We start from the raw sequence: 70,584 nt of genomic DNA, 5'->3' as shown, positions 1-70,584 counted from the left end.
AATGGTAGCTTGTGGAAAAAAAGTTTTTTTACTTGGTGTCAAATCTGCAAATATCAAAACAATTAAGAGTTGGAAGACCAAATTTCTCTTTCAGTTGATCATGTGATGCAAATTGATTTTTAATACAGAGTCTTCAAAAAAAGCATTGACCCCTCATTATTTTTGCCCTGCTTTCGCTAAATCAAATTGAAGTGTGTGATAATGGGATTTTATTTTACTACTAAGAACCATTTTGTGGATCTGTTGAGACTAAGGTTTAGCTCTTTGGCCTAAATGAACGTGAAACATACCAAACATCAAGAGCAAGATGGATAGAGATATGTGCAGGTTAGAGAGCCTGTTTCAGTCAGCAAGAGATCAGTGTTGAGTTTGAAAATTTGTGTTCCAACAGAACAATGACCCAAAGTACACAGGAAAAAGTACTAAGGAATGCCTTAAAAAAATAGGTTAATATTCTGGGATGGTTGAGCAAAAACCCAGCTTATGGCTACAGCAGTGTTTGGTGGGTCCACCCACACTTTTGCATCTCTGTTAGCTTCAAATTTTTCAACTAGCTGTGGGCAACCATTAGCTGATATTGAATCTGAAGTGATCCTCTTCTCCATCCTGATGGCGTAGTAATTTTCATCTGCAACACCACTGAAGTATATAGAGAAGGAAAATTAACTGAACCAACTGAAAGGTAAAACAGTAGAAAATGAATAATTGTTGAATTGTGGAGGAGAGCGCTTTCCTAGTACATCTAGTGCATTCATACTAACCACCCACCCAAATAGGTAAACCTAAAACTGTGTTCATGTCTAGAAGCTCACAGCAAAAAAAAAAAAAAAAAAAAGTGAGAAAGTCTTAACTGAGAATAAATATTATTCTTGTTGTCTGTCTCTTTTTCTGGTAGGAGACGCATCGGCTATATAAACAGAAACTTGAGGAGGTAACCAGATTGCAAAACAACTGTTCCGGTGCCATTGCACGTCAGAGAAAGAAGCTGAAAGAACTTGCTGCGTCGCTGAAAGAGTAAGTATACACTGAGCTGAGCCAGCTTCTTTACAGTACCTTATGATTTGACTTATGATTACATGACTTATGATTTGCAAAAAAAGAAAAACGGAAGGTGCCTTTGCCTAGATTTATAGAAACAAACCGCTTTGCTTTCTAGCCATGATATCTGTGAGATCATACTATGCTTTTCTATGTTTAGATGCAAAGAAAGACATGGAACAGAAAAATTAAGTCCAGAGGAAATGAGTGCCTTAGATGAAGTCCAGGATGCGATCAAGGACAGGCCGAATGTCTTCCTCGAGATGGAAGCTTTCTTGCCAAAGAAGAACGGGTTCGATTATTTTCATGATTTATCATACGTCTTTTGATTTGCAAAATGTCATTCCGCATATAGATTATTAATGAATCTTCGTTTTCTAACATTCAAATTCACAAACTGCTGGTGTTTGTAGTGTGGAGGCTCATGTTTGTTGCTACAGATAATTTCATTTAAATTTGCATGCAGTTATGTAATTGTTAACTAAATACACATTTTTAGAATGCCAGAATAGAATGATGGTAAAAGGATTCCTGGAATAACTTGCACTGCTTTGCGTCCTTTTTTTTTTCTTCAGGTTATACCTCACACTTGTCCTAGGGAACGTCAATGTGACACTCCTAAATAAACAATCCAAGTAAGTCACTTTGTCTTGAAGAACACAAGAATACTATTACCACTACATTATAAGGTCAGCATCAACTAAACGTTAATTATTCTGTTCCTTCTCCCCCAAAGATTTGCCTACAAAGATGAATATGAGAAGTTTAAATTAGTGGTCACAGTCATCATCTTCCTGATCTCCTTCTGTTGTGTTTTGTTAAGCTACAGGTAAAGCTTCCTGTTGTAAATGGCCTAGGCTGCTGTTCATGTGTGCTCAAAGAAAAATGTTTTAAAATTGTACTGTCAAAAATATTTGGCAGGCTCCTTTCATGGTGTAGTGTTGATAAATTTCAGAATAAGATATGAAACCTATCAGTCTTACATCATCAGTCTGATGTATATGTAATATCTCAAGTCAAGTATTGCTGAATAAATTGAATTAGACATTTTTTCTCCAGGTTTGCGGAAATTTGAATGTTTGAGTGTGTGAAATTTCCTTTCTAAATGTGTTTTTTTGGGATTGTTGCCAGTGGTTTTCTAATGTATGTTTTTGTCCTTTTTTTTTAGAGTCTTAGATGCCCTGTTTAACTTCCTGCTAGTGTGGTACTACTGTACACTAACTATCCGTGAGAGCATCCTCATCAGCAACGGCTCAAGGTTCAAAATTATATTACCATCTCTGTTGGTGTTTTCTGATAATGGGTAATGTGGTCAGATAGAGACGAGTTAGAGGATGCACGTCCTGGAGAAAATGTGTGCACTAGGTGGCGCAGATGGACGTATTCCCTCCAATATATTTTGGTATTTGCCTTTCATTTCTAGAGGAAATCATTTTTTATGAAGTACGTTTATTTTTTTGTAATTTTTTTTTCAGTAAAGGATGTATGACATTCAACCTGTCACCTCTAAATGAGTCTAAAGATACAGTGGAAGGGCAGACTTACAGTGCCATGATTTTTTTATGGTTCGATAAACGGAGATAACATGATCCTCTTCCACCTTTTATGTGACGCGGTCAAACGTTTTCTTTGGTAACAGTGTCATACATGTGAAGCACTACTGGTATTAAGCAAATAAGGGCTTGGTGAATTTGTGTTCAGTAAACTTACTCCATATCTGTTCAGTAGTCATGAAGCTTAAAGGGCATATATCAATAAAGAGTTGCAAGCAGCTCATATTGAGAGGAAAATGTTGAATTAAATATGTTTTAAAAGTATAAAAATTATCAAAAGCTTGATACGTTTGCACATTGCCTAAAATATCTGAACACTTGAGTAAAACTGGTAATAGAATTAGTGTACAAGGTTAAACTTTGCCAGATTTATCATCATGGTGTATTTTAGCATCTTGATGGAGGAACCGTGCAGAGCGCTTGTTACAAGGAGAGCCCGTTTCCATTCAGAAATGTCAGAAAGTTGCGGGAAGTTCAAATTAAAAGTCAAGAACTTCACAGGAAGTTCAAATTAAAAGTCAAGAACTTCACAGCAGCTCTACATATCCCTCAATTGCTGTCTTCCATGTTGTTTCAGGATCAAGGGCTGGTGGGTCTTTCATCACTATGTGTCAACTTTCCTATCTGGTGTCATGCTCACTTGGTGAGTCATATTTATATATCTATAGGCCACTTAATGGTAATATAGTTACATTATTATTATGCTAACTGCTTAGTGATAATATATCATTATTATAACACATAATCGATACTAATTGTTTCTTTGGACAGTGAAAAGTGTGTGAGTTACAATCCTGAAGCTTGTTGCCTTTTTTAATTTACCAGAATCTAGGGTGACATGAGGTAATTACAGTGGTTTTTGAAACAGAATATCATGGTTGAACCTGGGCTTCAGCTATTAATGATAAACTTGACTTGACTTGATGTAGTTAGTCTCAGTCGATAAAGGTCTTGTAAGAGCTTGGTCCGCTATATCTGTCCTCCTTAGCATTTTAGTCTTCAAGATCAATTTTACAGTTTTTAAAACTCATTCCATTAAAGCTCAAATATTTAGGAAAAGTCACGTAAAGACAAGACTGTTGCATTTACAGTGTCCAAGAAAAAGTTAAAAAAGTAATACTCCATTAACCAAGGTCTTTAGGCTTTCTAATGTTAAGTACTGCTCCCTGAGCAGCATGGTGGCCCAGTGGTTAGCGCTGTTGCCTCACAGCAAGAAGGTCCTGGGTTCGAATCCCAGGCTGTCCCAGGTCCTTTCTGTGTGGAGTTTGCATGTTCTCCCCGTGTCTGTGTTGTTTTGCTCCGGGTGCTCCGGTTTCCTCCCACCATCAAAAAGACATACATGTTAGGGTTAATATTCCTGCCTGTGCCCCCGAGCAAGGCAGTGGAAAGAAGAACTGGAGTTGGTCCCCAGGCGCTGCAACTGCCCACTGCATCTATACAATAGGATGGCGTAAATGCAGAGAACAAATTCATTGTAATCGTACGATGACAAAATAAAATGCATTTCTCTCAGCACAATAGTCTGGGTGAACTAAATGCACAGTGAATAATATTAATAAACGTATATAGCACTTTTCTTACACTCAAAGTCGCTTTACAATAAATGGCGGTGAAACAAGACAACAGATAAGCATAACACAGACATACAGGGGTGGATGGGAAGGGGGGGGTGGCCAAACATCCCAGAAATTGGAAGTGCAGAATATGTGTTTTCTATAGAGGTAAAAATATGACTTGGCTCTGTGATATCCTCTTTGTCTACGATAACCTCTGACAGGTTAGTACATTGGATCAGGAAGTGGTTTAAAACACTAGTCAGTTATCTTAGTTGGTCTCAAGGGTAAGACTAAGCTTAACTTTGGAATTATGTACAAAGATTGTTACATCACATCCTGTGTATTGCTAAATAAGTCTAATGTAACCAAATGTCCACTTTATTCACAGGCCTGAAGGTGCTCTTTACCAGATGTTTAGGAATCAGTTTCTAACATACTCCTTATACCAAAGTAAGACACTCTGGTCAAACCTCAACATTAAAACATTCAACATACAACTGATGACTTACAATATAGGGTCATACTGTTGTTAAGTTCATTCCCCTCGTCTTTTTGCGAAGGCTTTGTCCAGTTTCTACAGTACTACTACCAGAGTGGCTGTCTGTACAGGCTCAGAGCATTGGGAGAAAGACATAATATGGACTTGACTGTTGGTGAGTACATAGAGTACTTGTAGTCACTATTGCTGTTTTTTTTTTTTTTTTTTTTAAATTTTATTTTATGTTATTTGTCTGATATCAACCACACAAATATAACAAGGTCACATAGCATCACCGATGCGGAGCACAACTCTCTTTGTGTGTTCTGTTATTAAGGAGTTGTTGGCTTTGAGAGTTTTTCTGTGTATGCGCGATCTGTCATGGCATACACAGGGTTCCCATGCGTTTTGCAAAGCCAGAAATTTGAAGACTAGTTTTCTAGTCATGAAAAACACCTGGAAATGGCTGAGCATGGTCCCAAAACATTTATTGTTCATTTTCACATGTGGGTCAGTTCAGGATGAAGGTGTGTTCAGACTGATGTTATATATAGTTCATTTTCAAAAAAGGTCAGTCAGCAATTAAATTGATTTTCAAAAAAATATAATTTTCATCCATTGCCTACCAACACGGGGATTGCCAGCTCGGATCCCCGTGTTACCTCCGGCTTGGTTGGGCGTTCCTACAGACACAATTGGCCGTGTCTGCGCGTGGAAAGCTGGATGTGGGTATGTGTCCTGGTTGCTGCACTAACGCCCCCACTGGTCAGTTGGGGCACCTAATCGGGGGGGGGGGACTGGGGGGGCATAGCGTGATCTTCCCATGCGCTACATCCCCCTGGCGAAACTCCTCACTTGTCAGGTGAAAAGAAGTGGCTGGCGACTTCACGTGTATGGGGGAAAGCATGTGGACGTCTATAGCCCTCCCCGGATCGGCAGAGGGGGTGGAGCAGCGACCGGGACTGCTCGAAAGAGTGGGGTAATTGGCCAGATACAATAGGGGAGAAAAATAAGAAAAGAAATTTTCCTTATCCAGTCTTCCATTGGTGTTAAATGTAGCTGGGTTCCTCACCTTCATTTCCCATCCTCTCACCTTCATTTTTTCTTGTCCAGAGGGTTTCCAGTCCTGGATGTGGAGAGGTTTGACCTTTCTACTCCCCTTTCTGTTCTTCGGTCATGTGAGTGTCCTCTCCCAGTAGTGCTCTTCTAACACCTTTGAAAACGGTTCAGTACATATGCAGTTCTAACAGTAAGTACTACTTCTGATGACCAGGCTATGTACTATAACATGCGATGTGCAAAAGATATTTTCAGTGCACTAACTACATTCAGAAGCATATCTGCAAGATATTTTCAGTGCACTAACTACATTCAGAAGCATATCTGCAAGCTAACATTGTCATATGTCTAGTCGTATCAATCAGCATCTGAGCTTGGTTAACTTCAGTATGAAATTCATCACACTGAGTTGCTTCTCATTTTTCACTCTTATTTTGAAGTTAGTTTTCCTACAATGTGCGGTATACCTTTTCAGACCTGGAAAAGAGTATAACATTTGACATATTCTGTGTGCTTTTGTTGAAGAAAAAATGTACGACTGAACTGTTACTTAAATAACCTTGTGATCGGAATTTACCAACTAAAATACATCTTGGGCTCTAGCTTCCGGATGGCACAAGGCTGGCAGTAGTGCTAACACAGACGAAGTAACAATTTTGTTGGACGCAAGGTGGTTTTTCTCTCGCCTGGTTGTGTTTGCTCATTTCCGGGCTCGCCATGTCATTGCGTGTGCTGAAATGGGCGTGGGGACGCAGTAGAGGATGTGTCAGTCAAAATCAGGTGATGCAGTGCTAGTTTGGTGTCAAATAAAACCGAATATTACGCCTGCGTCTCCACCTGGTCAGACCAGGTCTTATCACAGACGCAGGTGTTGTGTGGGAGTTTCCGGGCTTTAGATGAAGGTGCACTAAGCATAGACTTATCCAAAATCACAGACGCCACCTTTGCATATGTTATACATATATTTAAATTGTGTACTATTTCCTATGATGGACTGGCGACCTGTCCAGGGTGCCTCCCCGCCTGCCACCCAAAGACTGCTGGGATAGGCTCCAGCATCCCCGCGACCCTGAGTAGGATAAGCGGTTTGGATAATGGATGGATGGATGGATGTTTGCCTATTTTGTGAATAATTTAACTAACGACTACTGTCCTAAACCTTTTTAATCACAAAACAAAATATCTACACATTTGTCATTGTCTCCCAAAATAAAAGTCAATATGTGTCATTTCGCATGGAAACAACATGGTGACGGAGATTTCAATATTTCAATTAATCTCATTCAACCTGAAAGAACAAACTGATTGCCTTGAGTAATTGATCCGTGATCACAACTATTTAAGGTCCCCTGCTTTGTTCATGTAATGCACAGGAAAGAGGGAAAAATGCTAATGAGAATGAAGACACGTTAAACGGTAGCCTGTCAAATAATCATGTTTGCATGTTGTCTCATATCACAGTGGAATTGGTGTTAATGTCTGTTGTTTGCACACTTCGTGACTCTGCACCTCCCAAACAAGAACATCAGTTTCCTCCTGGGAGACGCTTTTCTGCCTTAGCCAGTCTGGACTTCTGCTGTCCATCACGAAATTGGCAGTTCGCCATAACAGAGAGCACGTTGCTTTTAAAGGGAATGAGAGGAGCTGATTTGATTGGCTGCAACTGAAGATATCCCCCACCACTCCCACTGATCATTTATTCCTTCTAATCCAATCCCTTTACAACTGCATCTCCAATTCGCCCGATTACCGCCAGCGCAGCATTTCCCCGAAATTAGCAAAAAAGTATTGGCTATACCTTACAGTGTTACAATGTTACAATTTCATTTAGCAGACGCTTTTATCCAAAGGGACGTACATCTGAGAGTTAATACAACACAAGCAAGGATCTAGTCAGGAGGCGACAACGCAAGTATGTGCCAAAAAAAACAGGTTCAAGTCCGATAGGACATAGGTGTCAACAGGCAGTGCACAATGGCAATATATGGAAGTGACATTTTTTTTCTTCTAATATTAATACCATCAGGTGTGGAGGTGTTCATGAAAGAGCTGGGTCTTTAGCTTCTTCTTAAAGATGGAGGGGGACTCAGAGGATCGAATGGAGTTTGGTGGTCGTTCCACCAGCAGGGAAGTACAGAAGAGAAGAGTCTGGCTAGTGACTTAGGGCCCCGTTGTGGCGGAAGTGCCAGGCACCTTTCATTAGCAGAGCGTAGTGAGTGAGACTGGGTGTAGACCTGAATGAGGGAGTTCAGGTAGGCGGGAGCTGTTTTTGTTGCTGTTTTATAAGCAAGCATTAAGGTTTTGAATTTGATGCGGACAGCAACAGGGAGCCAGTGGAGGGATATGAACAGCGGAGTGACATGTGCTGGTTTGGGTTGGTTAAAGACCAGACGCGCTGCTGCATTCTGGATCATTTGCAGAGGTTTGAAAGTGCATGCAGGTAGACTTGCCAGTAAGGAGTTGCAGTAGTCAATGCGTGGTATTACAAGAGCCTGTACCAGGAGTTGTGCTGCATGCTCAAACAGGTGTGCCGTGAACTAGCACCAGCACCTTCGACTGTGCAATGACCCGGAAGCTAGAGCCTCTTGTCTTTCACAACCAAGGCATACCATCATTTGATATCTCTGTGTTACTGTTGACAATATTATAACATCAATATTATCAGCAGGGTGTTGCCCAGCCAATGTGAATGCTAACTTGATAGCTCCAAAAACTCAAGAAAGCTCTGTAATGGTTTTGTGGCTTTAGTTTTCATTGTTGAGGTCCAGTAGTAACATTGTGGGCACATTTCACACTGTTTTAGACAGCTTTGCTAATGTATGGATATTTTACTCCACCACAGCACCTTTAGTGATGATTTTTTTTTTTTCAAGATTTCAGTTTTGGATAGACAACTAACACTTAGATCTCATACTAGGAGCTAAGTCTGTCCATCAGTTCCCCTTTTCTGGTTTTTGTTTTACTGTTCATGATCCTCATTGTAAAGATTGATGACCATAAAAGTATTAGGAAGGTTTATTATTGACTAATGATAACAGGGTAATCGCGTCAACCCATTTATGACTGCCTCTCCCTTGTGTCACAGTTCTGGCAGCTCTACAATGGCACAACGCTCTTCAGAATGGCCCAGCTTCCTGAATGTAAAGAATGGCAGGTTAGTGCCCTTCACACCATCACTTAATACATTCAGTTTTGAACTCCCAGCACAGCATGGAGCCCCCAGCAGAGAGCCCAAATACTGATTCTGTTCATTAAGAATGTTATTAATCTGGCATCCGGGTAGCGTAGCGGTCTAGTCCGTTGCCTACCAAAACGGGGATCGCCAATTTGAATCCCTGTGTTACCTCCGGCTTGGTCGGGCATCCCTACAGACATAATTGGCTGTGTCTTTGGCTGGGAAGCCGGATGTGGGTATGTGTCCTGGTCACTGCACTAGCGCCTCCTCTGATCGGTCAGGGTGCCTGTTCGGGGGAGGGGGAACTGGGGGGGATAGCGTGATCCTCCCACGTGCTACGTCCCCCTGGCGAAACCCCTCACTGTCAGGTGAAAAGAAGCGGCTGGTGAATACATATGTATCAGAGGAGGCATGTGGTAGTCTGCAGCCGTCCCCAGATTAGCAGAGGGGGTGGAGCAGCGACCAGAACGGCTCAGAGAGCAGGGTAATTGGCCAGGTACAATTAGGGAGAAAAAGGGGAAGAAAAAAAAATGTATATGCATATATACACTCACTGGCCACTTTATTAGGTACACCTTGCTAGTACCGGGTTGGACCCCCTTTCGCCTTCAGAACTGCCTTAATCCTTCGTGGCATAGATTCAACAAGGTACTGGAAACATTCTTCAGAGAGTTTGGTCCATATTGACATGATAGCATCACGCAGTTGCTGCAGATTTGTCGGCTGCACATCCATGATGCGAATCTCCCGGTCCACCACATCCCAAAGGTGCTCTATTGGATTGAGATCTGGTGACTGTGGAGGCCATTTGAGTACAGTGAACTCATTGTCATGTTCAAGAAACCAGTCTGAGATGATTCGAGCTTTATGACATGGCGCGTTATCCTGCTGGAAGTAGCCATCAGAAGATGGGAACACTGTGGTCATAAAGGCATGGACATGGTCAGCAACAATACTCAGGTAGGCTGTGGCGTTGACACGATGCTCAACTGGTACTAAGGGGCCCAAAGTGTGCCAAGAAAATATCCCCCACACCATTACACCACCACCACCAGCCTGAACCGTTGATACAAGGCAGGATGGATCCATGCTTTCATGTTGTTGACGCCAAATTCTGACCCTACCATCCGAATGTCACAGCATAAATCGAGACTCATCAGACCAGGCAACGTTTTTCCAATCTTCTATTGTCCAATTTTGGTGAGCCTGTGCGAATTGTAGCCTCAGTTTCCTGTTCTTAGCTGACAGGAGTGGCACCCGGTGTGGTCTTCTGCTGCTGTAGCCCATCTGCCTCAAGGTTCGACGTGTTGTGCGTTCAGAGATGCTCTTCTGAATACCTCGGTTGTAATGAGTGGTTATTTGAGTTACTGTTGCCTTTCTATCAGCTGGAACCAGTCTGGCCATTCTCCTCTGACCTCTGGCATCAACAAGGCATTTTCGCCCACAGAACTGCCGCTCACTGGATATTTTCTCTTTTTCGGACCATTCTCTGTAAACCCTAGAGATGGTTGTGCGTGAAAATCCCAGTAGATCAGCAGTTTCTGAAATACTCAGACCAGCCCGTCTGGCACCAACAACCATGCCACGTTCAAAGTCACTTAAATCACCTTTCTTCCCCATTCTGATGCTCGGTTTGAACTGCAGCAGATCGTCTTGACCATGTCTACATGCCTAAATGCATTGAGTTGCTGCCATGTGATTGGCTGATTAGAAATTTGCGTTAACGAGCAGTTGGACAGGTGTGCCTAATAAAGTGGCCGGTGAGTGTAAATCAGGGTGCCTCCGTGGCCGAATGGTTACAGCGCACCCCAGATGGTCGCAACCGTCGCCGGTTCAATTCCAATCTTTGTTGCATGTCATACCTCTCTCTCTCTTTCTCTCTGTCTCTCTCTCTGTCTCTCCTCTCTCTGTCTCTCTCTCTTTCCCATTTCCTGTCTGCCTTTTCACTTTCACTGTCTTAATAAAGGTAAAAAAAAGGCTTTTTTAAAAAAATGTTAATAACCAACAAGTAAAATGTGAAGCTGGCCTGTGGGTATAAGTGACAGCCAACACAAATGGTGTATTTATTAAAATATGATTTGAGATTCTAACAAGTAAACTAGCAGGGCAAATGCAAAAATGTGTGATTCGATCTCTAAAGTTGACAAGGAAACTCTGTATCATAGATGAATGGATGAATGAATAAATTATTGAGTTGAATGAATGGATGAATGATGATAAATGAATGGATTATTGAGCATGCATAAAGACACTAACATAGATGTGAAGCACTGCTGTTACACTGCTGGTGGCACGGTGGCCCAGTGGTAAGCACTCTTGCCTCACAGCAAGAAGGTCCTGGGTTCGAACCCCAGGCCGTCCCAGGTCCTTCTGTATGGAGTTTGCATGTTCTCCCCGTGTCTGCGTGGGTTTCCTCCCACCATCAAAAAGACATGTATGTTAGGGTTAATACTCCTGCCTGTGCCCCTGACCAAGGCAATGGGAAGAAAAACTGGAGTGGGTCCCCGAGTGCTGCAACTGCCCACTGCTCCTATACAATAGGATGGGTTAAATGCAGATAACACAATTGTTGTAAGAATACAATGACAAAACAATGTTGCTTTCTTCTTTCTTTCTTTTTCTACTGAGTCCAATTGGGTAGGCACTTGTTTACATTTTACAATGGATTTCTAATATTCGAATGTCCTACCTCACTTAAGTTTTGGACCATTAAAGGTCTTAATCTGTAAAAACTAAAGGATTACTGTTGTAACAGCCAGAATCTCCAAGTATCAAGTGGTACTTTTTACCACTGGGTTTTTCTACATGTAATGTAATTGAAGTTTCTAATTTTTGTCAGGTGTAATAAAAAGATTGAAATTCAGTGGGGTGGTCTGTTAGTCGGTGTTTTAATTAATGTTGCTGTTCTACTATTGAGATGTAAAGCAACAGGCATGGGCGCAAGTACATGACTACTGGGATGGCATCCAGCACTTTACCTGTGCCCCCGTCCATAGGGTTAGTTGTTGTGTCAGGAAGGGCATCCGATGCAAAATTTTGCCAAATCAGTATGCGGACTGACAAGACCATACTGGATCAGTTGAGGCCCAAGTTAACAATGGCCGCCATTGGTGCTGTGCCCTCATAGGATACCAATGGAAACTGTAAAATCTCCTGTGGTGACCCCCGAAAAACAGGGAAGAAGCCGAAAGAAGAAGACGATTCTACTATTGAGCTGTATGCAGCTGATCAATATTATTTAAACATTCGAGAGGGCTGATGATGTCACAGTTCAAATCATGTTACCGCTTTCAACCACCTTGCCAACACTTTAATCTAGCCCACTTTTCATTTTCTCCAGGAAATGTAGTTTGCAGTTCCCAATGTGAGCAGTTGTATTTATGTGCTCTGTAATGCATAATTAGTTTAAAGACAGAGTAATAACCTATTTATTGCACAATATTCGTTGTGTCATTCTCTCTCCAAATGATAAGCTCATCTGTCAAGTACTGATTGCTGTCCTGCTGCAAGAAGCATTAAAAATGTTTTTTATTTTTTTATTTTTTAGGGGGGGGGTGGCATTATATTGTTTTCAGAAATGTTACATCTTGACTGTTTGTCAAGATGAGAACAAAAGAAAATACTGGTCTGCTGTCATGTTTGACTTGTCAATACAATGCCCTTTCTTTCTTTGCCTCAGGTGGTGATGTGCGGCTGTTCCTACCTGATGCTCTTCATGGGGAACTTCTTTACCACACTGGGAGTGGTTTACCAGAAGTACATGAACAACAGGGACAAGTCCAAGAACCTCTAAGTCTGAAACAGTCAAACATGGAATGTGGAATGTACAATTTCACTTGGGTTCATTCTCAAGCTATAAGTCGATTTAATGAAAGTTGTCCTTCAGAATCGTGTCGCTCTGATGCTCCTCTTTGTTTTATATGTCCTGGTAATTTCAAAGCACTTTCAAAGTCATTTGTTTGTACAAAAAAAGGCCATCACAACATGCTATACTAAAAGCTAATGGAGATGACTAATAAAAAAACACAATAAACGGGTCTCACCTGGTACGATTTAAATATTGTGTTATTATGAGTCATAATCATTGTTATATTGTAGTTTTACAGTTATTCCCAAATAATGGAATAATGTCCTATATCAAAAAAAAGAGCCAACAGCCTCATCACTGGTGTCTTATGTTTAAATAGGGTTTGGGTACAGTCGTGTTACAGTCAGGATTAAGGTGAATAGGTGCAAATAAGAAGCACAGACGGTAAAATTAACAGGACAATACGATACAATATCCAGTCTTTATCGATTACCAACACAAAAAGGTACACAGTGTATGTAATGTACATGTGGATAACACGAAAAGGATGAATTGCAGTAGGCATGACTAAAGAAAGATGAGTCTTGTCCAGTCTTAGAAACATCCAATATTTATATTTCGTTATTCGTTATTTTGCTTTTTCTAAAGGCACATATACCAAGAAACGCTACCAAAGATGCATCTTGTCTATTGGTTATAGTAAATCACAAGCAGAAGCTGATGATAACAATGGAGATGCTATGCTGGAGGTTTATTACAAAAACTATATTAGGTTACACCGCATTACGATGCCACTAAGATATTATCTGAGTCGGTCATAGTTGATGCTGATCATACATTTGTGCAGTTACAGACAAAACAAACTTAACGATATTATATATCTATGGAGATAGATATTTCATAGTTCATTGCAGCATAGATTCTATAAACCCTGCACATTCACAAACTACTCTGATTTGGATTTGCAATAATTTTTCCCAAAAAAAATTGGCCAATGTAAAAATGAAGTCTTCTTCGGTGGAAACAAGACCACTAGGGGGCGCAGATCTTCACTGTCCCTAGGTTTATGGTCCGGCTGGTGACGTGGAAAGCGGACCAAAAAAAGATGGCGGCGCCCACAGCCGAAGAAGTGATGGTAAACAAGCGGAGTGACGAATCGACAAATCCCGTTTCCACCGCGGACATGGAAAACCTCGAGTCGAAATCGAGGGACAGGACGCTGCACGACCATGTTCTGGATTTCATAAAGACGGAATTGGGCAGCGACCTGAAATCCCTGAGAAATGTGGGCGACCTCATAGAGAGACTAAGTGCAGAGAAAGAGCAGCTGGACAAACATGTGAGTATTTGGGCAATCGGCGTGATTTATTTGCGTCAAACCGGTCAGAGATGGATAGAAACCTGACCGATGTGCCGGCGGTTTGTCCCGTCTATCGCAAATGTCCGACAGTGGCGCAAACTCGCCACTGCGCAATAACATCTGGTGAGAAGAAATACTAGCACTGCAATTAAAGCGATGTCATGTTGGAAAAGGGTGTTTAGACGATCACACAGTAACACCAGTAAAGTATTTGGTTATATTGTGCATATCAATAACTTGTATAGTTTTAAACAAGCAGTTGTGGCTTAGATTTCCTTATGAATCCAGTTGAGTGTCGGTTCTGCCGGTTTAGCCATGACTGTTGCTTGTGCATGTCCAGCGTCACTGTGCTGATATCTGTGTAAGGCAATCATAAGCAAAAACACCAAAACTCGACCAAACTGAAGATGATTGGCCATTATTTATATTTGGCCTATAAAATGGGATTTCATCACCCTTTGTAAAATCAGCAAGATTAAGCAAACGTTGAAATGCCTGGCAGTAGCCTAATTGTGTTGGACCCGGTTTCAAAAGCCTAGCTCAGACCACAAGTGAGTCGGGGAACTGATGTCATTTGACACAAGGGTTTCGTTAGTGTTTGGATTTCATTGATATTCGTTCCTTTCCCAAGAAATATGCCTTTCAAAGTTAAAGCTGTCTTGTCACTATGACTGTCAAATTTGGTTGTTGTCTCTTATATAGGTATTGAAAGTCTCCAGCTCTGTGCCCCTGAAAGTGCGTGAAGCTCTATCTGCAGCTGAGGAGGCCAACACATCCCTGGAAGGCTTGCTGGAGAGAGAGAGGGTTCTCTCCAACACTCTGCAACAGGTATGTATTGTAGGCCAGAGGGCAGCAGATGCTACAGAGGTTGATGGAACAAACAAAAAAGTGAGGACTTCTGTTCGTAAGCACCATTGCCATTTGTTGTCGCTCTGTCTTCTAGCACTTACAGGGGGTGCAGCCTTGGATGGACAAATTTGGCCAGACCCTTGGCAATTTAGAAACTGTAGAGAGACACATAAAATACCTGCAGTGCCTCCAACACATAGAGGAACTCAGGTAGGCCTCGCTGAATGGATGAATGCAAATAAATGATAGACACAGACAAGTGTGGCTGAATGAATGGGTGATCAAATAGACATCTGCATACATACATACATACGTACATATACGTATATGTACAGACACTTACATTTCTGAATAAAATGAGGAAGAACATAATACATAAAAAATAGTTGATATGAAAAATTGATTACACTCTTTGAATGATGGGATATCCTTTGTGAACCACACACTCACTATAACATCGGAAAAAAATTACCCCTTAAAATGTCTGTGACTTATGTTTTGTGTGTCTCTGCTATAATATGTTAAATAAAGTAGAAATGTGGTAAATGTTGAATGATTTCCCTTCCATCTCTCTTTTTTGTTTAGCGATTCTATTCAGCAGTGTCTGATGACCAACAGTGTATGGGAGGCAATCAATGCAATAGGCAACATGGCCAGTTTAGTTGTTGAACTACAGGAGTCCAGCTGCTCTCACTTACAGCTGTTCCTCAGAGAGACACTGTGTTTTTGGCACAAGATCATCAAAGACAGGCTCGCAAGGTATTATATGTTTAAAATGTGCTACTATACACATACTGCAAACCAACAAATACATGTGCACACACACACACACACACACACACACACACACACACACACACACACACACACACACACACACACACACACACACACACACACACACAGACTACTCTTCTGGCATAAGATAATTTATATAATTCCAAGTGTCAATTGTGCAGCAAACTTGTTTTTATGACGTGTGCATACACACCTAATCATCATCTGTTTTTCAACGCAGTGCTGAAAACTCCTTTCCTTTCATTCTGTAGCGACTTTGAAGAGGTGTTGAGTCTTCTTCAGTGGCCGTTCATTTTCCCTCCTACCCAGTCTCTTGCGCCCCCTGCCAACTCCCAAGAGATAAGCAGTCAGCTGGACTTGCTGTCTACACAGCTGTTGGCCCTGCAAACCTCGTATCCTTCAACGCAGGATTACACATTTTCAGACATTTTTTCAAAATTACTGTTGTTGAAGTGGACACGTGATCATGCATACACATGAATCATACATGAGTCTTTGCACTGCATGACATTTGTTATCTTCACATAGCAGCACACTCCTCTGAATGCAAACAAATGAAATGGAGCCTGTGTTTAAGATTCTTTAACTTCCCTCTCCAGAGATAACGTGATATCTGAAAAGTCCTTAGGCTCCCGTCCAGGTGTGCCATCTGCCCCACCCCTCTCCCTACCAATTCAGATAATGTTGCAGCCACTCCGCAAGAGATTCAGATACCACTTCACTGGCAACCGACAGACCAACTCACTCAGTAAGGTCAGACACACACTCATACTCACATCAACAGTCACACAAACAAGAGTGTCAGAGCCTTCTTTCCTGTCAAACGACAATCCAAAATGTAGAGACATGATATTTGACTGTAGTACAACAATGGTGTCAAAGAACCTATAAAAGTTTGTATGACTGGTAACCTTGACACAAACTGGGAGTTGTGACCCATAACCTTAAAAAGTTTCATTTCATTTGGCAACCCCCCAAGAACCTACAATTACAGTATGCCAAGGAACCAACATATTAGATACAAGTTTTGGTTCCCTCCTTGAACCTTGAACCTACAGCATGGTTGCATAGTAAAAAGCTTTTTCATCTGTTATGTCTATGAACAATATGTTTTTTTTAAGTTAATGTCATTTTATCATTGAGTCAGAGACAACTAGTCTGAGATTGTAATCATTTTAAGAAGGCAGAATCTGACCTGTCACGTGCCAGCTGCTATATCTAACATGTGCATGCAGTTCAGTAAAAGGAATAATTGAAAACAAATGAACAAAGTAAATCACCGTAATCCTTTCGCTCACCTCTGAACATTTACACACACATACAGTGTTTATCTTCCCTGCAGCCAGAGTCATACTTATCACACATTCTCATCTGTGATTCTGTTTTGCAGCCAGAATGGTACCTTACTCAGGTCCTCATGTGGATGGGGAACAACTCCTCCTTCATGGAGGAGAGACTCCAACCAATTCTGGACCGGACCTCGGCCAGCATCAGTGCCAGGGTACTCTGTCCTTCTTTGTCCAATATTTGTCATCTGCATGTTGTTTCAGTTCTGAGTAGAAAGTAGTGTTGGCATGAAGATAATCTGTCCCTCTTTTGCATAGAATATGTCAAATACAATGTTGGGCAAGCTGCTTTCAAAATGTAATATATTACATATTACCAGTTACTTTCATGTGAAAGTAATGTTACTTTACAATATTACTGCCTGTGTAGTGTAATTCATGACCAATAACACTATTTTTGCGTTACTTTCACCAAAATAACTGCAGAACAACAACTCAGCATCATAAAATGGAAAAGGGTAATGTTTCATAGCTGGAAAGCTCAAGTTTATTGCAGTTCATTACAAATTCAGTAATAGGCGATATTGTATAGCCTAATGAAGCTGTACGTTAGTGCGCAAATCACTGCACTTATTCATGGCCAATAAGGAAACTTCACCTTCCTTGTTTACTAGTGAAGTCATTGGTTGGCCGACCAATTGTGTAACTTCAGTGACGTCATTGGTCGCTACTAGCTGGAACCATCATTGGTCACCTGATATAGACATTCGCATTTGTAGGGCTGGCCCTGCTACCCGGTCAAGCCACAAAAAAAACCGCTCTGCCCTGCCTACGTGATGCGCCACGTCTGTGCCTGGTGTATTTTGGGGTGGTAACGCGTTACTTGACATAGTAACTAATAAAATTACCCAAATCCTATTAGAAAAGCATTACATTATCTTTCGTTACTGGTCAAATGTTCTTAAGTTGTCATTGATTATCTGTAGAGTATATAAACAGTACCTCAAAGGGATTTTGTTTACTCTCAACCGGGAATTAAATGTTATTTCAATGACACCCTGGCAAAAGACCAAATTTAGTTGAAGCGTGTAAAATGCTAATAAACAATAAAAATGATTTATGAAAAAAAAGATTAATTTGACATACAACCTGAACAAAGTAGAGGAGAGCACCACACACCTTATTCTTGTGTGTATGTGCATATATCTATCGATTTGTGGATAGATAGATAGATAGATAGATAGATAGATAGATAGATAGATAGATAGATAGATAGATAGATAGATAGATAGATAGATGATTGAAATTGTGTTTGTGTTTGTGTTTGTGCGTGCACATGAGCAGATAGAGCTATGCCGAGGCTTGCTGTCCCTAGCTCAGGAGAAGTTGGCTAGCGATGCACCCAGACTCCTCTATGATGACACTCTATTCTGCCACCTAGTGGATGAAGTGCTGCACTTTGAGAAGGAGTTAAGAAACACATACTCTTACCCTGTATCTCTGCCGGGGACGCTGCACATTCTTCTGGAAGAGAATACATTACAGAAGTGGCTTGCAGTTGAAAAGAAGAGTAAGTTGCAACGTATTTGTCTTTGCTTATGTTGCAGGGTAGATGCATACTGCCTGTGTGTGTGTATGTGTGAGAACTTCAATAAGAATAAACAGTTACTTAAGAACACTTGCATGTAAGCTGGATCTAATAAAGTGGATTCAGCTCAGTACACCTTTTATTTTAGAGATAATGTATTTCAATTAGAAGTGCTTTTGTAGCCATCCATTTCGACTGAAGTTAAAATCCTCCTTGTTCTCTGCCATTGGACCAGATTTGGTATGGTTTAGGACATATAGATCTCATTTCTTATTTACCACTAGCATGTAACCTGTTGACCTATAGACCTAATCCTGTGACTTTAATTAATTTTTTATTTGTTGGTAAAACATCCTGAACATCTATTACATAATAGATAAGTAGGAATTATTTTAGCAGCTCTTTAAAAATAAATTATAACTCACTGTGAAAGACCGCCTACCCTGGCTGACTAAATTATCTTTCTGCCCCTCTCTTGCTTTCTCTCTCTCTCTCTCTCTCCTCAGTGGCACTAGAGAAAGTAGATGCCATGCTGTCAGCTGAGGGAGCATGGAGCTCTCAGTACAGAGACATTAGTGATATTGATGAACTGAAAGCTCCAGAGTGTGCTGAGACGTTCATGACCTTGCTGCTGGTCATTACTGGTAAGACAATGCTTAACTAGCTAAATCAAAGAAGGTTAAGTTCATCTGGATACAACGTTTATTGACAGATACGTTTCATCATTCAACTAAGTGACATCAACAGTCTAAAAAAATGTATTTCTGATTTCTCCCAATTTAGTGGCCAATCGATCCCTATTTTAGTTCAGACACCCACCCTCGTACTGCATGCGTTCACCAACTGCATCTCTCCAGCCGGCAGTCTCAAAGGAGACGCCTCACCACTTTCATGACAAGGCGAATTCAGGCCAAACCACTGCTTTTTCGGACACACCCAGAGACGCATTCATGTGACGAACACAAGCCGACTCTGCCCCCCTCCTGAAGACAGCGTTGCCAATTATTGCTGCTTCATTGAGTCCGGCCATAGTCGCATCTGACGAGACCGGGGCGCGAACCCCTGTCCCCAGTGGGCAACTGCATCAACACAAAGCTGATGCTTAGACTGCTACACCACCACGGACCCCTAAGTGACATCGTCAGTTTAAACTGACTGCAAGTATCCCCGCCCCTTATAAACAATACAGTTGCATAACGACCGAAATCAGTGACCAGTTTCAAATGCCATCCCTGAACTGAGAGGAGTGCGGAAGAGTACATCTGTCACCATTTTACAATGCTGTGATTGCAAACATTCCCAAATCCTCTGTGAATAGTACACATGGCCATCAAAACACTAGTTAAAATGGTCGCACCCATATTTGCACATGAAACTGTTCATTGGTTTCGGTTGTTATGCAACTGTATTGTTTGTAAGGGGTGGGGATACCTGCAGTCAGTTTAGACTGAAGGTGTCACTTAGTTGAGTGATGAAACGTATCTGTCAATAAACGCTGTATCCAGATGAGCTGATTGAACCTTATTTGATTTTCTTACCGGGATTATGAGCATGCATCAAGACATTAACCTGCTAAAGGTATAACTTACCCATGCAGCAGAATTCACCCTTACATTTGTTATTTTCACTTTGATATTTATTAGAATAACTCTGAATCCCTTGAATCATAATAAACTCTAAAACTCAAAATTAATATCTTTAACAACAAATGTGATGGGGCACCACTTCAAATTTGAACCTGTGCATGGCAGTGTGATGGCTCTGAAACAAAAAAAGTAACAGTTTAGGACATAAACTGGCAAAGTATGACAGATCCAAAGATAACCCAATATCACCCTAATACTTACAATGTAGACACATACAGAACAAAATATGGCTACCTGTCCTCTCACAAGATCTCTTAGACATTTATGTAATGAGACTGAAAGAAGTATTCAGTGTAGAAATTCATCATTGGGCGTCCGGGTGGCTTGGCGGTCTATTCCGTTGCCTTACCAACACAGGGATCGGCGGTTCGAATCCCAATTACCTCTGGCTTGGTCGGGCGTCCCTACAGACACAATTGGCCGTGTCTGCAGGTGGGAAGCTGGATGTGGGTGTGTCCTGGTTGCTGCACTAGCACCTCCTCTGGTCAGTCCGGGTGCCTGTTTGGGGGGGAGGGGGAACTGGGGGGAATAGCGTGATTCTCTCACACGCTATGTCGCCCTGGTGAAACTCCTCACTGTCAGGTGAAAAGAAGCAGCTGGTGACTCCAACTGTATCGGAGGAGGCATGTGGTAGTCTGTAGCCCTCCCCGGATTGGCAGAGGGGTTGGAGCAGCAAGTGGGAAAGCTCAGAAGAGTGGGGTAATTGGCCAGATACAATAGGGGAGAAAAGGCGCCCCCCCCCCCCCAAAAAAAAGAAATTCATCATTAACCGCCTCAATACAACTGTGGTGCTTTCTTATAAACTCAAACCTAGTCACTGTCCTGCACAAGTCCTGTATATGTGGGTTATATGCCATGGCCATGAAATTATTGAGTGACATATTGTATTTTTATACCCTTATTTTGTCTGACAGGCATGTAAGTAGTTTTTCTAAATTTCTGAAACTCCCAGGATTAGGGATTTCATCCAGATTGAAGTTATCCTTAATAAAAGTGGCATAATAAACTGGCATAGGTCAGAGAAATCCATGTCCTTTGTTCTCTCTAATTTTCTGTCTCTCTTTTAGAGCGGTATCGTTCCTTGCCGTGTCCTCGGGCCCAGTTGAAGTTCCTGGAACTGCAGATGGAACTGGTAGATGACTTTCGTATCCGCCTCACACAGGTAATAAAGGAGCATGAGAGCGGGCTGGGACAAATAAACCATAGTGGGGGGGGGGCTATGACGGGATGAGTTAAGGGATAAAGTAGAGGATAAAACTTGTAGTTAAATCCATCCATGAATAAGGAAAGTGTCAGTGGTTGGTATTTAACCACTTGCAGGTTTCCTGCATGTTAGACAGAAAGGAGTCAGTGGCACTAAAAGTTAAAAAGCAATGTCAAAATAGTAGCAAAAAGTTAGCTCATACACTGACAAGTTGACCAACTATTTACCTAATGGCCAGAATCAGAGCTTGCCTTATGAACCACAGTCCAGTCTTGTGTTACACAAGGGGATATGTAGCCTCGCTCCATGAAATGCATGCTTTATTTGAATTTATGGATTTCCACTTTTACATTACCGTAAATGGATTCTGATGCTGAGTATTTTGTATGTGCCTTTCCTCTCTCAACTGAAACCACACAATATGTCTAGCCCTCCTGTCACTTTCCTGATGTAAAAAAAAAAAGAAAAAGAAAAAGCGGTCTGCATATCAATATACACCAAAAGAAATTAGGTTATTTCTTATTATAGCCCTAAACCCTTGCTGCAGTCTATAGAATGCAACAGCTTGCATGCATTCAAAAAGAGACTGAAGGCAAGGGAGATAGATTGAGGGGGAAAAAAAAGAGATGACTGACAGTTTTTTAGAGAGTAAGGACAAGAATTCACTCTTTTACTTGCTTTCTAGGTGATGAAAGCAGAGTCTCGAAGCCCACTGGGGGCCCGTTACTGTGCGATCCTCAATGCTGCAAACTATATTTCCAGTATATTAGGAGACTGGGGAGACAATGTGGTACGTGTCCTAAAAGTATATGATCCTGCATGCTTCATTGTAATTAAGATTTTGAGAGACTATCACTAGCTAGAAACAAGTCATTTAACTGTTGCATTTGGAAACAATATTTACAATGATTTGCTTTGAGCTTTCATTTAGGCCAGTGTTTTAATTTTTGGGAGCGCCTAATTTCTCACCACCATAGGGAAAGAAAATGACACCAGCGCCTCCACTCTACTGAACACAATCTTTACTGTGATTTTTTTTTTCCAATGACAAATCCACATTTCTCTGATTTTTTTGTTGTTTTTTTTTTAAGTGTCAGAACCATTGTGTTCTTTAGTTTTTATCCATACAATCATAAAAGTCAATAAAATATTGCTTTTCATATTGGGCTATACACTGATCAGCCAAAAGATTAAAACCACCTACCTAATATTGTGTAGGTCCCCCTCTTGCTGCCAAAACAACTCTGACACATTGAGGCATGGACTCCTCAAGACCTCTGAAGGTGTCCTCGTGTTTCTGGCACCAAGACGTTAGCAGCAGATCCTTTAAGTCCTGTAAGTTGCAAGGTGGGGCCTGCATGGATCAGACTTGTTTTTCCAGTACATCCCGTAGATGCTCGATCAGATTGAGATCTGAGCAATTTGGAAGCCAAGGCAGCATCTTGAACTCTTTGTCATGTTCCTCAAACCGCTCCTGAAAAATGTTTGCAGTGGTGTAGGGTGCATTATCCTGCTGAAAGACACCACTGCCATCAGGGAATACTGTTGCCATGAAGGGGTGCACCTGGTCTGCAACAATGTTTAGGTAGGTGGCACATGTCAAAGTAACTTCCAAATGAATGCCAGGACCCAAGGTCTCCCAGCAGAACATCGCCCAGAGCATCACACTGCCTCTGCCGGCCTGCCGGCTTCCCATAGTGCATCCTGGTGCCATCACTTCCCCATATGAATGACACACACGCACCTGGCCGTCCACATGATGTAAAAGAAAACGTAATTCATGAAAACAGGCTGTCTTCTTCCATTGCTCCATGGTCCAGATCTGATACTCAAGTGGCCATTGTAGGTGCTTTTGGTGATGGACAGGGGTCATCATGGATTCTCTGACCAGTCTGCAGCTATGCAGCCCCATATGCAGAAAGCTGCGATACACTGTGTGTTCTGACACTTGTCTATCATAGCCAGCATTACCTTTTCAGCACTTCCCATGCACATCAATGAGTCTTGGGTGCCCATGACCCTATCGCCGGTCCACCGGTTGTCCTTCCTTGGACCACTTTTGGTAGGTACTGACCACTGCATACTGGGAACACTCCAGAAGACCTGCTGTTTTGGAGATAATCTGATCAAGTTGTCTAGCCATCACTATTTGGCCCTTTTCAAAGTTGCTCAGATCCTTACGCTTGCCCATTTCTCCTGCTTCCAACACTTCAACTTCAAGAACTGACTGTTCACTTGCTGCCTAATATATCCCACCCCTTGACAGGTGCCATTGTAACAAGATCAATGTTATTCACTTACCTGTCAGTGGTTTTAATGTTTTGGCTGATTGGTGTCTATTCATTACTAAGGGTAAGCTAAGCTCATTCTTAGTCTGGAGAGCAACCACAAGCGGGTCCATGATAATATCGTAAGACCCCGCCCCCCAAGATTGTTAGTTGTTATATTCCTAATCACTTCTACGCATGTTAACTTGTGTTGATGCCAGACATCATTGAAACGCTGTTGAGAATCATTTTGAACTTTACAGAGTGGGGCGGCTCAGGAGGTAGAGCAGGTCATCCGGTAATTGAAAGGTTCCTGGTTCAATCCCCAGCTCCTTCAGAGAGCATGTCGAAGTGTCCTTGAGCAAGACACTTGAGCCCCCAACTGCTCCTGATGATCAGCTTGGCACCTTGCAATGGCAGACTCTGCCATCAGTGTATGAATGTGAGGCATACATTGTAAAGGGCTTTGAGTGTTCGGTAGAATAGAAACGCGCTATATAAATGAAATGTATTTGCAAACAAATCTATTTACAGACAAATTGCTTTAATTACACCCCCCCTCCCATTTTTCAACACCTCTGTTCACTTTCAACATTTTCTATTTTCTGCTCCAGTTTTTCCTCCAGCTGCAGCAAGCCGCCGTTTCCTTTGGGGAGGAGGAAGAGGACAGGGGTGTCCTGGGAAATATGGGAATGATAGACGTTGGTCGTCTGGCTTCTCTGGAAGGGTCCCTGTTTGAGGGGCTTATTGCCCTGCTGGAGAGACTGAGAGGTGACATGATGGGAAGGCTGCTGGACACTGTTATGAGAGCAATCAGACAAAAGGTCTATCCTTACCGCCAAGACAGGTTTGAGCACTAATCAAAATATGTCCTTTTAATGTGGAAATCAGTGCTTGGATTGGAGTAACATAGTAGGTGTGGGCACTCTACATGCTACTGCATATGTGAGCCCAGCTTAAAGTAGCATCATACATGGCCCAATTGCTCTGTAACGTTTTATGAAATGGAGTCACATAAGTTTACCATAGATGGACATGAGCAATAAATCAAATGGTCACTTGTACTTGTTTTCAGTCAGCTATTGCATCGTTGAAGGTGTACTCATGTTCCCAAAGGTCTCTGCAGTCCCATCATTGGAGTAACGTGTTTAGCTGGGTTGAAACAGATGTTTGAATTACATGTTCCAACGGCCTGTGCTGTTGATTTTGAGTTTGAAGACAGCTCTATTTGCTGCACTTCTTCGCTGTATGTTACAGTAACATACAGTGAAGTTCGAAGACAGCGCTGTTTGTCGTGTCTGCTACCCTTAAGTTACCATAACGTATAGCGAATAAGTCCAGCAGCCGGAGCCATCTTGGAACTCAAAATCAACAGCACAGCACTTATTTATCAGACAATGTGAAAAGGGTCTGAGTAGACAATCTTTCTTGCTCAGTGTTATTCAGGGTTATCTATTTTTTTCCCTGATTTGGTGACACGTTACATTGGAATCTGACTACCTTGTAAAACACTTTCCAGGTTAACACTGTCACTGTCCCTCTCTTTTTGTCCCTACAGGTGGCTGTCCCTGCCATCTCAGTTTGATCAGACTACCATGTCGCTCTCAAGTTCAGCCTGTCCCATGATGCTTTGCTTGAGGGACCACCTTTTGAATCTACAACAGCTCCTCTGTCTGCCACTCTTCCAGACTGCGTGGCAGGGCCTAGCTGACCGGCTAGACAACTTCTTTTACCAGGATGTTAGTTATTAAGCAATAAACTGACTGACTGCCTTGTTTCTATGTTGATGGGTCTACATAACTCTTAAGTGCATTTAATAGAGAGCACATGCAGCACAATCCAAAGTTTACCAAAGAGGAATGATATTCCTGTCAATGACATTTTAAAAAAAATCTTTTACTCTGTGTCCCAATGGTGTTGCTATACTATGAGCTTGTCAATATGACACCCTACTGCACTTTCCGTCTTAACTTCTTATCTATGTGTACGCAGATTGTGTACTATTGTCAGCTTTCTTTATTTTTCTTTGAAAGGTGATCCTGTATAACCATTTTAATGAGGGTGGGGCGGCCCAGCTCCAGTTTGACATGACCAGAAACCTTTTCACTCTATTTGGACACTACTGCAAGAGGCCCGAGAACTTCTTTAAGCAGTAAGAGACTCTGTGTGTGCGTGCGCGTGTGTGAGAGAGAGACTGACTGACTGGCATTGCGGGAAAATATTTGTGAGAAAGTGATTTGTGTCTGTCCGTGTTTGAGGAGATGTCTGTCTCTTGACTAACCTAACACCTCTCCTTCTCTTTCACCTCCTTTCCTATAAATCCCTCTATTTCCCTCATTTTCTTCCTTCCCCCTCTGTCTCCCCCTTCCCCCTCTGTCCCCCTCTCACCTTACTTCTCCCTTTTTCCTGCCACCCCCCTCCTCTCTTCCTAGTGTCAAAGAGGCATGCATCATCCTGAATCTAAAGGTGGGCTCAGCTCTGCTGCTGAGGGACCTTCTCAGGGAGTCGGTTGAGGAGACGATAAGTTTGGACTGCGACAGGACAAAAGGAGGTTGCAGACAGGATAACCCATCACCGGAGTCGGCACTAAATGAGATAGGGGTATACCAGCTGGCTCCCAGTGATGTCCTTATTTTACTCAGCCTCAGGGCATCTTGGCCTGGACAGTAGTTACAGTGTGTTGGTGGTAGTAGGTGAGGTGGTGTTTTTGTGTGCTTTTTTTCATTAATAGGAAGGAGTATCCCTTGGTTACAAACTCATAAACTTCTGGCAGTAATATAAGGCAATATATCCCATATATTTATATATTAACATATTTATATGTTAAGACCGTGGCCACACAGTGTTTTGCAAAGTCTTAATTTTGTGTGAATGTTATTTATGGATAAGGGGGTTGGCTCATCAGGATAATTCAAATAAGTGTCAGGTAAGTTATCAGTGACAGTTATATTCCGACTTCATCTCAAGAACATCAAATAGTATCATAATTAATGCCATTTCCTGGCATTAATTCTGTAGTCCCTTGTGGCAAGACTCTGACAGCTGGGGGAGCTACAGCGAACCACAGCTGTCATTTGTAATAAAAAGTCTTGGCCAAGGTCAAGTGTGATGAGCTATCAAACCAGGCCCACCCGCAACATTTCTCTGAGTTAACAAACAAGTTCTCCCGAGTCAACAAATTGTGACCCGAACTACATTTTTTTTTGTGTCTGGCTGTCACCTTAAACCTTCAACTGGAGAAACTTTTACTATCATCAGAAATCCAACCAAAAAAGGGATATGAGATCCATATCTAAGCTGTCTGGAGAACCCAGTAGTAAATGTCTGTTCATTGGTTGTGAAGCCCTTCTCTTAATGTTTGAATTGATCTGGGTATTGCGATAAACTTAAGGATGCTTTGTTCCAAGAGGTCATATGCAATACACGAGGTTATCATCCAAACAGTTAAAGATAAACCAAGACCGGGAGAGTCACATTGTTTGGCGGACTCTGAAAAGCAGGATTAATCAGTCCGGTGACTGCAAAAATAATGGATTTTTTAAAAATTTATCAAATTTGGCTATCAATTCCAGCAGATGTCTTAAGCAATGACAATGAGCTCATTTAAAAACGCATATGTTCCATCATAAATATTGTTGTAATCTAGTTGATTGTGCTAAATTTCATTTCACATAGAGCAATGACCCAAGAAACAGAAGGAAGACATTTGATATTCAGCCATTAAGACATGAAATTACCATGTTATAATGCATTTGCATTTATTCTGATCACCGTGTTATATATCGGAAGATAACAGTTGTATATTAAGATGTAACTCGTGACAATAATGCTTAATTAAAAAGAAATTAAATTACCAGAGCCTTTATCTTTTTTTTTGGATATACTTTAATGATCCCCGTAGGGAAATTACTCTCTGCTTTAACCCATCCTAGCTGTGTAGCTAGGAGCAGTGGGTAGCTGCTGTGCAGCGCCTGGGGACCAACTCCAGCTCGTCTTGCCATGCCTCTGTCAGGGGCACAGACAGGAGTATTAACCCTAACATGCATATCTTTTTGATGGTGGGGGAAACCGGAGCACCCGGAGAAAACCCACCGCAGACACGGGGAGAACATGCAAATTCCACACAGGGGGTGACCTGGGATGACCTCAAGGTTGGACAACACCGGGGTTCGAACCCAGGACCTTCTTGCTGTGAGGCAACAGCACTAACCACTGCGCCACCATGCCGCCCAAATTTTTCTGTTGGAGATAAAGATTTTCCTAAATGAACAGCGATCAAGGACAAACCGAAAGGGGAGACGGGCACCAAAACAAGTGAACTTCATGGTGAGAACCTTTTTCCAGCCAAGATGAGGGGGGGATTTTGTTTTGGAAACCAGCTATCAAGTCCTTTTTCCCACTCGTAGATTCTGCACTGTTAACAGCAAGCATGATTGGTAGCACTTAACATCTGTGAGAGCAGTTTCTCAACTATGAACATGTCAAACCAAAAGGGAAATGAAACTGTCCCAGCTCATGTAGACCAGAGGTACAAATACTGAGATTGTCATTGTTTTGTGCACCATTAGGGGCCACAGGTTACCCATTAAGATGCAGTTCTGAGCCAGCTTGACAGGAAGCTGAATGACTTGAGAAAATGCATTTTTGAATAATGCCAGATTATAAAACAGTGGCATTGCACTAAATCATATTCTTTCACTTATTGTTAGTGTTAATTTTGCAGTCATTTAGCTGACGCTTTTGTCCAAAGCGACTTACAATAAGTGCATCATTTAACGTAGGAAATCAGGAGAGCTACTAGTCATCAGAGGTCAAAGTGCATCTTCTCTCTAAACAAGCATCTAAGAGCAAAACCAGTGCTAAAGTAAAAGTGCGAGAAAGAGATTTTTTTTTAATAAATGAGTGAATACAATAAGTGCCAAGAACAAGTAACAGGGTAGCAGTTCTTGAAGAGGTGAGTTTTCAACCTGCACCGAAAGATGGGCAGCGATTCTGCTGTCCTGACATCAGTGGGGAGTTCATTCCACCACTGCGGGGCCAGGACAGAAAAGAGCCGTGACCGGGTCGATCGGCAGCAGGGGCCTCTGAGCGACGGGGCAACCAGGCATCCCGAGGCAGCACAGCGAAGTGGTCGGACGGGGGTGTAGGGCTTGACCATGGCCTGGAGATAGGAAGGAGCTGTTCCTTTCACTGCGCTGTAGGCTAGCACCAGAGTCTTAAACTGGATGTGAGCAGCCACTGGGAGCCAGTGTAGGGACATGAGAAGGGGAGTTGTGTGGGAGAATTTAGGGCGGTTGAACACAAAACAAGCTGCAGCTTTCTGAACAAGCTCCAGAGTTCTGATGGCCGACGCCGTGGCCCCAGCAAGGAGGGAGTTGCCGTAGTCCAGCCAGGAGATGACCAGAGCCTGGAGGAGCACCTGTGGCGTCTTGTCGGCGAGGAATAGGCGAATCTTCTTGATGTTATAGAGGAGAAATCTGCAGGAGTGTGCAACCGATGCAATGTTTGCAGCAAACGACAGCTGGTCGTCCAGGATCGCACCGAGATTCCTCGCAGTCCGAGCTGGCGTCACCATGGTGTTGTCAATGGTGATGGCCAGGTCTCGGTGCGGGCAACCATTGCCCGGGAGGAACATCACCTCTGTCTTGTCCAGACTGAGCTTCAGGTGGTATGTCGCCATCCACTCCAAGATGTCAGTCAAGCATGCAGCAATGCGTGTCTCTACTTATGTGTCAGAGGGAGGGAAGGACAAGATCAGCTGGGTGTCATCAGCATAACAATGGTAAGAGAAGTCATGCGATCGAATAATGTTTTACTTTTTGCCATGCATTATCACATTTGAAAAACTCATTTCAATGAAAGAGGTTTTCCTATCTATATGTCTATATATTCCAATGTAAAAATGTGTGGAACTGAAGTAGTGACTTGTTCTAAAAAACAGTGGCATTGTTTTTTTTTTCCTTCTTCCACTCACTGAAAAGTAGGCTGTAAAATTTTAATTACTAAAAAAAAAAGTCATCCAACAACTGCTGGGATAGGCTCCAGCATCCCTGCGACCCTGAGAACAGGATAAGCAGTTCAGATAATGGATGGATGGACCCCCCCCCCCCTACTGTGTCATTTGGAAATGGGACAAAGTACATTTTTGTCAAATAATAATGGAGCTTTGTGACTTCAGCCCCCACCCCCTTTTTTTCTCCCCAATTGTACTTGGTCAATTACCCCACTCTTCCGAGCCGTCCCAGTTGCTGCTCCACCTCCTCTGCCGATCCGGGGAGGGCTATAGACTACCACATGCCCTCTGATACATGTGGAATCACCAGCCACTTCTTTTTGCCTGACAGTGAGGAGTTTCACCAGGGGGATGTAGCACGTGGGAGGATCACGCTATTCGCCCCAGGTCCCCAGAGGAGGTGCTAGTGCAGTGACCAGGACACATACAGCTTCCCACCCACAGACACGGTCAATTGACTGTAGGGATGCCCAACCAAGCCGGAGGTAACACGGGGATTCGAACCAGCGATCCCCGTGTTGGTAGGGAACGGAATAGACCGCTACGCCACCCGGATGCCGACTTTTTGAGTTTTTGACAAGTCAAACATCTGATAAAGAAAGGCAGCAGCATAAATTCTTTCCCTAAAAATTAACTGTTCCCTCAACTGCAAACCAATTAGCCTACTCAGCATGCAAATGACACAACCTGCTCACTGGTGTTTGACGCGTTTGAGCTTTCAAGCCTTGCAGCATCGCCGCACACAGCAATGCAATACAGCACGTACCACGTGCAAAGCGTTTCATATTAAACTTGGAAAATTACTTCTTCACCACAATAACTAAACATTCCTGTTTCGCCGTGCTGTAGCTGCAGTGTGGGACTAATGCAAGAACAACTGCAAAAATCAAAAGAAGTTGTAAATATGGGAAAAAATGGCAACAGAATGCAACGATGTAGTCCACCCGCCTATCTTTTTCAAGCTCAATTTAAACAAAAAAGCGACAACACAGGGGCAACATGAGACAGGACAGGATCTGCCACATCTAAAACGCAGGGATCGGCCAGGGGTGTGTGTGTGTGTGTGTGTGTGTGAGAACGGGGGCTTATCCAGGAAAAAGCTGGAATCAACTTGTGTGGGTGCAAAGTGGGTGGGACAGAAGCTTAGGACGCATCATATATGGAAGGTTTTCATCTTTTCATTGGATCATTTATTGTTTAAAATATTTGGCATTTCACACAAGAGGTGATTGCTTTTTGAAATTCAACACAATTATTATGTCTCCCACATCACTAAAACATCCCAAGAAAGCAAACGGAGATTGCAAAGTAACCAGAACTGAGTGATGAGTAACACAACAGCTGCTCAAAGACGGGGCAAATGCATCTTGTTACAAAAAAAGGATGATTTACACCAAAGGAAAAGGTCTTTTTTTATGCGTGTCATCTTCAGCTTCAAGATTGAATGAATAGAAAACTTTAAAAGAATGGCAGTTGATATCAGCTATATACTTTATAAATACCCTTCTATTAATAATCATATTTCCTCCATATTAGAAATGTTTAGCAAATAAGTCGGTCCACATTTTAGCAGTTTAGGCCAAATTAAAACAATCTCTTACTGAGGATAGCACAGCACAGCATTGTACAGGAGCATTCTTCACAGTCAAAGCACAAACTTCAATATAACATCAGACTTATTCCGAGAATAACGTTACAAGACACAGATTAATTTAGTAAAAAGCAGCCCTTCATAAATAAGTAAAAACTTCCTATTATCACCTATCACAACAAAAGGAAAAAGCATCAGCAATCGACCACTGAAGGCAATCTGAGCTGATCCATTTCAATTGTTTCAAACATAGAAAAACGTAAATTTGCATTTAATTTGCATTAAATGTGTGAAATAAAACCATTTTATTAACCAGAGCTCAAGGCCACTGCATTGTAAAAGTGCAATGGAACAAATTAAAAAATAGAAGAGAACAAAAGAATCCGACACTAAGAGGCATTAAAAGGCGCTAAAAACATAAGAAGTTAAATGACAACTTAAAGACAGAACTCTGGAAGTGAGAAGTTATAAAATGGGGGAAACAAATTAAAAGAAAGTCTTAAAAGTCGTTGACAAGAGTCGTAAACGTCATTAAACACTGAATCTTTGATTTAAAAAAAACATTAAAAATCAGAAGTTCTTTTTATGCGGTCTTGTTCCATCTGGGACATCGCCTTCTTTTTGAGAAGTAGTATGTGTTCAGTGAATTCCCTGACAGCTCCCTTACCTCCCGTGTTGCGGCAAGTGTATTTCGCAGCATTGACAGCAACCACGGGGGCATCTCGAGGTACAGCACTCAGACCCGCCAGGTTTAGACACTCAACGTCTGGCTCGTCGTTACCTGGGACAAAGGAAAGGAAAGCCACTTTATTTTTGTCATTGTACAGTTGTTTTTTGGTTACAATGAAATTTGCTCTCTGCATTTAACCCATCCTATTGTATTGGAGCAGTGGGCAGCAGCAGCGACTGGGGACCAACTCCAGTTCTTCTTTCCATTGCCTTGCTCAGGGGCACAAACAGGAGTATCAACCCTAACATGCATGTCTTTTTGATGGTGGGAAGAAACCAGAGTACCCAGAGGAAACCCACGCAGACACGGGGGGAACATGCAAAGTCCACACGGAAAGGACCTGGGACGGCCTGGGGTTCGAACCCAGGACTTTCTTGCTGTGAGGCAACAGTGCTAACGACCGGGCCATTGTGCTGTCCAAAGAGTTTGGAAGAGAGCAGGAGATGGATGTAAAGGTATACACAGAGGTGGACACCCCAGCTTCAGAAAGTAAAAATCCAACCATGAATTTGTTCTAGCCATTCACTAAATAAGGTTATTTCACGCTACCTGGCTGAAGAGTTGTGCTAATTAAATTCAGATGGTGTAGTGTATGGGTGGAACAAATACGTGGCAGGACTTTTACTTTCTGAAGCCGGGTTGTCCACCTCTGGTTGCTGATATATGCAGAGGTGGACACCCCGGCTTCAGAAAGTAAAAGTCCGACCATGTATTTGTTCTAGCCATTCACTAAACAAGGTTAGTTCACTCTACCTGGCTGAAGAGTTGTGTTACTTAAATTCAGCTAGTGTAGTGTATGGGTGGAGCAAATACGTGACAGGACTTTTACTTTCTGAAGCCGGGTTGTCCACCTCTGGGTATACAGCATGACACACGAAAGGGCAAGAACTGAGTCATTACATTTTCTATTAAGAGGTCTCTCTTATTTTCAATTGATGTTACAGCATCAATCGGCAGATTTTATATTTCCTAAGTATGTGGTGTAATACAATTCATATGAAACAACGCAAGTGAGATTAGCCCTGAAATAAGTTCAAATATCAAATCTACAACATCCTCAGAGCTTTTTTTAGGTAATCATAACAATGAATTTCTCTGATATGTGTTCAGTATGTTGTAGGTAAACCACAAAAACGTGTTACTGCCAATAAGGATTTTTGTAAAAAATCAGGCCATTTGTTGTTTTCTCTGTATATAAACTAGCCGTGTTTGGTAGCTTGATGTAATTTGATCAAACTGTTTCCTATTTGCTAGCATTTTTTATAAAACAACCAAAAAAAAGAGTAATTCCAATATATTCATAAAACCTAAGTTATATTTCGCATGAAAACTGTTGTTTCCTTTTATTTAAATAATTATGCCAATTTATTATAAAAGTGCAGGATCTGATTTTACTTATCCACATTTCTTTTTATGAAGATGGTATCTTCATAGGTATATACTTAGCCACATTTGTTTTTATGAAGATAGTATCGTCATAGGTATACCTTATCTGTATATCTTATCCGTTACATAGCAGTGTCATGGTTTATATGGTTTATCACCAAGTCCAAGAAATTTCATGTGTAACACATTCAAAGATAAAGCTTATTCACCCATATAGGCCACCTGTCTCCAGTCCAGCCCCCTCTCCTTCAGTATCTTCTTGACCTCTCCAACCAGCTCCAATCTGGTTTGCTTAACCTGACAGCCTATTTTCAGGGCCAGCTTGTCAAACAACGTCTTGGTCGTGGAGTCTTCACTAGTAGTCAAGAGCACCACCTAGTACAGGATGCAAGGAGAGCAGCGGTAAAGGGGGCGGCATTCGAGTCGGCAAACACTGCTGTAGGACAGAGGAATATATCATAACATCTTATAGGTCAGTGGGAAGTGGCAAATAGATTTAAGTACATCTGTGTTTAGTTTAGAAAAAACCCCAGCTTAAATCCTGAAAGCCCTAAAAAAAAAATGCAGCTATAACCTTCCTAAAGCTCATTAATGAAAGGGCAAGGAACAATGTTGAAAATGAGCTGGAAATATCTATATGCACCACTAATTAATCCATCATATAGTTTAAACTCTGAGTGAAATTTGAGAGACTTGTGTATGCAAAGGGCATCCACAATGTAGCTTTTTCTTTTTGTAATTTTCTCCCCAACTGTATCCGGCCAATAACCCTATTTTCCAACCCGTCCCGGTTGCTGCTCCACCCCCTCTGTCTATCCAGGGGGGGCTGCAGACTACCACATGCTTCCTCTGATAAATGTGGAGTTGCCAGCCGTTTCTTTTCACCTGACAGTGAGAAGTTTCACCAGGGGGACGTAGCACGTGGGAGGATCACACTATTCCCCCCGGTTCCCCCTCTGCCTGAACAGGCACTCCAACTGACCAGAGGAGGCGCTAGTGCAGCGACCAGGGCACATACCCAGATCGGGCTTCTCACCTGCAAACACGGTCAATTGTGTCTGTAGGGAAGCCCCACCAAGCCGGAGGCAACATGGGGATTCGAACAGGTGATCCCTGTGTTGGTAGGCAACGGAATAGGCCGCTACGCTACCCGGACACCCCCAGTGTAGTAGCTTAATCATCATTGGTCAAATAAATTTGGACTGTTGTTTGCTTTTAGTCAGAACAGGATACCCATTTCCCACACAGCATACCTCCACTCCTTCTTTTTTTAGCATGCGGATGCCCGTGATGTCTCTTGTGTTGACAGACACCATCTCTTCTCCAGATAAAGACATAAATATCTGTCCATCCGTCAGGCATCCAGACACATTGCAAAGGAAAATTTGCACAACTTCAGGCTTGTCCCGACCAAAGTACCCATACCTAAAAAAAAAGGAAAATTAGAAAGGTGTGTGTGTGTGTGTGTCGAGAGAGAGAGAGAGAGAGAGTCTCACCTGAGAACCCTCTGTTCTGCAACAGGCCAGTCGATGTCCACGTCAATGTCTACACTGTACTCCGGCAGCATCTCGTAGTAGGCTACCTTACCACCCTGGAGTGAGAGATGTGAATTAACACGAAAAACCAAAGTAACAGAGAAAGAAAAGACAACAAAAACAAGAAAAAAAGGAAGAGAGAAGGAAGCAGAATGAACAGCTAAACTTATTCAACACATGCAGCAACACATAAAGAGCAGTATACCTAGCAATAAATATCAGGTGGTGGAAAACTACAGTGGAAAACAGATGAAATAAACCGGATAAATAAAAAGGCTGTGATCAAGGATGTGATTACTGCAAAAGGTCATCGCAGCGACACATTTGTTTAAGAGACTCATTTGATACCTACACAGTTAAGTTTGGACCTTGTACCAATTCTTTTACAACCCATAATGTTTTTCGAATGACACACATACATGCACACATACAGAGTAAGCTAAATCAGTCACCTGCAAAGCTCTCTTGTTCTCTATGATATCTCTTGTGGCAAAGTAGAATGATCCATTCTCACAAAGTTCTCCATCCCAGTCTTGACGCCGTGGTCTGTGAGCTGGATCCAAATTTAATGCTTTGGTCATCTTACCAGCTAGGAAACAAAGGAAGACAAGGACAGTTTGGGTAACTAAAGTCAGTTATGCAATGCACTGATTTAACCTTTTTTTGTTCTGTTCACAATGCAACTAAATGCATTGCAAACTTTGTTTTTTTCTGCTAATGCAGTCAGTTTTAGCACTAATTTGTAGCAGGTAAAGGCGTGGCATCCAATAAGGTGACTAGATACTAGTGCGCAGTAATAGTAAGCAAGAAGGCAAATACTATGCAACTGTTTACACGAGTTTATGTACTTTGGCCTTTTATTATACTATGACTGTTCACTGTGGACAAAAGTGAACTTGCTGTTGACAATTCCTTTGCATGATGGAAAGCATACATGTACTTAAAACATTATGATGCATATCTATGTCCATTAAGACCTATGCAAGAGGTGGTTAGCATAGCCCTGGCACATGTTTTGAGCTTTGAGACTGGACAAACATTTATGTGTTGTTGCATTCAGTAAATTCAGTTCGAGGCCCTAGAACCAAATGCTTACAGAACTGAGTTACAGCAATTCTTACACAATGATGTTACGTTTTACTCAGAACACGTTGCTAGTTGACTTGTTAATTGAATGTGATGCTCTAAAATAAGGAGCCATTTTGCCTCATTACAGGTAATACAACTGCTTGAAAGAACTGCAGATTGGTTTACTGACTAGGGTAAGCATGCTTTCTTTGACCTTTTCTCTTCTTTTTTTTTTTAATCACAGGACTGTGAAGCCAACAGAACTGAACCCAAGGCATTGTGGGACCACAAAGTTAGGAAGGGTTCAAATCCACGCTGGAGAACGCACAACAGAAAGCACTTAGACCTGATCTGTGCCCAAGCAAATCATCAAGAGGAAAGACAAAGAATCAACCAGCTTGAGCTGCACCGAACACGTCAGTGTTTTTTTTCACTCATTTTAAAAAGTGAACCTGCTCATACAGCAGACAACTTTTCATATGTATGCTACCACTACGCTACATCACAGGAGCTGGCTGTTGTTCTGCAGCACCTGCATGCTGATAAATAGCTACAGTGGTCAACTGATCTACACTGCTCTACATGCCCTCACTGCCCGTAGGTTTATGTTATGAACACCATCAGTAATTAGCTGTCTATAACAATACTTTATCCCTTAACTTGGTATGATTATGTTAATGTACTACTACTACTTTCAACTGCCCCCGTTAGAGGTCGCCACAGCGGATCATCCGTTTCCATCTTTTCCTGTCCCCTGCATCTTCCTCTGTCACACCAGCCACCTGCAGGTCCTCCCTCACCACATCCATAAACCTCCTCTCTGGCCTTCCTCTTCCTCTTCCCTGGCAGCTCCGTATTCAGCATCCATCTCCCAATATACCCAGCATCTCTCCTCCACCCGCCCAAGCCATCTCAATCTTGCCTCTCTTGCCTTGTCTCCAGACCGCCAACTTGAGCTGTCCCTCTAATATAATCGTTCCTAATCCTGTCCTTCTTCATCACTCCCAATAAAAATCTTAGCATCTTCAACTCTGCCATCTCCAGCTCCGCCTCCTGTCTTTTCGTCAGTGCCACTGTCTCCGAACCATATAACATAGCTGGTCTCACAACAATCTTGTAAACCTTCCCTTGAACTCTTGCTGATAACCTTCTGTCACAAATCACTCCTAATACTCCTCTCCACCCACTCCACCCTGCCTGCACTCTCTTCTTCACCTCTCTTCTGCACTCCCTGTTACTTTGGACAGCTGACCCCAAGTATTTAAACTCATACGCCTTCTTCACCTCTACTCCTTGCATCCTCAACATTCCACTGTCCTCTCTCTCATTCACGCAACTGACTTTCATTCCTCTTCTCTCCAGTGCATACCTCCACCTCTCCAGGCTCTCCTCAACCTGCACCCTACTCTCGCAACAGATCACAGTGTCATCTGCAAACATCATAGTCCACAGAGACTCCTGCCCGATCTCATCTGTCAACCTGTCCATCACCATTGCAAACAAGAAAGGGCTCAGAGCCGATCCTTGATGTAATCCCACCTCCATCTTGAACACATCTGTCATTCCAACCGCACACCTCACCATTGCCACACTTCCCTCATACATATCCTGCACCACTCCTACATCTCTGCAACTCCCAAGTTCCTCATACAATACCATATCTCCTCTCTTGGCACCCTGCTGTACGCTTTATCTAAATCCACAAAGACACAATGTAACTCCTTCTAACCTTCTCTATACTTCTCAATCAACATTGTGTTACTGTACCCAAAACAACATTTTCTTTTCACCTGCATATAGAGCACTGTTTACAAAGGGGTGGGGCAGAGATCTGGTTGTGTTAATGTTTTTATTTAGATGTCTTATTTGTGGTGCCTGCTTGAAGGGTGGCAATCCATTTATACCTTAACTATGATATACCTATGTAGCTTACTTAAGTGTGACGTGGTTACTTCAAGGTTAAAATCCTGTTTTCATGTGGTGCTTAAGTTATTGTATCTACTCTCTGTAAATCTTCATATCATAAAAAGTACAGCTTATTTCATACGGCCTGTCCAGGGTGTCTCCCCGCCTGCTGCCCAATGACTGCTGGGATAGGCTCCACCATCCCTGTGACCCTGAGAGTAGGATAAGCGGTTTGGATAATGGATGGATGGGTAGAAACATAATAATGACTATGTAAATTTTGTGTGAATTGCAGCGAAGGTGGAAATAATTATCTTCAGTGTGCTTTTGTCGGCTAAAATAGTATGTCAATTTTATCTGTTTTCAATGCATTTCGATGTTGGCCAACATCCCATAAGAGTTTGGAGTAAGGAAAATAAATAATTGAGTATCAGCAGCAGTTTCCTGACAACTCCTACAATCAGATCATACCTGTATTAAAAAAAACAATGGCACTACAATGGTTTGGCTCTCTACCTTTTCTGCTGTCAGAGGAAATGTAAATATTTAACTGTTTGTTCAAATGACTCAGATTTTTCCATCCCAAGAGAAGCCGCAACAGAGCAAGTGTAACAGGGTTTTTTTCGGGCTTAATACAAAATCACCAAGTCCAAAGTGATGTAAAAAGAAAAAAAAATGTATTGACTGGATAACTCCTAAATCATCTGACAAACAAAAGACAACCTTGAAGACTTACATCCTTTTTTGACCTCCTGCCAACGGAAGTGGTGTCTTCTGGCCACAGAAAAGACAGAATCAAAGCCCTTCAGGGTGATCATCTCTACAGCTTCCTTTACATGGAATGGGTGGAGGCAGGGGGATGTTGCCTGGATATTACAGATCACATCCACCTCTGTGAAAACAAAGCAAAGAATATATCAGCAGCCGGCTCGCTTCTCCTCTGGAAGGTGGGGTTTTTATTATTGTTAATAAACGAATCAACTCATTGCTTAGAGGCCAAAGGATACTTTAGAGATACTGTGGCGTCATAATAAGAGGTGGTCCAACATCACGGAAACATAGACAAACACATAGACATGTGACTCTTTAGCAGGGCTTAATAGGACTACCCATCAGCTGCAGAACAGTTGCTGTACTCCTGGTAATGAAAGGGATACACGAACATCGTTCAGGTGGGAAAGCTCGTTTAGCAAGGTGGGTGTGGTTGAGGTATCGGTTGGCAGGCAAGAACAACTGTGTGTGACCAAGCTGGTGAGATTAAACACACCATGCATATGTGTGGGTGTGTGTGGGCACAGGAAGAGAGGAGAGTCTAGGAACAGCAGGACATTTTGGAGAAATTGATACATTTTTTGAAGAACTGTTGCTTTCAGACCATGTGTGTGATATCAGTGATTTTTTTTGTAAAATAGAATACCTTTAGTGAACATGGTGGTGCATGATCAAATAGAAAAATAGATGGACAAATAAACTGAAAATATATACATACAAAATTAAAGTCAAACCCCGGTACTGTCCAAATGCCACGGTTTTTTTGTGTTTTTTTTTAGGAATGGGCAGGCATATCATATACAATACTGGGGTAAAAAAAAAATCTTCAGTGTTGTGGGAAAACCTGCTGGGTAAAACAAAAGTCTGAATATTTGCATGTGTGTTCGCATACTGTTGTATGCATACCTGGGTTGAGCTTGACGAACTCCTGAATAGCTTCCAGTGAACTAGAAGAGTCTCTGGAGACCTCAGGGCTCCTGCGATGCACCTTGGCCCCCCAGGCCTTGGCTACCTTCTCAATCTCATCGTGATCAGTAGAAACCCAAACACTAGTAAAAGCAGAATTTTTTTTTGTTAATAGTAAATAAATAACAGGTTTAATGGACATTCTAAGATAGGCAAATAAGCTTGATGAATAACATAGGCTCAATGAATGTTAAATATAAGACTAAAAAAAAAACAAAAACAAATGCCATTTCCAATTGCCAAGGTCCACCATGCCTATGTGGGCTCGACTTGACTTGACTGCACAGGTACTGTCTGACTCCTTCCCTGCACTTTGCAGAGGATCAGCCCACAGAGACCCCGCCCCCCAACCTCTACGGGATGCCCAGTACCCCGTAGAACTTATCACGTCCAGTCACCTGACCACCAGGCACTCTCCCCCTGCATCAGCATCAGTCCCAGGCCTGGGTCCAGGGATAATAACACTTTTATCTGACCTGAGCTAAACCTTAAACATTGCCCAAGTACGTTTGCAACTATATGCACTCATGCACTTCGCCATATCATCACAGCCCACCACGCACCTGTCAAATACGGCCGAGTCCACGGCAGCCCTTAATACCCATCCTATGAGTGGAACGCCAGCCAACATTTTGATATTTTTTAGGGGGATCCCTTTGCTTCCCCCCCTAGCAAGAATCAACGCCGCGATGTGTCTTTTATCGGCGACCCCCTCCTTGGCTTGCTTGGGGGAGGAGGGGACGTCCTCGGTGCCGGAATGAGTTCGCTTCATTTCAGCCATAACAGCTAAACAGCCGATGTGCGCTTCAGAATAAATAATAGTTAAATCTTAGCTAACAGATTCACCATGGGGGAACCAGCAGACCAGAGTCCGTGTCCTCGGCGTCGCAGTGGGACCACAGTGTACGTAAGGCGGTGTACGTTCAAGTAGTACACAGTAACGCCTCGTCACGGGAACTCTCCGTTGACGTTCTCTCAGAAACCACGTGACCACGAAGCTAGCCGAGTCGGATTTCGCTAAGGAAAAAAAAAACAAACTCCTTTCTTAACTATAAAGACCACAAGGGGAAAGTAGAGCATTTACGAAATTGTAAATTAATAAAAATAAAAGCTTGCATGATGTCAAGTAGAATCTATAACCCACAGCACATTGTGAATACGTCGTATTCTGATCATTATCTTTTATATGCCCTGTGATGGCCTCGCGGCCTGTCCAGGGTGTCTCCCCGCCTGCCGCCCAATGACTGAGAGCAGGACAAGCGGTTCGGATAATGGATGGACGGACAGTCTTCTTGGCAGACCAAGCACTAAATGTGGTGAACAAAGTAAGATATCTGGGTCACATCATCAGGAATGATTTAATGATGTATGCGATGACGATGATGTGCAGCGCCAGTGTTTCAAACTGTATGCACAAGCCAATATGCTGGCATGCAAATTTCATACGTGTTACTTCTAAGAGCCAAGGTTCATGACCTTAGACTCCAGGGCGGAGATGGGGGTTGGGCACAGGTGTGAGATTGTGAGGATGGAATGGAAGCTCTTTGAATGTCCCTTTTTCATCCTGTTTGTTGGGACCCCAGGAAGAGTACCAGATATAGTACCTTGCAGAAACTAACATAGATTGTAACAAAATGCTAATACTACAGCGTGCCAACAATAGTGGAACTCATACCATAGTATGCCACAGTAAACAACATACATATTAGCGTAGTTCATCACATTGTTAAGCCTTTTAAATCACGTCAGGACACAGCGCTGTCGCTCGACACAACCTCTCCGTGGCATTCTTTATTTCGACTGACACAGCATCAAAGGCAGACCCGATCAAACAACCCAGAGCCCGCAGGCATCACCAATCGATCCCAGCACAATAGAACAGCACCAAATCAAATGCAGCACTGTCGATGTGTGCAGACATAACATTCCCCCCGGCAGGATTTCAAACATGAAAGGTTGACACAAAGTCCTCTAGGTGGCCAGGGCGTAAACGTGTGCGAACAGGTCGCGGGGCGGCCTGAGGCTGGGCAGGCCGAGGTGGGGAGGGAGAAGGCAGGGGAAGCTGAGGCCCGGAAATGTCTGGGGCCCGTGTAGGAGCTGCATGAAGCCCCGGGGCGTCTCGCCATGCTGAGGGAATGGCTATGGTTGTGTCACCAGCTGTGTGTGGCGGAGCTGACACCTTCCGTAGACGACTGGAGTGCCACCGAGTGCCATCGCTGAGGAGGTAAGTGGCTGGGCCCAGCTGACGGGTGACTTGGAGAGGAGAGGACCAGTATGAAGCCATTTTATTGTCCCTGTGGGGCCTGCGGACCCTGACCCAGTCTGACACATTGATGTCTGGCACCCTGGTTCGTTTTGACTGGTCAAACCGTTGCTTCATCCGCGTCTGCTGACGAGTGACTGAGGCTCTGACCCCAGAGGGAGGTGCCTGAGGTGTGGAGGGGCGGAGCCTGTCAAGGGGCATGCACAGTTCCCGGCCTAGCATGAGAGAGGCTGGGGAGACGCCTGTGGTCGAGTGCTGTGTGGCCCGATAGTGCAGCAGAGTGTGACGGATGGCTTGCGTGAAAGAGCACCCTTGGGCCATGTGTGCTCTGAGGCCGTTCTTCAGTGACTGGTGAAAACGTTCAACGCCGCCATTGGCCTGGGGGTGGTAGTACGCAGTGCGTATATGACGGATGCCCTTGCTTTTGAGATAAGCAGTGAACTCAGCAGAGACCAGCTGAGGGCCGTTGTCAGTGGTGATGGCCTTTGGGAGGCCCCAGCGAGAGAAAAGAGAGTCCAGGAAGTCGATGATGATCTGTGAGGTCACAGTGCCGGAAGTGGTGAGTTCAGGCCATTTTGAGTGTAGATCGTAGGCGACCACCATGAAGCGTTGGTGGTGGGGAACTCCATGGATCTCACCACAAATGTCCAACTGCAGGTGTTCCCAGGGCTGAGAGGGCCAGGCGAGAGGTTGCAGGGGTGGGGGAGCCTGGTGGCCAGTCTTGCCACTCACAAGGCAGGCAGAACAGTCCTTCACCAGAGCCTCAATATCTCTGTCTATCCCCGGCCACCACACCAGGTCTCGGCAGCGCTGTTTCAGTTTCACAATGCCCAGGTGGCCTTCATGCGCCGTATTCAAAACACGTGCACGGAGAGCAGCTGGGACCACTGTGCAAAACCCACGTGCCACGCAGGTGTCGTTCCAGCAGGAGAGCTCCTGTCTGACTCGGGCGAACGCAGCCAGCTCCTCTGGGACCTTGTGAGGCCAGCCGTTCTGGATGTAGGTGCGGAGCTGGGAGAGGACAGGGTCCTGTTCGGAGGCTGCCCTCAGCTCCTGCAGAGAGACAGTGGCCTGGAGGGGTGTGTGTAGCATTTGGACAATGTCCTTTTCCACACAGTCAGTGTCCGTCTGTGGAGCTGGGGTGGAGACAGAGCGAGAGAGCAGGTCGGCGACAACATTGTCTCTGCCTGGGGTGAACTGCAGGCTGAAGTTGTACTGGCGGAGGCGGTCAGACCAGCGGTGCAGCCTCAGGGGTTTGTGGCCTGTCCCAGATGTGGACAGCAGCGCTGTCAGGGCCTGGTGATCTGTCCTGAGGGTGAAGGAGCGGCCATAGAGGTAGAGGTGCCACCTTTCACAAGCCCAGATACAGGCTAACGCCTCGCGCTCACCCACGGAGTACCGCTGCTCGGTCAGGTTGAGGGCACGGGAGGCGAAGGCAATAGGCTTCTCCACACCGTTCTGGGTTTGAGACAGCACAGCCCCTATCGCTGTGGCTGATGCGTCACAGGTCACAAAGGTGGAGCTGGAGATGTCGAAGTGAGCCAACACTGGTGGTGAAGTCAGTTGAGTCTTGAGATCACGCACAGCGTCACTGCATGCCTTTGACCACACCCATGGCTCGTCCTTACGCAGCAGCTGGCGCAGGGGGGCTGTGGTCGCAGAGTACTGGGGAAGAAACCTCAGGTAGTAACTTGTCATACCCAGGAAGGAGGCGACCTGGGCGGCCGAGCTGGGCTCAGGGATGGCCTGAATGGCGTCCACGTTGGATTGTAGTGGAGTTACACCGCTCGCTGACAGCCGGAACCCCACGAAGTCGATGGCTGGCACAGAGAGGACACATTTCTCAGCATTGAGAGTTAGCTTGTGCTTGGACAGGGCTGCGAAGACCATGTTGAGGCGCTTGTCGTGGATTTCACTGGTGGGCCCTTGTACCACTATATCGTCCAGATAAATGGCCACGCCCAGTATGCCAGCCAGCACGGAGACCATGATTTTCTGGAAGCAGCTAGGGGCGGAGCTGAGACTGAAAGGCATCCTGGTGTAGCAAAACACTCCTGCATGTGTCACAAAGGCTGTGAGGTTTCGGCTGCTGGGGTGGAGGGGCACCTGTAAGTACCCCTGTCTGAGGTCGAGCTTGGAGAACACCTCAGAGCCATAGAACTGAGCAGTGAGTTCTTCTGAGGTGGGCAGTGGATACTTATCAGGGACCACTGCCTTATTTACTGCACGTAGATCGACGCAGACACGCAGGCCCCCCGACTTCTTCTTAGCCACCACGAGGTTTGAGACCCAAGGTGACGCGTCCACCGGTTCAATGATGCCAGCTTCCAGCAGTTGTTGCAGCTCGGTGGAGACCCCATCACGGAGAGCCAACGGGATGCGGCACAGTGGTTGGATGACAGATATCACAGCAGGGTTGAGGAGAGGTTGATGGGTGAAGGCGGAGAGGCAGCCCAGCCCCATAAACAGCGATGGCCACTTCTGCTGCCAAGGTGTGGCGACAGTCAGGATTGCTGCCCCCCTTGTGTCTAAGAGGGAGAACCCCAGAGCGGAGAACAGGTCCAGGCCCATCAGGTTGGCCCCACGGCGTGCCACATGAAAAACTGCATTGGGCACCAGCTTGGTTCCATAGCGGACAGTCAGTTGGAGAGAGCCAACCAGATCGATTTTGGAGTCACCATACCCACAGAGGACAGCTGAGGGTGCGGACAGTGGCAGTGAACCGAAAAATTGACTGTAAGTATCAACATTCAGGAGAGACACACTTGCACCGGTGTCCAACAGCAGGGGGATGCACACATCATTAATGTTGACTGTGCATGATTTGAATGACACTGGCCCAGAGCTCACCTTGTGAATGACGGCGGTTGAAGACTGGGGGGTGTGGCCCTCTGACCCAGCCGGGGAAGATCGACAGACGTTGGCAAAGTGATTGTGCTTACCGCAGCTACGGCATGTCTGGCCACGGGCAGGGCAGTTCTGAGCCCTTGAAACATGAGACCGAGACCCACAGTTACCACAGGACTGTTGAGGGCGGGGCCGAGAACGCCGTCGTTGCAGTTGCAAGACATCCCCAGTGGAGTCGGCGCCCGCCTCGCTCTGGTTGGGTTGCGTCCCGAGGGGCAGCCGTGAGTAGAGGGAGGAGTCGTTGGCAGCTTGACTGGAGGTGGCCACTTGCTGTGTATTTAGCATAGCAGCACACTCAGCTGCTCCCTCAACCTGTAGTGCGATGGTAATTGCTCTGGACAGCAGCAGACCGTCTTTTTCCAGCAGGAGAGTCTCACGCACCTTTGCGTTGTTGGTGTGTTCGATTAGCTGGTCGCGAACCATCTCGTCCTGAAGCGCGCCAAACTTGCATGAGCTAGCTAGCCCTCGCAAATTAGCTACGTACTGCCGCACAGACTCACCAGGCAGTTGGTGTCGCTGACGGAATATAAATCGCCGAAGGAGGGCACTCTGTGGAGCAGCGAAATGGGTGCTCATAAGTCCCACAGCTTCGTCAAAGCTTGTGACGTTCCCCAGAGACCCGAGCACACGATGACCCTCTGCTCCCAAGCAGTGTAGCAACAGAGCCGTCTTCCTAGCCTGGCTCACGTCGTCGAGCCCTGAGGCGATGATGTAATTTTCAAAACTATGTAGCCAGCGAGTTCATGGTACCGGAGGCTCGCCAGGTAATGCCAGGAAGGGGGCAGGTGGTGGGAGAGAGATATCAGCCATCCTCGTCGCCAATATTGTATTTAGAAATCACGTCAGGACACAGCTCTGTCGCTCGACACAACCTCGCCGTGGCATTCTTTATTTCGACTGACACAGCATCAAAGGCAGACCCGATCAAACAACCCAGAGCCCGCAGGCATCACCAATCGATCCCAGCACAATAGAACAGCACCAAATCAAATGCAGCACTGTCGATGTGTGCAGACATAACACTCATACCATAGTATGCCACAGTAAACAACATACATATTAGCGTAGTTCATCACATTGTTAAGCATTAACATGTTTTTAGAAAATTATGTGTAGTTATTTGACGACTCCCATTTTCTCTTTCAGGTCATTATTCACCACCCATCTCATCCCTGAGCTGACAAGTTTGTATGTCAGGCAAAAACTGCAGTAATTTTGGAAAACATTGCAAAGGGGAATTGGAGAAGGGCTGCTAATCTGATACTTAGACACAATGAACTTACTGAATACATCAAGGAAAACGTCCTTCAAATTATAGCGCATGAGTGCAAAATTCTTTGTAACCCAAACCGAGGTTTCATGCTTTGGCGGTCATCAGCGGAGGATTTGAAGGCCTTTTCATTCGCAAACTTGGGAGTCAGATCTCCAGTACCTGTCACCATTCATATTATCAATCTTTTCTACCATCAGCAAACAGTCTCCCATTTCCACTTGTGCTGCTGCAGCTATAGCATTGAGAGGAAGGGAACCCCGCTTATCAGCCTTTGCGTGCTATATAAACTCTATATTACAGTACGGTGGGGCGAAGAAAGCAGTGTTCCAAAGGCTAAGCAAAATGGCCATATCGACATCGCACACAAGTGCTGTAGAGAAGCAAAAGGAGTTAGCACACACCTGTGGCGAACCTCTTCGGCTACTAAAGGGAGCCAGTGAAATTTTACTCAACTCAAAAAAGACACAGATACTGCTGAAGGGGGGAGTGCTGTTCAAGCAGTGGAGAACAACACAGGCATGGACATGGCCACTAAGGGAGACGCAGGCACAAGCATGTCTAGTGACTCAGATAAGAACCCGGGATGTTTTAATAATCAAGGTTAACCCTTAGACCAGGCTTATTTCAGTAAGCCTTGTTAACTTTGTGAATAATTCCATTACATAAAGCAAGCTTGAATACATGTCATCTATGTTTCTATGGTAGTTTGGCTTTGAGATACCTGGCCAGGAGCAGGTTCAATGTTACCTAAACCTGGTTTATCAGCAAAGCCGATTCAACAAGATCAACCAGTGGCTTACCTTTTCGTGTCAGATTTGTCATTTTCATGATTCCAGCATACTTCATCACAGTGTTGGGCAATCTACTTGAAAAGTGTAGTGAGCTAAGCTACCAGTTACTCTTCATTAAATGAAGTTTCACTACGCTGAAGCTACCCCCAGAGAAATGTTCCCACACTACTTCCGATGTGGGAAACATTTGTGGGACCACTTCCGGTGTGGGAAGATGGCGGCGCGAACTTAACGTTTGCGGCGGCCTCACCTAGTACCGTCCATGCCGTGTCTTTGTCCACGTCTGCGTCTAGGTTTGCGTTTTCGTTCGATGGCTGGGGGAGCTGGCGCTGGATCAGCTGGGAGAGCTTGGTCTGCTGCGTCCTGTGGACCCGGGGACCACGGCCCTGCTTGGAGCTGCGCCCGAGGAGGAAACACCAAGAGCAGTCTGACAGGATGCGGAAGCGGGGCAGGCTAAGCTAACTGCTAGCCCACGCAGCCCAACAGTCGTCCTGGCGTTCGCTCTCTTGGACTGATGTTGTTTTGTTTTGTTTTTTGGATATATGTGTTTTTGTACGTTTTTTTTTGTACTTTGGGTTGTAGTAGTTTGATTTTGTAGTTTTGTCTTTGTTTTGCGCTGCTGTTGGCTGGGGAAACAATATTTCGTCTGATTTCATGTGCACAGGTGCATGGAATGAAATGACAAATAAATGTTCCTGATACCTGATGTAGTAAGCTAAGCTACAGCAACAAGGCAAATTAGTAAACTACATCGAAGCTTCTTCTTCTTTTTTTTTACACTGAACCAACTACACTCACTGGCCACTTTATTAGGTACACCTTGCTAGTACCGGGTTGGACCCCCTTTTGCCTTCAGAACAGCCTTAATCCTTCGTGGCATAGATTCAACAAGGTACTGGAAACATTCCTCAGAGTGTTTGGTCCATATTGACATGATAGCATCACGCAGTTGCTGCAGATTTGTCGGCTGCACATCCATGATGCGAATCTCCCGGTCCACCACATCCCAAAGGTGCTCTATTGGATTGAGATCTGGTGACTGTGGAGGCCATTTGAGTACAGTGAACTCATTGTCAAGTTCAAGAAACCAGTCTGAGATGATTCGAGCTTTATGACATGGCGCGTTATCCTGCTGGAAGTAGCCATCAGAAGATGGGAACACTGTGGTCATAAAGGGATGGACATGGTCAGCAACAATACTCAGGTAGGCTGTGGCGTTGACACGATGCTCAATTGGTACTAAGGGGCCCAAAGTGTGCCAAGAAAATATCCCCACACCATTACACCACCACCACCAGCCTGAACCCTTGATACAAGGCAGGATGGATCCATGCTTTCATGTTGTTGACGCCAAATTCTGACCCTACCATCCGAATGTCGCAGCAGAAATCGAGACTCATCAGACCAGGCAACGTTTTTCCAATCTTCTATTGTCCAATTTTGGTGAGCCTGTGCGAATTGTAGCCTCAGTTTCCTGTTCTTAGCTGACAGGAGTGGCACCCGGTGTGGTCTTCTGCTGCTGTAGCCCATCTGCCTCAAGGTTCGACGTGTTGTGCGTTCAGAGATGCTCTTCTGCATACCTCGGTTGTAATGAGTGGTTATTTGAGTTACTGTTGCCTTTCTATCAGCTCGAACCAGTCTGGCCATTCTCCTCTGACCTCCGGCATCAACAAGGCATTTTCGCCCACAGAACTGCCGCTCACTGGATATTTTCTCTTTTTCGGACCATTCTCTGTAAACCCTAGAGATGGTTGTGCGTGAAAATCCCAGTAGATCAGCAGTTTCTGAAATACTCAGACCAGCCCGTCTGGCACCAACAACCATGCCACGTTCAAAGTCACTTAAATCACCTTTCTTCCCCATTCTGATGCTCGGTTTGAACTGCAGCAGATCGTCTTGACCATGTCTACATGCCTAAAAGCATTGGGTTGCTGCCATGTGATTGGCTGATTAGAAATTTGCGTTAACGAGCAGTTGGACAGGTGTGCTTAATAAAGTGGCCGGTGAGTGTATATTCCAAGTCAGTGCTATCTTTGTAATCATTAAAACTGTCAGTCAAACATATAGGCAGGCAAATAATGTTCAGTTCAATTTTGTATTAACAGTAAGCAGTGCTCTCTGCTCTCACTGCTCCAAAACCAATTTGGTAACAATAATAATAATAATAAAAACAAAAACAAAACATGTGCTCCACATAACAAAAAGCAGGTGTCACGAATGTGTGTACGTTCATCTATGTGTGTGTGCTCAGTGGAGGTGATTGTGTTTACAGGTCAACATTGATTGTATGCTTAAGTTTGGAATAAAATGCGTCAGAAACCCAAGACATTTTATGTTGGAAGTTTCAATTTCCTGGTTTCCCCTGTAAAAGATAAAATGATTCAAAATATCTGAAATAACATTAGTTAAAAATCATGTCTGTTGCTTCTCTGAAATCAGATGTTTGTTTGTTTTTTTCTCTCTCCAATTTTAGTTACCAGCTCCTGTTTCATTATTTTCAGTACTGTATCTCTATTTCCTTTCTTACTTTTCTTACAGGAGATACCCCCTGTAGATGCTTCTGGCATCCTATAGGATATACAACTTTTAGGCTACTGTGAGTATTACTTAGAAATGTTAACGCATGTGGGCTACATGTATTGCATTGCAGACCTAACCAATACACCACTACACCTCTTTTTTCCCCCGACATGGGCCTCAACCATAGTAGCTAAGGATTTTTTGATGATTTATGCCATTATTGAGCTTAGTTGACTTGCCCCTCGGTAAAAGCAGCAGACACCATCTCTACAACTCCCTGTACTACAAGAATTTATTTGCTTTGCACACTGATAAAAAACAAAACAAAAGTGATGCTAAATGTTTTTACAATAGCTACAATAACATTGACAAGTGTGGCAGATGGAGATTCCAGTAATGATGTGGCAGTAGATATAGCAGTCAGTAAATTTGGGACAGTAAATAAACCATCTGAATGGTATCAATCTACACATCCCTACCTGCCAGGTAGCCACACGTGATGCTGGGGCAGGCTAGCTCGAAGGATTGCGTCCCAGGGACCCCATCCACTGAGCGTTGGCAGCGTGCACACCACTTCATCGTGCAAACAAGGCTTTGATTAGCTTGACTGCAGTGGTGGCAAACCACCTTCATGTAAATGAATTAACCCAAGCTGAAAGTTGGCGTATATTGAAGCGAGGCTTATACTGGTTAGGTTGTGCTTATTTGAGCAACATTTATGTGACAACCCTGTGGACAAAGCATGGAAAAAGCTTGTCAGGTGAGATGAACATGTTTGTTGCATATTCATGGGTTTGAACCACAGACTATAAAAAAAAAGTTCTGAGCAACAAAACACAGGTGAAACCACTGCCACGAAGGAAGCTACTAGCATCACCAACAGTACTTTTCAGACTGATTGACATGGAGCTTGAAGCTGGAACAGCTGTTTTCACCTTCAGTTCATTGACATGATGAAATGCAGATTTGGGCATCTGTTCCTTACCAGTCGTAGCACCATCTTCTAGAAGGTCAACACCACCACCACCCACGTGTTCAACTATATTTGACAATCTGGTCTTCATTCACACACACCACCAGTGTACCAGCTGAAGCAACGAGTCCATACACTGGATTCATCACGTTGCTGCTGAAGACCAAGTCCCCTCATACCGACACCACAGTGAAAAGCCAACCAAGTCAGTCCTGTAGTATGACATTGGAAACACACTCCCTGGTCTTGAAACTGAAGCATGTTTGCATTTGTTGTCCTGGGTAGCCAAATCCTTGCAAAATCACTTTGAAATCTCAAAATTCTTGTTAAGAGTTGTGTGTTGACCGGGAGATGAATACTGTATTTTCACTTATCAGATGATAAAATCAAAGTAGAACAACAGCCAACTGGCCCTGTGATGGCCTGGCGGCCTGTCCAGGGTGTCTCCCCGCCTGCCGCCCAGTGACTGCTGGGATAGGCTGCAGCATCCCCGCAACCCTGACAGCAGGATAAGCAGTTTGGATAATGGATGGATGGATACCCTCAAAGTGTTCAAGTCCTTATCAAATGTGATTCATTGCATGCCACATCAGTTTGCTGAGGACATTTCCAAGGGATCCGCTATGTAATATAACGTAAGCTGTGCATTATATTACTTACATACATTATATACTCACATGAAATATAATGCAAGCTGTGCTTTTAATGTATTTTGAGTTGGACATAATTTCAGCACAAAATATATGAGTTTATAATTCATGTATTGTCTATTATAGTGCCCCCTTGGACTTCTATTCGAAGTTGAGAACCAAACCTTCAGAACAAGTATGTTTAAAATAAGGTGAGGCTATTATTCAGCTCTGAATCGAAAAGTTATGGTGGAGTTTGTGATCCTACTTAATGTGTCATGTACGTCCCAAAGGGCCCAGACGGGATATCAAACATTTTAGTTGGAGGTGACTGGCTGACAGACGGGAACAGCTGAAGCATCCAATGGGCCTTTACAGAAGCAGCAACTAGCAGGACAGGCTAGAAAGCCTTGTTTCAAGTTTGTGAATTGGCATGTAATCTGAAACCTCTTTAACTTGAATGAGTTAATACGAGAAAAGATATTCAAAGACACCCAGCTACTATATTAACAGCTAAAAATCAAGCAAAACAACGTTTAAAAACCAACCGGCCTGCAATCGCACCCCACCCGTGCCACGAGTCAGCGCTACTCCCTCTCGTGCAATATTGCTTAACAATATTGCACATTTTACTCACTAAATTGACTTGACTCAAATACACATCAAAATGTTTGAAATTTTTACTTCGAAATACTAAGTAAGATATTCAAAAAAGAAAAAATGTAAGTACAGGAAGCTCTTCGCTTCCAATTAAGCTTTTTTTTTTAATACTAGTTCCACCATTTAGACTCCCGTTCTCCTCTCCCCCCAAAGTCCCTGGCTGCTGACTTCCGCCAAACTTGAACTCGAGTGGTGTTCATTTTGGGGCGGCATGGCTCGGGGGGGGGGGGGGGTAGAGCGGGTCGAAGTTCGAGCGGGTCGAAGTTCGCTGGTTCGATCCCCGGCTCTCTCCAGAGGGCTTGTCGAAGTGTCCCTGAGCAAGACACCGAACCACTAACCTTGCATGGCAGCCTCCGCCACCAGGGTATGAATGGGTGAATGTGAGGCATACATGGTAAAGCGCTCTGAGTGGTCGGCAGACTAGCAAAGCGGTACATAAAACGCGGTCCATTTAACGTTCAAGTGCACTTAACCACTTCCCGGGTTGTCTGGAACGCAGCATAACTCCACGCGCCCAAAACGGAAATGGGCAGGCATCCCTGGTCACGTGGTTTCCGAGAAAATGTCAATGACCCCCCCCCCCGCCAACACACACGTGCGTCACATCACGTCTTGTATTACTGCCACCTATTGGGCTGGATTATAGGTTAGATACCTTAAGGAACAAGTTTCTTTAAAAAAAATTATATATATATATCTTAACACGGATACTGTATCAGTGTTGATATTCTGCTCCTCATTAGTTGAGCACTTACAACACCATTGACGGTTTCCGGAAACCGTCAATGGTGTTGATAAAAGTGTTCAACAAATGAGCGGAATTTTAAGAAAGATGTAGGAAAAAAACTTTAATTCATAGCACGAGCGTGTGCTGCTATGAATTAAAGTTTTTCCCCCCTACATCTATCTTAATATTTATATAAGGAATGGAAACGGATGATCCGCTATGGCGACACCTAGCGGGAGCAGCCGAAAGTAGTAGTAATAGTAGTATTAGTAGTAGTAGTAGTAGTAGTAGTAGTAGCAGTAGCACCAGTATCTTAATATACACTATATGTAAAAAAGTATTGGGACACACCTCTTAATCATTGAATTCAGGTCTTTCATTCAGACCCATTGCCAAGGGTGTATCGAGCAGCTAGCCATGCAGTCTGCATTTACAAACATTGGTGAAAGAATGGGTCGTTCTGAAGAGCTCAGTTAATTCAAGTGTGGTACTGTCATAGGATGCCACCTTTGCAATCAATAAGTCAGTTCATGAAATTTCTTCCCTGCTAGATATGCCACAGTCAGCTGTAAGTGGTAATATTGAAAAGTGGAAGCTTTTAGGAACAACAGCAACTCAGCCACGAAGTGGCAGATCACGTAAGGTCACACAGCGGGGTCAACGAGTGCTGAGGCGCATAGTGTGTAAAAGTTATTGAGTCAACGCACTGTTGACTCAATAACTGCAGAATTCCAAACTCCCTCTGGCATTAACATCAGCACAAAAACTGTGTGCCGAGAGCTTCATGGAATGGGTTTCCATGGCCGAGCAGCTGCATGCCTTATATCACCAAGCACAATGCCAAGTGTCGGATGGAGTGGTGTAAAGCACGCTGCCACTGCACTCTGGAGCAGTGGAAACGTGTTCTGTGGAGTGACAAATCATGCTTCTCTGTCTGGCAGTCTGATGGACGAGTCTGGGTTTGGTGGATGCCAGGAGAACGTTACCTGCCTGACTGCACTGTGCCAGCTGTAAAGTTTGGTGGAGGAGGGATAATGGCATGGGATTGTTTTTCAGGGGTTGGGCTAGGCCCCTTAGTTCCAGTGAAGGGAAATCTTAATGCTTCAGCATAACAAGACATTTTGGACAATTCTATGCTTCTAACATTTACGGAACAGTTTGGGGAGGGCCCTTTTCTGTTCCAGCATGACTGTGCCCCAGTGCACAAAGCAAGGTCAATTAAGACATGATTGGGTGAGTTTGGTGTGGAAGAACTTGACTGGCCCGCATAGAGCCCTGACCTCGACCCCATCGAACACCTTTGGGATGAACTAGAATGGAGATTGCGAGCGGGGTCTTCTCGTCCAACATCAGTGCCTGACCTCACAAATGCTCTTCTGGATGAATGGGCAAAAATTCCCACAGACACACTGCAAAATCTTGTGGAAAGCCTTCCCAGAAGAGTGGAAGCTGTTATAGCTGCAAGGGGGGGGGCAACTCCATATTAATGCCTATGGATTTAGAATGGGATGTCATAAAAGCTCCTGTAGGTATAATGGCCAGGTGTCCCAATACTTTTGTACATATATACATACACACACACACATACACACATCTATATATATATATAAAATTCAATGAGTCAAGTAAATTCTTTATGAGACAGTACAAGCCTGTTTCATGCCAGAAGCAATCATCAACTGTCAATAAAGCTACTCGGGGAGGGGGGGGGGGGCTACTTTACCGAGTAGCTTTATTGACAGCTGATGATCGCTTCTGGCATGAAACAGGCTTGTACTGTCTCATAAAGAATTTACTTGACTCACTGGATTATTTTGCTCCTTGTTTGTTGAGTGTTTCTTTTAACAGTTTTATATATACATACATATATATGTGTGTGTGTGTATATATATATACAGTATATATATATACAGTGCATTCGGAAAGTATTCACACCCCTTCACTTTCCCCACATTTTGTTATGTTACAGCCTTATTCCAGAATGGATTAAATTCCTTTTTTTCTCATCAATCTACACACAATACCCCATAATGACAAAGCGAAAAAGGTTTTGTAGAAATTTTTGCAAATTTATTAAAAATAAAAAACTGAAATATTGCATGTACATAAGTATTTACACCCTTTACTCAGTACTTGGTTAAGGCACCCTTGGCAGCGATTACAGCCTCAAGTCTTCTTGGGTATGAAGCTTCAAGCTTGGCACACCTATATTTGGGGTATTTCTCCCATTCTTCTCTGCAGATCCTCTCGAGCTCTGTAAGGTTAGATGGGGAGCGTCGCTGCACAGCTATTTTCAGGTCTTTCCAGAGATGTTCAATGGAGTTCAAGTCTGGGCTCTGGCTGGGCTACTCAAGGACATTCACAGACTTGTCCTGAAGCCACTCCTTCTTTGTCTTGGCATTGTGCTTGGGGTCGTTGTCGTGTTGAAAGGCACACCTTTGCCCCAGTCTGAGGTCCTGAGCGCTCTGGAGCAGGTTTTCATCAAGGATCTCTCTGTACTTTGCTCCGTTCATCTTTCCCTCGATCCTGACTAGTCTCTCAGTTCCTGCCACTGAAGAACATCCCCACAGCATGATGCTGCCACCACCATGCTTCACTGTAGGGATGGTATTAGCAAGGTGATGAGACGTGCCTGGTTTCCTCCAGACGTGGCGTTTGGCATTCAGGCCAAAGAGTTCAATCTTGGTTTAATCAGACCAGAGAATCTTGTTTCTCATGGTCTGAGAGTCCTTTAGGTGCTTTCTGGCAAACTCCAAGTGGGCTGTCATGCGCCTTTTACTGAGCAGAGGCTTCCGTCTGGCCACTCTACCATAACGACCTGATTGGTGGAGTGCTGCAGAGATGGTTGTCCTTCTGGAAGGTTTTCCCATCTCCACAGAGGAACGCTGGAGCTCTGTCAGAGTGACCATGAGGTTCTTGGTCACCTCCCTGACCAAGGCCCTTCTCCCCCGATTGCTCAGTTTGGCTGGGCAGCCAGCTCTAGGAACAGTCCTGGTGGATCCAAACTTCTTCTAGTATTTACGAATGATGGAGACCACTGTGCTCTTCGGGACCTTCAAAGCTGTAGAAATTTTTGTACCCTTCCTCAGATCTGTGCCTTGATACAATCCTGTCTCGGAGGTCCACAGACAATTCCTTTGACTTCATGGCTTGGTTTCAACAGTGGGACCTTATATAGACAGGTGTGTGCCTTTCCAAATCATGTCCAATCAATTGAATTTACTACGGGTGGACTCCAATCAAGATGTAGAAACATCTCAAGGATGATCAGTGGAAACAGGATGAACCTGAGCTCAATTTTGAGTGTCATAGCAAAGGGTGTGAATACTTATGTACATACAATATTTCAGTTTTTTTATTTTTAATAAATTTGCAAAAAATTTCTACAAAACCTTTTTCACTTTGTCGTTATGGGGTATTGTGTGTAGATTGATGAGAAAAAAAGGAATTTAATCCATTTTGGAATAAGGCTGTAACAAAACAAAATGTGGGGAAAGTGAAGGGTGTGAATACTTTCCGGATGCACTGTATATATAGCATTTTTCCCCCAGAAACCATCAATGGTGTTGATAAAAGTGCTCAACAAATGAAGAGCGGAATATTAAGTTTTTTAACCACATTGGCAGTTGATGAGTGCGTGACGCATGAAACAAGCTTGTACTGAAATGCATTAAAGTTTTTTTTTGCTCCTACATCTATCTTTGTGCGTCACGCACTTATCAGCTGCCAATGTAATTAAACAACAAAGAAACACACGGTCATAAATATTACGTTGCCCTGCGTTACGCCCCTAATTTGGATGGACAGTAACCAATGAGAGGATAGAGAAAATGCAATCTATCTATCTATATAATGCATATATATATATATATATATATACCCATATAGATGCAGGAAAAAAGTTTTAATGCATAGCAGTACAGGCCTGTTTCGTGCATCTCACACTCATCAGCTGCTACACTTTTGAGAATATATATATATATATATATATATATTCTACTTACTAATAATCCTGTCTCCCTCAAAAAATAATAAAGAAGTTCTGTACTGAAACACAGTGAAGTAGAAGTAGGTATGATCAGCCTGATGCTTTAAAACAACTTGGCAGTGTTCAATCTGTACTGAAAGAAAGGATAGAGAGGAACTGTTTTCTGTATTGTAGCCTTGCCAAGGTTAGGATAGGAAATAGTTTGGGGTTTTCCTGACAAGTCTGGGGTGTATAGCCACTGAGTGTGCCTGCTCTGGGATTTGGTTGTTAACAGCAATGGGAGTGTCACAATATCTTGACTTTTTTGCAGAACATTTCAGCGCATTAAAACACTATTGGCACAAAGTGGGTGGCTTGTTTGTGTGTAATCTAGATCTGTGTTAAGATAACGAGCTTTTCTTTGTGTGGATATTGCATCAGTTTACTTACAACAGCTGCCAAAAATAATGTGTTTTTTTATGACTGATCAAAAGTTAATGCTATTTCAATGCTCATTTTTTAAATACCCTCAAGCATTTTATCGCAGCAACTTTATTATCCATCCTCCCATGCAACGAAGTTGACTTAAATAATCTTCTATCCAGCCCAATTTTTTTTTGTGAAAATGAAACTTGGGCACGGTCCTCATGTGGATGACATTACAGTGAGAATGACATCTGGGTGTGGTTTCATCTCCAGTTCAAAATGTATGCTACAGTGAGGCTAACTTCTCAAGACATAAATATAAAACAATTTTTGTCAAAAGAATATTGGGCAGTTTATTAAACAGAAACTCTTTCACAATGGTTACAGTGAAGAGTAAATATATCCATATAAAGCACATGCATAAACAAATACATACAAAACAATGGGTCTGCCTAGTATCTAGTAATAAATCTGATTTCCTTCAACAAAAGATGGTAAGTAGAATGATAAACATTATATGTAGTACACGTAGCTAGTGTCATGCATGCTAAGATAAATAGGATACTATATTGGCCTAAAATGTTGCATTGTGGGTATGAGCTATTAGTCTTTAAAGGCTCACAGTACCTTTATTTGGAAAGATTACACATTGGTCTTGCTGCTCTTTAGCTTTGTAGAGAAGTCTTCCCCTCTCCACACACAGATGCTAGTTACAAGAAATACTCTTCCAAATAATTTATAACTCAGAATTTAGATACACTTTTGACATAATAGTGAGGAAACAACCCAGCAGATAATATAGCAATGTAATAATATAGCTTAATTAAGAGAGTAAAAGGCATTTAACAGGAAGAATTACACGGCTTACTGCTTGAAGATTTCATTGCCCCGTTAAGGGAAGATGGCAGCACCAGGTGCAGGACAAGGTGCAGAAATTAATTTATGGAACACCTAACTCTAGAACTGGACAGCATCATCCTAGGCTGGTAACTGGAATAATCTGAGGGAATACACTATATAAATCATTTTATTATAATGCCCTGAGACGCACCTCAGTAAATTGAGGCCAAACAGAAGGACAGTTTCCACTTTCCACTAAAGAGTAATGTTAGGGCATCCATCACACAACAGTAGTGTATTCCACTGGTAATGCTGTTCTGTACCATTTGCGTCCAAATCTCAGTTGCATTGTAAAGGCCTCATCTAAAACCAAAGTCAGGGTTTATGTTTCTGTGTGTGCCTATAGCCAGGTGAGCAGGCTGTCTTTGTCCATATGTGATCCAGAGAGAACATTCTCCATGTCCATGAGAAGGTCAGAACTTAGAGCCTCTGGGATGCAGGGCATTAGCTCCTCCCCCTCAGTCATGGGTAGCACAGACATCGTCTCCTCCACACTGATTGAGGGAGTCTCCCCAGAGTCACCTACACCAACCAGAGAAGACAGTGAAGAAATCGGACATAATCGTGTGCATGCAAGGAGCTGTTTATCATGGGTGTTTGACCGCTCCATATTTAAGCGAGCCATTCAAAATGAAAGTTGCTAGCGCAGATCTGCTAGTACCTTTTTCACCTTTAATCCCCCAAAATATGGTTGAACCAGGGCCTTAGCAAATAACATGTTAAGCAAAATGACTGCTGCTTCTTCAAACTCCCTGCAACCAGATTTATTCTTCCACATTTGGTTGCTGTGATGAAGATGTAAAACCCTATTTGTCTGAAAACGAGCAACAACCAAAATCACATAATTTAGATATTCATGGATAAGCTATTCGTTCGCATGTATATCTTAAGGATTGTAGTCTTAATATGTAAAAAAAAAAAAAGAAAGAAAGAAAAAAACACAACTTGGTTGAGTGCTTTAGCTGTTTCTTGTACAAGTGTGTGCACACGCGCGCACATGTGTGTGTGTGTGTGTGTGTGTGTGTGTGTGTTACCAGTGTCCATGTGTTCCACAGTGTTCAGCAAGTGTTCTGCTGTGCGGGGCAAGCTGCTGACACTCAGACCACTGTCTGTACTCTCATTGCGAGAGTGAGCACTACAAGAGAACACAACCAAATATGAAAATATGTGTACCCAACAACCGCTCAATCAAACAAAACTGCATAAATGTTAACCCAAACTCACTCACCCGTTGAGTGCAGGCTCATGGTTGGAGGTTCTGAGTCTTACATCAAGAGGTGGGACAAGCTTCTGTGCATTCCTGTCATGGTCCATGCCACTGGGCAGCTGGTTCCTTCCTCCTGCATCCTACAGCCCAATGCACACATTTGTTTGTATACAGTCATAAAATCTGAGATGCATTGACATGTATGAATACTTAAAATGTTGTCAAGTATGGATGCGTCACTTAATACACAGCACAATCAAAAAGTATAGGAAATAAGGTAATCATGTAATACACAACATAGTAAGGCTGTGTATGCAGCTAGTGATCTTTCTTCTTGGCAAGTCATGCTCAGTGTCTGTCCCTACCATTTCTGGATAGGAGACTGGGTAAAATGACATTCAACCTCTGACCTGCGCTGTGACAGGCTGCGGGAGGCCCTGGTGTTTGCATCTGAGCCTTTCTTTGTCCTGCCTTTGCTGTGTTGCCATGCCAATAAGGCCAGGATTCACCTTCTGGGCTGAAATATAACATTTGTGAGATTTGAATAATTGGGTAGAACCTTAAAAATATAATTTTCAGCGTAAAACGTGTCAAAACATATGCACATATGAAAGAAGTTTTCAGGGCAATATTTTAAGAAAAAAAGTCTTCGCTATCTTTCTAATGTTCTCTATCACACAGCTACTTCAGCTGGTGAAAATTATAGTACTGGTTTCACACAAATGTGTGCCAGTACATGCACACATTTTGTGCATAGATTTTTGGCAGTTCAGTGGACTGAAGTTTAATCAATTGCTACCTAGACGTGGGTCAAGCCATGAAGTGGTCTTGCTGATGTGGTTGATAAAGTACACCTCTCCCTCCGGAGTGACAGCCTGTTCCCAGCCTTCAGGCAGTGGACCTGAATAGTAGCGATCATACACAGTGAAAGAAAAGTGTACCATACGTGAGTCCTGCGTAGCGCAGTGAGCTAAAGGGTAGGTTATGGCTCACGCCCGTACCTATACGTTTTATAGCAGGTTTTGGGCTGGTATGGTTTTCAGTGTAAAAGTGAAGGGGGTTGTGGGTAAAAAGATAGACTAAATGCATACAAAGACTTGTGAACAGTCTGATTCTGTGGGTGGGAGAAGGTTCAGACAGATATAATAGAAGTATTCTACTGTTGCAAGGCTGTTTTCTTATTTTGTTTAACTAACTATTAACGACAGGGCAGCAGGTAGGAAAAAGGTACAGAGGGGTACATGGGGAAATAGAAGGGTGATACCTGTTTCCGAGTTGACGTTGTTTTGGCTTTGTGTAGTAGAGGTTGAATTGGTAAGGGTGTGGGGATAAACTGGAGTGCTAGGGATAGGATGCTGGGCTGCCATTGATTGAAGCTGGGAAAGACGAGGGTCGTGCCATGTAGTTGTCTGATCCAGATGGCTACAAACACACACACACACACACACACACACACACACACACACACACACACACACACACACACACACACACACACACACACACACACACACAAAGACACAAAGTCTAAAAGGACAGCCCTGGTATGTCGTAACTAAAGAGTAAGCCGTATGCACGCTTCACCTGGGACCTGCTTTACCTGTATTACCGGGTATAGATGTGCATGCACATAAACAAACACACTGCCTGTAAACTGGTTGTTAACAGAAACACAGGCAGACAGACCATACACTCCCATGAATGACAGGGTGAAAAAGGCATCCTGGTCACCAAACTAGTTGGTGCATTTGCTATCTGTGTGCACTTGTTATAATCAGATCCTGGTTCATGTTGTCTCTCTAGCTAAACCCTTTCTCATCATTCAAATATGTATGCACACGCACACACACACACACACACACACACACACACACACACACACACACACACACACACACACACACACACACACACACACCTTAATGACTCTATAAAATCTGGAATTGTAAACAAACAGCCCATTAAACAGTATGGGCAGGGGGTGAGGGGTCTTAGCGGTGGTCTAGGTCAAGTTTTGGCAATTCCGGATTCTAATGCTACAATGAAATTCACAATACAACTTCAAATATATTCTTCACAGGCAACACAGTTGTGATTTATTTATTTATTTTTTAGAGTGGTGTGAAGACACAAAACTAGATGGAAATTGATTTTTTAAATTTAGATTTTTCTAATTTGAGCAACAGTCACAATCAGACATTTGGGTCCTACATTAGATACATATCAGACATGTAGTCAGGCAATCAGAGTCTAAGTAGCAAAATCATAATCCAAGTGGTTTTTATATTCCTGTCCATGGCATAGATCACAGTCTCGATCACGCTGCATTAGTAAAGTACATCATATGATAAGCTTAGATCTTTTTGATAGGAGTGGCCACTCCCATGTGGACTCTGCTGAGCACTAAACTAGCCCAAAAATTGTGCAGAAAATCAGGGGTCCATTACCAAATGGAACATTTCTGGTATGACGGAAATCTTAATGAGATCCTAACTAAACTAAGGAAATGATGTTGTGATGCAATGTGGGTTGTTGGCGGGACGTTTTGACAGCTTCAGAGATCGAAAAGCTTGGGAAATCCTCTACTCTATCTTTCTGCCAGTCTTGCTCTTCTCTCTCTGTAGCTAGTTAGCAAGCTAAAAGCAACCAAAACATCCAACAACACAAATCACTTATAACCTAATTTCCTCATTTTGATTCAGATTTAAACCAAAAGGAGTGTGCTTAGTATTCGGCAATGTAAAATGGACAGGACCTGATACAATGTCCCAACAAAATGGGGACTTTGGCCCGGACCTTTTAAAATATCTCTGTGCAAAAACCTTTTGTCGCACAGTTGAGTGGTTTAAAAAGACCAGACCGGAAAAATATGGGTTAGGGTTAGGGGTTAGTGTAGGGGTTAGGGTTAGGTTAGGACAGCAAAAACTAGTCAATGGAAAGACATCATCTTTGCTGGTTTCATTTCGATTCGAGGAGATGTTTCTATTCAAGCTTAAAGAGGGAACTTATTGCAATCAACCAGTGGTTGCTATTAACATGGCTGTCACAAGATGTCATTTTTTATTCATTTGTACATATATGCGTCATTATAGGATGAAAGTCTGTATGCACTGATATCCAACATGGATCACGTTCAAAAAAGAAGACAAGCAATGAAAAAAAACATTGGATGTGCACAAAAATGAGAATTGGTCATTAAGGCTTAGCGTGAACACAGTGTATATGGAGACCTTGGGGTTGTGGAGCTATCTGAGGGCAGGTACGCAATAGGCAATAGGTGAAAAAGTTGACCAGTAACAATGACCACAGCGATAGATGAAGATGCATAAATCAAAAGAAATTTGGCCTTACTTTAGGAAGTAACGTTGGCCGGTTGGTGTTTTAGCCATCTCCCAACCAGGGGGGAGCGGCATGTCGTCAGGGATGATCTGTGCTGCTGCTACGCCTGTTGCTTGAGTAGACAGCGAATTGACTGGGAGGGAGGCAGGCGAGGAATGGGCACGGACATGATGAGGTGTAAGGGAACCACATACACCTCCATCTGAGCTGGCCTGAAGAGAAACAAGCAGAATTGCCATTAACTAAAGACAATATTCCAAAAGTAAAAAACAACATTGAGAAACGGACTAGTTGTCCACCAGAGAGAGTCAAATTACAAGAAAAAGCTTTATGAAAAATAGTGTACTTCAGTCTCACCCCTTTGTTCACCTTTTTGGGTGGGTTTGATTTCAACATGAAACATAATATCATAGATGCGAAACACAATTGTTGTGTGACTTTGTTCCGAACGCAATAATGTGGTATCCTTATCTTAAAGCTGTATTAAGTGATTTCTGACCACTAGATGTCAGACGGCAGGGCTACAAATATTAAAAAACAAACACAGCTAAACCAATCCCACCCCTCCCTTTGTGTCTCTATGGTGGTCAAACTGTGACAAACAGCATGTGATCTCTACTGTTTTTTTCTGCTGGGTGGTGCTCACAGAGGACTAAAAAGTGAGACCAATTATGTCTTTATGCATGCTCAATAATCCAGGTAAGGGAATCCCAGACAGTCGAATCAATTCATCTGGACACAACGTTCATTGGGAGAAACTGTTCATCACTCATCTAAGTGACCTCTTCAGTCTAAACTGACTGCAGGTATCCCCACCCTTATAAACAATACAGTTGCATAACAACCAAAAACAACGATCAGTTTCATATGCAAATGGACATGACCATTAACTAGAGTTACAATGGCCATGTGTACTATGCACAGAGGATTGGGAATAGTTGCAATCACAGCGTTATTACACAGAAAAAGCTAACACGTCAGGCCAGGGCTCTGCAGTCTACACCCATCTACAGGCCAGTGTAGATGTGCACATTCTCATCCTCTTTCAAGGAAGAGGATGTGCACATCCTTGATAGAGAGGAACACTGGTTTGAACGGGGAGTGAAAGAGGCCATCTACGTGAAGAGGGAACGACCATCCCTGAACCGAGGGGGGGCGGGGGGCTAAGAGTACATCTGTCACCATCTTACAATGCTGTGATTGCAACTATTCCCCAATCCTCTGTGAATAGTACACGTTGCCCAAACCTTATTCTAACCTCAGCCATATGAAACAGTGCCTAATCTTAACCACAAGCCTAAAAAAATGAAAAGAAAATTTGAAGAAAAAAAAAATGTGGACGGTGTACTAACAGAATACACACTTGTCTGGGACCAGCATCCACAGGCAACTTGGAGATGGTCCTAGTTGCAGCCTGCAGAATGGGGCAGGGTCAAATGTGGCCAGAGTCAAATGTTTGGCTCAACTCCCCTTTCTACAGAGAGGTGTAAAGAGGACCCCCCCCACCCACCCCAATTCCAACCCCCTACCATACATGTATTACCTTTCCACTCGATAATTATATCCCTTAAAGGCCACAATGGGATTTTTTCTGAGATACTTTTGTATTTTGTGTTCTCTCACAATAGGTTCTGCATTCCGTTTCAATAGAGTGATAAAGTCTTAATTCCCTGAGGTTAGTGATGATGACGTAGTCACAGACTCGTAGATAAACATCTACAAATGTGTGTCCAAGCCGCTCACTACCAGCATGCTTAGGGATCGATGTAAAGGTGCAATATGGGAAGTTTCAATTTGAAATAACTTCTCCCTTATTAACAGCTAGTGTGAAAAAAGGGGCTGTATTATTTGTATAATGGCTGCAGCATGTGGCGTTTAAATCCTAGTGTGCAGATTTAAACATTTGGCCCTATGTAATGTGGCTGGAGTCCAACATTTGACCCAAGCTGCATCCACCATGGCTGAAAGTTGAGGCCAATGTGGAAGTGCCTGAAGTTGCAGTTCCACCATGGCCACTAGGTGACTGGCTCCAGAAAATGTCTGGTCCAATTAAGGAATTCAGTTAGGGAATTTCCCATTTCTACCAACAAATACAAAGTCAATGCATTTTTCTACAAGGGATCCCAATCACTAATTTCAAGTCTGGTACAGTATGAGGGTAGTCATTTTAAAATTACTCTTCCATTGGGAAGATATTAAGGAATAAAAAACCAACAAGTTTGAGTTGTATGCCTTGACTGACAGGTCTGTCCTGGAGTGATAGACAAGTCACAGCTTGTAGTGTAAAGACCATAGAGGTCCCACCACAGCTCTACCCATGTTTGACCCCATTGCCCAAATTTGGATTTTCTGGCAAAAACTGAAAAGATGGCAGCGAGCACAAAGCCAAACTCTAGTCTTCAAATGCCCCTTCAGAAAACAATGGGTGACATCACAGACACTGCGTCCATCTTTTTTATTCAGTCTATGGTTTGACTCGTCCAATTCTGCAGGCTGCAGCGAAACATACTTGGCAACTTCACCCTAGACCATGCTCTGACTTAGTGAGGTGTGAGCAGATTATCCACTGTTTTTTATAGGTGGGGTGTCTGGTGAGAGGGACTCGACCAGAGAGGGAGGTGCACTTTGCCAGCCCAGCAAAACCAAACCATGAGCTGAAAGCTGAGGAAAACTGTAGTGTTGATTCTCAGTGTGATCAGTAGTACTAGCAATACTTTCACATTGCAGGAAGTAATGTAATCAAATTACATTGCACTGTTAATAACAAAAATATTGCTTGATACAGCTTTAAGTTTGTAATTGGAAATAGGCCTAGTGTTGAGTGCACATTTTCAATTGAGGAGCAAATGTTGGATATTTTTTACATAATATCCTAATTAGACGCTCAACATTGACGATCTAAAATAGATGCTTTGCACCAATTCAACAGAGCTAAAGTTAGCTTATCTGAATTATGTTTTTCGCTAACTGACAACCCAAAGAAGCAAGCTGACACTCTGTAAACACTTAGAAACTTTTAACCAAAGACTGCTTGATTTGGGCATGTCATAATTGGATCTCATGGCAGTTCTGTGAAATTCTACTTGAAGTAAACCACATGGGTAATACCAACTGGTAGAATATGGGGGGCAGTCTAAAAGAGAATGGTGGGGTGCAGAAATTATTTTTTGCCAATTTTATTACCAACAACGATTATAAGATTAATTACAATAATTAAAAATCTTTTACATCTCACAAAAGTATATATTTTTAGTGGGTCAATGGTAGATATCGGTGTAACACTGGGATCACTTCAGATTTCGCGCACAAAATACATCCATTGAAATACATACATTGTTGCTGTGGTTCCTGTTTTGCCGTTGTGATTCCAAATCTGTTATTGTGTTTTCTGATTTGTGGTTGTGGTTTGTGTTTTGCTGTTGTGATGTCCAATGTGTTGTTGTGTTTTCTCTTTTATTAATTTGATTCGCAATTGGTCATTGTGTTTTGTTCATTGCCATTGTCTTTTTGTTTTTGCCATTGTATTTTGTGATTTTATTTTGTGATTCTCTATTTGTCGTTGTGATTTTTTGATTTGTTGTTGTTTTCCTATTTGTCGTTGTGATTTGCACTCCAGGGCCACCTTGACAGCTACACCTGAGACTAAGATTAACTTTGTGAATGAAGTGAGTTTCAGCATCTGTGTTGGTTCATCAGGTGCTTCGCATCTTGAAAGAAACTTAGCTACACTTTACTGTTATTATAACTCATATTAAACCCTCATGTTCTCTTCTCCAATCCCAAGACAGCTATGTATTTCACAGCAATAAAATCATAAAATCTATTCAGAAATAACCCAGTATCTCGTCTATCTTTGACGCCATCATTATGACTATTAATGTCAACAATGATTATGATTAAAGTCGATTAAAATGGGTGACGTTGAGCTGGACGTACCTGTCTGGAGTGGCCGCGGGGCTCGGGCGGTTTGAAGAACGAGTCCGGGAGCTTCCTCATGCGCATGGGCAGAGACGCGGGCAGTCGCGAGGTCTTGTTGGGGTTCATCACCGCATGGAACAGGGCCTCGAGCTCCGTTTGAGAGTCCCCGCGCACGTGCACGATCTGCTGGCCGGCCGGGGGCGCGCCGTGGTGCGCGTCCATGTTGGCAACTTAAGTCCCCCAAATAAAAAAACAAAACAAAACTCAGTTCTGTCAAATAAAAGTTGTATAACAGAGAGAGAGAGAAAAACAAAACAAATCAAAACACACAGTGGTTAGGAAGGAGCAACGAAAGCCGCAGTGTGAGACGCTCAGATTTGTTGACACTTTCTTTTCTTTTTTTCCAGCATTGTTTACACTTTGGTGACGTTATCTAATTTTCCTAAAAGTGTGGCTTCTCGGTCGTCGGTGATGGTCGAAACAAACCTGACCATCGGCCCCAAAAACAGTCGACAAGAACGCGGTTAAACGCTTTTGTAAATGTCGGACCAAACCGATCGCCTAATAATAATAATAATAATAATGCAACGACAACGTAAGGAAGCCTCCCACATACCTTCGAGCAGCCAGACCGTTTTTCTCCACTCCTGCAAATTAACTTGGTGGAAGCGAAGTCGGGAAAAGCTCGGAGTCGAGGGTTTAATATCCTCCGCAAGGTCTTATTTTAAACAAAAAGACAACCACATTTAAGCGAAAGGGAAAATAAAGCAAAAGAGGTTTAAAAAAAGCGTTTTAAGCAAACCTGAAAAACTTTTTTTCACATCAACTGTAGTCCAGATTCATGTGATAGTGCTGAGGGGCGGGGTTGGGGTGTTTAAAGCCGCCGCAGTTGCAGGCAAAAATATGTCTCACGTCTCAAGGCATCTGTATCAACAAAAGGGACTTGTCATTCAGTTTTTTGTTTTATTTTGTTTTTTTTACTTTTTCAGCACACGTTTAAAATCGACAGCAATCCACTCTTTTTACTCCGAGTGTATCGTGCGTGGGAGAAAAACATATCTTATGGGGATTTTTTTTAAAATTTCTGCTGGGTCGCCCCCCCCCCATTCATCCCTATGCTGTTTTTCAACCCCCAGAAGTTTCGCATCAGAACTCACGGAGGAAAGAGAGCGAGAGTATGTGCTAGAAAAAGAAAGGAAAGAAAAGGAACGGATGAAGGATGATGTGTACCGGTGAACTGCGCTAACCTTAAAAAGAGGGCCAGGGTCTGGTTTTGGGGGAAGGGGATACAGGGAAGTTGCATTGAGAAAACATCCGCCCCTGATATTGAGGCCAGCCCCAGCCTGAGACTGTTTGTTCGTCCAGACGCCACCAGGCTTTACACGCCTCCTAGTGGAAAACATGCACACAACACAGGCCTGCATGGAGGACGAGGGGTCAGCAGAGGAACACCGTGTAAATGTATTATAGGCCTATAGCTACGAGAAATACCTGGAAAGGTGACATTTATTTGTTTTTTTCTCCTTCAGTCCACCCAGTAAACTAATGAACTAATTGAACATTGAACTGATTAAACAGTGCATGACATTTCTGTGCATGACAAATATTTGCATGACATTACTTACTGGGATTTAGGAAGCATCGTGGGTTTTCCTATTCATCAAAAGACATAACAGGTTACTACCCTTTGCTCCTACCCAGCCATCCAACATACTGCTCTGGGAGATGGTTCACTATTCATCCGTCGCTGCAACAGTTTATTTCAAAGAAGAGTCATCCGTGCACCCCCATTTATCAGCACCATACATACTCACTGACTGCGACCTTTATCTGTAATATACATTCATAGTTGCTATTTAATGGTCTACGTTATTACTCAAGTACTGCTAGCTCACTTTTGGGGGTCTTAACATTGCACAGTCCGCTGCTGCCATCTTATCTACATACTGCGCATTTGCCAACTAAGAAATTGTGTTTTGTTCTCTAGCCCATAACTAACTCATACAGTAGAGTATAACTACCTCATGGTGCACTGCACTAGTCCACCATTAGAAACATCACTTCCGTATACAGCTAAATGTACACAGCTATTTATAAAGCAGGGTCCACATGTAGGTTGCTATTATTGGCATATTTTATATTCTAGGACATTTGATACCATTTTTGAGGTCAAGTAGATTTTAAAAAAAGGGACTCTAATTCCCATTTCAGTTCTCATACAGAATTCTCAGGCAATAATATAGCTGCATTTATTAATACAGTTACCATTGATTACATTGTTTTTTCCACACAAAAACCTTGTTAAAGTGAAGTAACTTAAGTTCTCTATGACTGCATTAACTAGTACGACATACATTTTACATTCCCCAACTTTTTTTTCAGTGGATAATGGACACAAACGTAAAAGTAGTACAAGCCAATAGCCAATAGATGGCAATATCACACTTAAATGCCTGTAAAATACAGTATTTACTTTTATTAAAAAGTCACAATAAGCTACCAATAACAAAATCAAATCCAAAACCAAATTGTGTTTTATAGGCAACATGGTAGATGCATTAAATTGTTTAGTAAAGGCAACATGGTTGTCTCCTCATTATTAACATACTCCAGGGGCATACTTGGCTATCAGTCCACAAATAACTATCACTGTTAGTAGCATAATGTCCTTCTCCACCATACTAGAAGTGCACGTGAAAAGTGTATGTATGGATTAATGTACGACCATCAGTACAGTTTCTCTCCCAAATCGAAGGCCAAAAATACACCAATAGTGGATATACTGCTTTTAGATAGCAAATTCACCTCTTCAACAAAACAGCTATGATCACACAGCCAGATAGGTTTAGTGTTTTGTGAAGATTTTATCCAAATATTGAGTTCTGGGATACGTTTACTATGATAACATCAACTTACAGGTTACAGCGGGTTGAGTTACTTAGCGATGATCAAGAACTGGGGAGAAAACCCCAAGGCTAGGGGCAAAGGGAGAAAGATGACCGTCTATTGTCGTGTTTTAGTAATCCAGATGCAAGGTGCTAACTGCTCAAAGTGCTGCATGAATACACACACACACACACACACACACACACACACGCACACACACACACACACACTTTCAAGGGGACCAGTTTTTATGCACCATCGCCTTACAAAAAAAATCAAGCAGAGAACATGATTGAGAAATATTGCATTTGACTGAGGTTGACTGGGTGCATTTTCTGGCAAATATTATGTGCCATTCATATGAATGGTCCACTTTACTGGAGCATATAACATAGCACAGATGTAGAGGCCTAAGGGCTAAGGCACCAAGCTTTTCACATTCCATTCACTGACCATGGCTGTAAACTCAGCTCGGGCTCAGGATAGGGGCCTATCTTTTCCTTGGCACTTACAACACGCATTTCATTGCTAGCAACCAGCAGGCTGGCTCCAGCTGGACCCTGACTGGAATGTATTGTCGGTCTCTGTTGCTTCTCTCTTTCGTCACTGCTTAACTTGTCTAATTAGAAAAAGTAATTGGTCTGACCTTCCGAGAAGCTGTTTTCAAATGTCTGACTCAGTTCTAGCAGGGGGGGTATTGCTGAATGAAAAGAGCAAAGACACGCAGATACACTGCCTTTGATCGCACACTACCCTTACCTTCCACTTTAACACAACCCTTTTGTTTCCTTGCTCAGCACACAGAGAGAGAGAGAGAGAGAGAGAGAGAGAGAGAGAGAGAGAGAGAGAGAGAGAGAGAGAGAGAGAGAGAGAGAGAGAGAGAGAGAGAGAGCGAGGTTCATACACTACTAGTATAAGGTGTCCCATTTCCCACTCACATCTGGTTCTCATGTGGACAGCAGGATACAGCTTTGTAGCTGTAAAACTACAACGTTTAGCAATGGAGAGACCCACAAAGAAATCACCCTTTCCTGCATCTCTGGGACCATTAAACCTTGCCGTTTATCAAACGAGCTATCCGCCTGACGCATGACTGTAGGCCTGTTTCTGATTCCTTATCAGCCATTAATTGAAGCAATTTTCCCAAATTTCCCAATATATCTGTTGGTCTGCGTGGTGCTCCTAGCTGACCAGGGAACTTGTTCTGGGATTTAGCAAGAAAGAGCGGACGCGGCACGGCGGCAGAGAAGGTAGAGAGAATGAAATAGACATGATCTCATCGACACAGAGACAGAGAAGAAAAATGAGCAAAGCCAGGAGAAAGAGAAGGCAAAATAAATGAAAAAGCTGACGTGGGAAGGAAGAATGTGACAAAATGCGTGGGAAGGGAGAGTAAATCAGAAAAGCAAAGCTTTTTTTGTCAGGACAGAAAAAAGAAGAGTAAACTGTGAGTTTGGAGAGGGTTGTCAGCTGATGAAGGAGTGAACAAGTTCAGCCCCCTCGTTGCCGTAGGAAAGAATAACAGCGGCGAACACAGTTTAGAGGGAATGAACAAGATGTGGATAACA

At 43.2% G+C, this 70,584-nt stretch overlaps 5 protein-coding genes across 7 annotated transcripts in view; 3 read left to right on the top strand and 2 right to left on the bottom strand.

The window, feature by feature from the left end:
• Window positions 1-12,911, top strand: part of LOC130116685 (ion channel TACAN-like) — a 25,518-nt gene extending 12,607 nt beyond the window's left edge. The window contains exons 2-12 of one of the 2 annotated variants that reach the window (XR_008810598.1): window positions 896-1,014; window positions 1,199-1,330; window positions 1,614-1,673; window positions 1,775-1,867; window positions 2,207-2,296; window positions 3,169-3,234; window positions 4,536-4,597; window positions 4,708-4,800; window positions 5,739-5,874; window positions 8,770-8,838; window positions 12,539-12,605. Coding sequence is in view for 1 of the 2 variants with exons in the window: in XM_056284678.1 (XP_056140653.1) it covers window positions 896-1,014; window positions 1,199-1,330; window positions 1,614-1,673; window positions 1,775-1,867; window positions 2,207-2,296; window positions 3,169-3,234; window positions 4,536-4,597; window positions 4,708-4,800; window positions 5,739-5,803; window positions 8,770-8,838; window positions 12,539-12,652 (963 nt within the window). In the remaining variant the exon portion in view is untranslated. Of the gene's footprint in view, window positions 1-895; window positions 1,015-1,198; window positions 1,331-1,613; window positions 1,674-1,774; window positions 1,868-2,206; window positions 2,297-3,168; window positions 3,235-4,535; window positions 4,598-4,707; window positions 4,801-5,738; window positions 5,875-8,769; window positions 8,839-12,538 lie in introns of both variants that reach the window. The other variant, XM_056284678.1, reaches the window with a different exon arrangement.
• An 822-nt stretch (window positions 12,912-13,733) lies between these two features.
• rint1 (RAD50 interactor 1) lies at window positions 13,734-27,510 on the top strand. The gene is made up of 15 exons (XM_056284234.1): window positions 13,734-14,006; window positions 14,730-14,855; window positions 14,971-15,086; window positions 15,462-15,635; window positions 15,926-16,066; window positions 16,274-16,427; window positions 17,065-17,175; window positions 18,305-18,530; window positions 19,055-19,192; window positions 21,262-21,356; window positions 22,084-22,188; window positions 24,280-24,512; window positions 25,224-25,404; window positions 25,699-25,817; window positions 26,098-27,510. Exons 1-15 carry the CDS (start codon window positions 13,734-13,736, stop codon window positions 26,333-26,335), a joined length of 2,430 nt encoding a protein of 809 aa, XP_056140209.1. The 3' UTR covers window positions 26,336-27,510.
• A 3,332-nt stretch (window positions 27,511-30,842) lies between these two features.
• cmasa (cytidine monophosphate N-acetylneuraminic acid synthetase a) lies at window positions 30,843-40,552 on the bottom strand. Its single transcript, XM_056284945.1, has 8 exons — window positions 40,194-40,552; window positions 39,571-39,713; window positions 38,630-38,785; window positions 35,373-35,509; window positions 34,882-34,976; window positions 34,639-34,810; window positions 33,595-33,760; window positions 30,843-32,050 (listed from the first exon to the last, which is right to left on the bottom strand). Exons 1-8 carry the CDS (start codon window positions 40,409-40,411, stop codon window positions 31,833-31,835), a joined length of 1,305 nt encoding a protein of 434 aa, XP_056140920.1. The 5' UTR covers window positions 40,412-40,552; the 3' UTR covers window positions 30,843-31,832.
• Window positions 40,553-57,102: 16,550 nt separating this feature from the next.
• On the bottom strand, window positions 57,103-66,985 carry LOC130116879 (transcriptional coactivator YAP1-like). Of its 2 annotated transcripts, XM_056284969.1 has the most exons (9): window positions 66,747-66,985; window positions 66,149-66,400; window positions 62,225-62,424; window positions 60,138-60,295; window positions 59,673-59,774; window positions 59,284-59,390; window positions 58,895-59,013; window positions 58,701-58,801; window positions 57,103-58,188 (listed from the first exon to the last, which is right to left on the bottom strand). In XM_056284969.1, exons 2-9 carry the CDS (start codon window positions 66,350-66,352, stop codon window positions 58,007-58,009), a joined length of 1,173 nt encoding a protein of 390 aa, XP_056140944.1. In that variant the 5' UTR covers window positions 66,353-66,400; window positions 66,747-66,985; the 3' UTR covers window positions 57,103-58,006. The 2 variants fall into 2 exon arrangements, with proteins under 2 accessions (XP_056140944.1, XP_056140945.1); XM_056284970.1 differs by lacking the exon at window positions 59,673-59,774.
• Window positions 66,986-70,414: 3,429 nt separating this feature from the next.
• Window positions 70,415-70,584, top strand: part of angptl5 (angiopoietin-like 5) — a 21,436-nt gene continuing 21,266 nt past the window's right edge. Inside the window, exon 1 of the mRNA XM_056285326.1 lies at window positions 70,415-70,584. This exon is cut by the window's right edge and continues 51 nt beyond it. Within this exon, the coding sequence (XP_056141301.1) occupies window positions 70,564-70,584 (21 nt within the window). The 5' untranslated portion in view covers window positions 70,415-70,563.

This window comes from Lampris incognitus, chromosome 8 (genome assembly GCF_029633865.1).
Source record: "Lampris incognitus isolate fLamInc1 chromosome 8, fLamInc1.hap2, whole genome shotgun sequence".
In the NCBI taxonomy this organism is placed as follows: domain Eukaryota; kingdom Metazoa; phylum Chordata; class Actinopteri; order Lampriformes; family Lampridae; genus Lampris; species Lampris incognitus.
The sequence above is the reverse complement of the archived record's forward strand: the minus strand, read 5'-3'. Positions and strand labels throughout refer to the sequence as shown.

What these genes read in the sequence shown, in the direction of transcription:
- cmasa (XM_056284945.1), bottom strand. Translation starts at nt 40,411, where the DNA reads ATGGCTGAAATGAAGCGAACTCATTCCGGCACCGAGGACGTCCCCTCC. An exon ending in GCAGAACAGAGGGTTCTCAG is followed by an intron (nt 34,811 to 34,881) that starts GTGAGACTCTCT and finishes CTTTTTTTTTAG; the next exon opens with GTATGGGTACTTTGGTCGGG. An exon ending in TAAAAAAAGAAGGAGTGGAG is followed by an intron (nt 33,761 to 34,638) that starts GTATGCTGTGTG and finishes ATCCTGTACTAG; the next exon opens with GTGGTGCTCTTGACTACTAG.
- LOC130116879 (XM_056284969.1), bottom strand. Translation starts at nt 66,352, where the DNA reads ATGGACGCGCACCACGGCGCGCCCCCGGCCGGCCAGCAGATCGTGCAC. An exon ending in CAACGTCAACTCGGAAACAG is followed by an intron (nt 59,775 to 60,137) that starts GTATCACCCTTC and finishes GCTACTATTCAG; the next exon opens with GTCCACTGCCTGAAGGCTGG. An exon ending in CGCAGCCTGTCACAGCGCAG is followed by an intron (nt 59,014 to 59,283) that starts GTCAGAGGTTGA and finishes ATTGGGCTGTAG; the next exon opens with GATGCAGGAGGAAGGAACCA.
- rint1 (XM_056284234.1), top strand. Translation starts at nt 13,734, where the DNA reads ATGGTCCGGCTGGTGACGTGGAAAGCGGACCAAAAAAAGATGGCGGCG. An exon ending in TCTCCAACACTCTGCAACAG is followed by an intron (nt 14,856 to 14,970) that starts GTATGTATTGTA and finishes TCTGTCTTCTAG; the next exon opens with CACTTACAGGGGGTGCAGCC. An exon ending in TATCCTTACCGCCAAGACAG is followed by an intron (nt 24,513 to 25,223) that starts GTTTGAGCACTA and finishes TTGTCCCTACAG; the next exon opens with GTGGCTGTCCCTGCCATCTC.